The 72,089-nt window shown below is 43.6% G+C and overlaps 2 protein-coding genes and 1 pseudogene across 3 annotated transcripts in view; 2 read left to right on the top strand and 1 right to left on the bottom strand.

Moving 5' to 3' along the window:
* SLC25A5 (solute carrier family 25 member 5) overlaps positions 1-2,505 on the top strand; it is a 2,959-nt gene extending 454 nt beyond the window's left edge. Inside the window, exons 2-4 of the mRNA XM_081125581.1 lie at positions 758-1,244; positions 1,466-1,606; positions 1,976-2,505. Of these exons, the coding sequence (XP_080981707.1) occupies positions 758-1,244; positions 1,466-1,606; positions 1,976-2,133 (786 nt within the window). The 3' untranslated portion in view covers positions 2,134-2,505. The remainder of the gene's footprint in view (positions 1-757; positions 1,245-1,465; positions 1,607-1,975) is intronic.
* A 12,470-nt stretch (positions 2,506-14,975) lies between these two features.
* STEEP1 (STING1 ER exit protein 1) lies at positions 14,976-67,758 on the bottom strand. The gene is made up of 8 exons (XM_081126275.1): positions 67,594-67,758; positions 63,101-63,218; positions 55,007-55,048; positions 53,164-53,302; positions 52,352-52,441; positions 51,672-51,764; positions 50,538-50,630; positions 14,976-16,809 (listed from the first exon to the last, which is right to left on the bottom strand). The coding sequence occupies exons 1-7, from the start codon at positions 67,715-67,717 to the stop codon at positions 50,568-50,570; spliced, it is 669 nt and encodes a 222-aa protein (XP_080982401.1). The 5' UTR covers positions 67,718-67,758; the 3' UTR covers positions 14,976-16,809; positions 50,538-50,567.
* LOC308551629 (glyceraldehyde-3-phosphate dehydrogenase pseudogene) lies at positions 65,171-66,084 on the top strand (annotated as a pseudogene). Its single transcript has one exon. The product of its transcript is annotated as a glyceraldehyde-3-phosphate dehydrogenase pseudogene (transcript).
* Positions 67,759-72,089: the final 4,331 nt, after the last annotated feature.

Here is a 72,089-nt window from a genome sequence, read left to right as displayed (position 1 = left end):
GTGACGAAGGCCGGGGCCTCGGCACCCCACAGGCCGCGAACTCGGCCGGGGGTGCCCGGCAGTGGCTAGCTGTCTCCCCGGGCCTTCGGGTCAAGGGCAAAGCCTGGAAACCGACGAACACCTAGCCTTACCGGAGACTTCAAGGTCGCCGCAAGGAGATCACAGCCTTGGGGAAGCCACGCGGCCGGTAGAGCGGCCGCGCTCCTGCCCGGCCGGAAGCCCGCGCCGGGAAGCGCGTGTGCCTGCTGCGTCCGCCTCCGCGCAGCCGCCGGCGCGCCCCGGCTGCCGGCCTGCGCGGCGCGCTCCCACGTTCCGGCTCTAGAGGGCGCACTCGGACGGGGAAGGGGCCTGGTGGCCCGCGGGTCACCTCTAGGAGAAGAGTTGGGGTGGAGCGGGAGGGAAGCGGCTTTGGAGAACTGAGGCGTAGGCCCTGGTCACCAAGGTGACCGTGCCCTACCTGGGACTCGCCTTAATGCCTCTGAACCTGGGTCTGACCTTTCTCCCAGGTCTAAAGGGCACGGGTCCACTTGAGCGTGCCCGCTCCCCACCCAAAGGGGTGGAGGCTTAATGCCTGTAATGATGCCGGTCACCTCTTCCACCTAGGACAGCTGTGAGAGGGCTAGGAGGGTCCAGACTGTGATACAGAAGACTCAATGGGGAGGCTAAACTTAAATCGAAGTGAATGAGATGATATATTCTCTTCCCTTTTCCTTTCTCCATGGTTACAACTCTCCCTGTTGGTCTCCTTGTCTCTCAGGTGCAGCATGCCAGCAAGCAAATCACTGCAGATAAGCAATACAAGGGCATTATAGACTGTGTGGTTCGTATCCCCAAGGAGCAGGGAGTCCTGTCCTTCTGGCGTGGTAACCTGGCCAATGTCATCAGATACTTCCCCACCCAGGCTCTCAACTTTGCCTTCAAAGATAAATACAAGCAGATCTTCCTGGGTGATGTGGACAAGAGAGCCCAGTTTTGGCGATACTTTGCAGGGAATCTGGCATCAGGTGGTGCCGCTGGGGCCACCTCCTTGTGTTTTGTGTATCCTCTTGATTTTGCCCGTACCCGTCTAGCAGCTGATGTGGGCAAAGCTGGAGCTGAAAGGGAATTCAAAGGCCTCGGTGACTGCCTGGTTAAGATCTACAAATCTGATGGGCTTAAGGGCCTGTACCAAGGCTTTAATGTGTCTGTGCAGGGTATTATCATCTACCGAGCTGCCTACTTCGGTGTCTATGACACTGCAAAGGGTAAGTTGGCTATGTGCTTTGAAGCTGTGTTCTTGTGGGACAATTTAGGAGATCATTATGCCCTCCTAATTTTCTAGGAGCCAGAGGTTTTTTTGTAATTGCTGAAGGCAGCTAAGGTCATCCAGTACAATCCTTGTGACCGGATGAGATGTTGGGAGGATGTGGAAAACAAGTCAGTAAAACTCTGCTTTCTGGTAAAGGTGTCTTTTTCCTATTCTCAGGAATGCTTCCAGATCCCAAGAATACTCACATCTTTATCAGCTGGATGATTGCACAGTCTGTCACAGCAGTGGCTGGATTGACTTCCTATCCATTTGACACTGTTCGTCGTCGCATGATGATGCAGTCAGGGCGCAAAGGAAGTAAGTTCCCCTTGAGCAGAAGAGGGTGTGGGGCATGGGCATAAACTAGCGATGCCTGACCTGTGAAATGGCAGTCTGTTTAGAACATGGGGTGGGGTTGTGTCTGCTACATACTGCAGTTGCCTTTGCCTGGGCCCTTTGGATGCCTATGAATGAGGGTGCTTAAGTGGCATTACAGGTTAAGTCCAACGGGGAGTCTACATATTGCTGTTCTCTAGTCACAGCATTAATATTTCAGCATTTCCCAGGCTAACCTGTTAATGTTGGGTTTAAAAAAAAAAAACAACGGTTAGCTCTTAGAGGTGGGGCTCTGGTTTAGTCCAGTAAATCAGCCTTTTGTCACCAACTCCATGTCTGTCTTCTTTGCAGCTGATATCATGTACACAGGCACGCTTGACTGCTGGAGGAAGATTGCTCGTGATGAAGGAGGCAAAGCGTTTTTCAAGGGTGCATGGTCCAATGTTCTCAGAGGCATGGGTGGTGCTTTTGTGCTTGTCTTGTATGATGAAATCAAGAAGTTCACATAAATTATTTCCTAGTCTTTCCTCCCCCAACCCCCGTGAACAGGCATGTTGTATTATGTAACATATCTTTGAGCATTCTTGACAGACTGTTGGTTGTCTGTTTCTCAGTGGCAACTATTTACTGGTTGAAAATGGGAAGCAATAATATTCATCTGACCAGTTTTCTCTTAAAGCCATTTCCATGATGATGATGGGACTCAATTATATTTTTTATTTCAGTCACTCCTGATAAACAACAAATTTGAAGAAATAAAAAATATCTGAAATATAATTTTGTTTGTGGTTTATTTGCCTATAAAAATCTTATTTTTTTAATTTAGTGAGTGCTACATTTGAGTGAATACTGCATGTTTAATAAATACTACAGTACCTCCTAAGACATGGAGAGCTTTCTTTTAAAACCAGCCTTCAGCCAGCCATACACTTATCAAAGAATAGCTTGGTTGTGTGACCATTAACATTCTCAGTACATTAGCAAAATAAAATTGAGGCCCACTGCATCCAAAAGCCATTGGTCCATGGCCTATGTGTGGTCATAGCTGAATGAGCTTTCTCCAAAAAGTAAAATGTATCCACCTTACGTAGTCCTGTGGTTATTAATCAAGAAATACAAGCTGAAACGTTAACTTTTTTTAAAAATAATTTTTTAATGGCTATATATATAGAGATTTTTTATGGTGGTTAATCCTCACCCGAGGATATTTTTTCCCATTGATTTTTTTAGGGAGAGGAACATCGATGTGAGAGAGACATCGATTGGTTGCCTACCACATGTGTCCCCACAGGGGCAGGGGATCAAACCTGCAACCCAGGTACATACTGTTGACTGGGAATCAAACCCACAACCCTTCAGTGCACAGGTGGGCACTCTAACCACTGAGCACACAGGCCAAGGCTGAACTGTACACTTCTTTTTAAAATAAGTTTTTATTGAGCAGAGAGGGAGATAGAGAAACCTCAATGATGAGTCATTGATCAGCTGCCTCCTGCATGCCCCCTACTGGGAAATCGAGCCCACAACCCGGGCATGTTGCCCTGACCAGGAATGGAACCAAGATCTGGTTCATGGGTCGCTGAGCCACGCCAGCCAGGCAGAAATGTTCACTTTTTAATGGTTACTTGTTCTATGAATTGCATCACACTCAAAAAGAATTGTAAAATATACAGTAATGAGAGCAATTTTCGTCCAGTTGCCTTCCCTCATCCATCTTCACCTAGTTCAAGCCATTTTAATTTAATCCCATTCAAAGCAGAGGATTAGACCTGGCACAGTTACACAGTGCTGAGACTGCAGCGCTGTTCAAGATTACAGGGAGATCTAGGCAACTGCCACGACCTTGAAATTCATTTTACAAAGAGGAAATGTGTCTGCATTGTGTCTAACGTGCTAATATTAATAAGCCCAGTCAGTGGAGGACATTTATGTTTCTTTTGAGTAAGCCCTTATTTGAGATCCACATGAGAGTTTGCAATTTTTGTAGCGTTTAAGCCTCAGAAATCCAGTAGGTTTTTGCCTGTGACACAAGATTTGTGAATAAAATCGCCATGGTTGTCAAGCCACAACATTAAGTGGAAAATGATAGGTGATTCACGTGCACGTTCCTGAAGAACGTCACACATGCTGGCACATTTCAGCGCAGCTCACTAGGGGTCTGCGTGGCATGCAGCACTGCTCAGGGGACCCTAGAGAGTTTAACCACCTGAATCATACAGCTTAATTGTTAAGAACTCCTCACAATGTATACATGTCAAAACATAAAGTACATTTTACATATATACAATTTTAATAAGTTAAAGATCTTAAAGTTGTTTTAAAAACCCACAACTCTCGTTCTGGTATCAGAAAGGCCTGGATACTGCCATTTCATTGTGCTGTTGGGCAAGTTACCTAATTTCTCTAAGCCTTAGTTTCCTCATCTATAAAATGAGGATAATATTGCCTGCCTCGGGGCTGCTGCAAGAATTGAATAATTTAGGCAAAGCATCTGCCATAGAACATACATAATAAGCACTCTCTAAATGGTAACTATGATCATTATTAAGAGACAGTTAAGATTTTGGGGACTCCAGAATCAGAAGTACCGGGATTTGAGGCCCTGGCTGAGTAGCTCAGTTGGTTAGAGCATCGTCTCCATACGCTAAGGTTACAGGTTTGATCTCTGGTCAGGGCACATACAAGAAGCAACCAATGAATGCATAAATAAGTGGAATGACAAATTGATGTTTCTCTCCCTCCCTCTCTCTCTCTAAAAATCAGTATCTTTTTTAAAAATTATTAAAAAAAAGAAGTACCTGCCCTGGCCAGTTTGGCTCAGTGGTTAGAGCATTGGCCCATGAACTGAAGGGTCTCCGGTTTGATTTCAGTCAAGGGTATGCATCTCGGTTGCAGGCTCAATCCCCAGCCCAGTCTGGGTGTTAGCGGGAGGCAACCAATGGATGTGTCTCTTTCACATCGATGTCTCTCTCTCTCTCTCCCCCCCCCTTCCACTCTCTCTGAAAAGCAATGGAAAAAATATCCTCGGATGAGGATTTAAAAAGAAAAAGCAGAAGTACCTGGATTTGAATCCTGGCCCTGCTGCTTACCTTGCTGTATGACCTTGGGCAAGTCACATAATCTCCCCAAGTCTCAGTTTCCTCATCAGTAGAACCGAGATACAATAGGGCCAGCCCTATTTCCTACGGGTGTTTTGGGGAACATAAAGCACATACAACAGTAAGTATGGCACCTGGCATCCAGTGAGCACGCCAAAGGGAGTTTTTCGTAATTAGGCGTCCATTTTGTTGAATGAAGATTTGCCCAAGCAGAGTCCTCCTTAAGAATGAATTCAAGCCCACTTTTCTTCTCCTGCAACAGCCTAGACATAGTATATTGTGTAGAATTTCTATAAAATAAACTTCAGCTTAGGTCTTTTTCAGTTGTAGATTTTGACCCTGAAAGGGGCTAAGAGGCTCTCCAGTTAGGGCTACAAACCACAATACAAGAGAATTCAGGCCCCCTTTATGGTTATTACAATAGATGGAGACTCACAGAGCTGCAGCTATTAAAATAAACCTAGGACTAGGCATTAATGATCAGAAAGGAAGAAGTGGTGCCTCCTACAATTGGGTGGCTGATATAAATGAGGCAGTTGTTTTTTTTTTCTGTTCTTTCTATTCTTGTTGTTCAATGATTTTTGAAATTTAATTTAAAGACAAAGTGGTTTTAATCTCTCCAAGCTGTGCAGGATAGTGCTATAGAATTCATTACGTCCATTATGCTCATGCGAACATTGATGGTACACAATCTTAGCAACACCCTAATTTATGCCGTTGTTTTGTTACTATTCAATGCATAACAGGATGCGTGAAGCCTGATTCCAGGTGAGAGAGCCGGAATACAGGTCAGCTTGCGCACAGCCGAGCTTCCCATTCCAGAGGCCCCTCCAGTCACTGGAGGCAGTGTGCTGCCGGGGCTCCGGACCGCCGGAGAAAGAAACCGGGGGTGTCTCCCCACAGGGGCGGTTGTCGTGTGGATGGTAAGTCATTTAAGCCATTATTTTCATATTAAAAGACATGCGGATATGTTAGAGAGTCTATTGCACAATTTGAATGCATTTTTAAAACAGAAGATGCAGAGAGTTCTTGTGTACAGAGAGGGGACCATTCCTGGCACTGCCCCCAGACCCCTGGGAGGACCCACTCAGCCTCTTCTGCTCTGATGGATACTTTGGTAGGAAATTTTTTAAAAGTACTGCTGTGCCGGATGATAGATTTGTCAAGCGTCAGTGTTACTGCAGTAAATTTCATTTCTCCTGTGAACTTTGTGAGCATAGTATTTCTATTTTGTCTTTTAGGGCTTTAACACAGTTAGTATCTGTGCATGGTAATCAGTCAAATTGTAAAGAGAAGATATAAAATGAAAAGCAGATATCTCCCCATCCTGTCTTTCCCAACCGTAGTCCCCCTCCTCGAAAGTAACCATTATGAACAGTTTCTCATCTATCTGTCTAAAGAAAATGAATGCGTATTGTTGTAATAGTAGCTGATTTGTTTGTATCTGAATGATATTCTCACCGCTTGCATTCAAAATGGCATGATTCTTTTAGACCGTGGGGTGCCAGGGCTCACAGATGCTATCGGAGGCAGGAGGGTGGGGAAGGGGTAGCTTCTGGGCTCTGAGCAAGGATTTCTAAGTGTGACCCTCTATTGAAACCCTAAACCAGTACTTTCCTTTCGAGTTGTAGCTTTGGTCCCTGAGCGGGGCCCGTCACTTCTCACATCAGAGCCTTAGTGTCTCCTCTGAAGTCCCTTCCAGTTTGAACGTTCTCTGGCTCCATCATTTTTACATAAAGCAGAATCTGTGAAAGGACTGGGATTAGGTGATTTAATCCTTCCAGAGAACATTTTAAAATATCTAACAGAGTTGTAAGTGAATAGTCTCTGACTCAGAGCAGTCATTTGCAGACTGTGTGGGTGGGTTGGCGTTGCAAGTAAAATTACTAATGTAAAGATTTACATTAATTTCGGGACCACGAAGCCGAGCAACAAAATTATAGCTCGGAGTTTGAGTCAAAGGTGATCTGATTTACCTCAAAATAATTAACATCTGTCTCGTCAAAGCCTCATCTTATTCCGTGTAATGTGCACTTCGGTATGCAGGTGGAGATTTATTTGCACAACTAATATTGGACACTGCAATTTCTGAACACACAAAAAAGTGCCTTGTGTTCCACTCAAAATGTTTGGAGGAGCTTTCCCATCATTTCAGCCATTATTTGCTTTATGTGCAGGTGAACAAGTTCAGATGCATGGGGCTCTTCTTAACCAAAGGCTTAAAAGAGCTTTGGTATCCTAGCAACATATATAAACAATGTTCAAGTGACAGATTGGGCAGTTGTTTTCACTGGACCCTCTTCGGAGACAAAACTGAGTTCAATTAGAGGAGTCTATTAATTCGTGTCTTTTTCAATACTGTCAAGGAAGGAAACCGTGGAAGAGGGGTCTTATTTTATTTTGATGCTGAGCATCCAACCTGGCATTTCATTTCGGGCAACTTTTGTAAAGCAGGGAGGAAATCTGGCACTGCTGAGATTTAAGAGAATGTTCAGAATCTGATCATATCACACGCTGCACTGTCTCTAATGTTTTCACTCTCCGAATGGAGATATTTGTCGCCGTAAAGACATAACAAGAGCAGAGTTTGCGCTAAATTGCTATTGACAGATCAACTTCCAAGGGCTTTGTGTTTGGGAGTGAAAAGGAAAACTCTTCTGTCTAAATGAGCCTCAGTGCCCTCCCTGCTCTGCGCTGAGCAGAGGCAGAGGCAGAGGGACTGTGAAGCTAACGATGCTTTAGCTTCAGAGCCACCCCTGGTATGGGCCCCTTCCCAGTCCCTGGAAGTACCATAGCAACATATTCATTTAGATGAAGGCATATGGAGCCCATCCTGTACATCAGGGCAGAGGTGGGACCTAGTTTGGGACATGCTCATTGCCTGATCTCTCTGCTGCTCCCCATCTTCCCACTCACGTTGCGCTCATGAGAATCTTTTGCGCTAGAGGTCTCATTTTCAAATACCAAAGGTCGTCACCTGACAGCTATCCAGCTTTAACTGCTTTGTGCCTCAGTTTCCCCATCTGGCATAGATGGATAACAACAGTACCTACCTCGAAGGAGTAGTGTGAAGATTAAAGGGGTTAATATATATAAAGTGCTTAAAATAATGCTAGGCACCTGCTTAACACAATTCTCCTGTTATTATGACTATTATTGTTTTATTGGAATACTTCAGTTATTTTTATTTCATTCATGAGAGACTGCTGTAATAGATTTATCTCTGACCTACAGATATTCTAAAACAGTCTCAAGAAAAGATCACATGTACTATAGAAAATGAATCAGAGAGAGAGAGAAAGAGAAAGACAGAGAGAGAGAGAAGGGAGGTTGTAAAGAAAGAAGGGAGCCCTTTCTTTCTGAATGGAATGAATAGGAACATGTGGTTATAGTGAGAATCCTAAGCTCTAACTCAGAGCACGCACTTTATTTACAACACTAATTATGAAAGAGAGCAAAGACCAAACATAAATCTGTCCTGCCTCACACCAGACCCAACTGCCCTGCTGGTCCAGGAGCCACTGTGTGATCACTAGGGATCCATTTGCTATTATAGTATTTCAAGGAATCCATGAAGTCCCATCCTGACCACCTAATCCTATGATTTCTGTCCCTAGGGAAAGAAGCTGCTGGGAAGAGGCAGTGTACCCAGATCTTGGGAAGCAAAAGATTGCCTTTTATTATGCAATTAAGTTCTAGGCCCAGGAGCCCATTTATTATTTTAAAAATTGAGCCTTGTCATGGGTTTACTCTAGAAGTAAAAGTCAGGAGGTAAAGGGGCTTGGGGTACTGGGTAAAAGCATGCTGCTTGTGAATTATGACAGAAAGCTGGGAGTTTGCCCACTGCATTTGTAATCCCACTTGAACTCCATGCTTCTGTCTTGGGTCACATCACACCTCGTTATGAGTTACTGCTTCAGTTTGTCCACGAGGAAAATTGGAAAGCAATTTTCCTTCAGTTACAGTACAATTTCTTAAATATACTAGGGACTGTGGCACTTTTCAGGATTTGTAGAGCTAGACAGATTGGATTAGGTTAAACCTGCTTCTCAAAAACAATCAATACAACCAAGTACCAGTGATTTCTCTAAAACTTACAGAATCAGGATCATAGCTAATTATCGTGACCTCTTATATGCCAGATATTGTGCTAAGCACTTAACATGGATTAATTCTCCTGAGCCTCTCAACAACCTCGAGAGGTAGGTATCATTATTAACTCCATTTTACAGCTGATGAAACTGACGCTAAGAGAGGTGGGGTAACATACTCTGAGCTCTCTCACCCTATAGAAGGTTTCAAAGAGAGCTTCAAGGCGATCCTGTCCAACTATTTATTTGGAGTCATGAAATATATTAAAATATGAAAACTAACTAGTTTCAATACCAACAGACAAAATCCACATGACAGATATTATATAGAAACTGTAATAACCAAAGCACTGTCTGCAGAATCCATTTTTAAAGTGTTTTTTAAGTTTTTCTTTTTTAAATATGTTTTGATTGGTTTCAGGGAGGAGAAGGGAGAGGGAGAGAGAGATAAAAACACCAATGATGAGCCTGGCCGACATGGTTCAGCAGCTGAGCATTGACCTATGATCCAGGAGATCACGGTTCGATTCCTGGTCAGGGCACATCCCCAGGTTGCAGGCTCGATCCCCAGTAGGGGGCGTGCAGGAGGCAGCAGATCAATGACTCTCTCAACATTGATGTTTCTATCTCTCTCTTCCTCTCCCTTCCTCTCTCTGAAATCAATAAAGATATATTTTTAAAAAATCAATGATGAGAGAGAGTCACTGATAGGCTGCCTCCTGCATGCCTCTTACTGGGGATGGAGCCTGAAACCCAGACATGTGCCCTGACCAGGAATCGAACTGTGACCTCCAGGTTCATAGGTCGATGCTCAACCACTGACGCTCAGTCCATTTTTAGAGTATGGATTATTTTCTTATTTTCAGCCAATTTAAGAATTATTGTTGTAAAAAAAAATTCCTTGAGTTAAATTTGATTTAATTCAAGTTTTGTTTCCGTTTTCAGGACAGACCTTCCTTTTAAATGAAGGCTCTTAGCAAAGAAGGCTGAGCCTCCTCTAAGGTTATGCGCTGGGGCTTTTGGGCCATTGGGTAAGGCCCCACTTGACAAACACAGCCACATGACGAGGTGGTATTTGACACCCCCTCACTTCTCACCAGGGCTTTGTCCATTTTATTTGATTGCACCTTATATGGAGAGATAGTACATGCACCTCTTGCTTTGCCACTTCTATGCATGCTCTGCAGTCCCAAGCCAAGCCACTTGCTATTCTCTAGCCATGCCATTCATTTGCATATTTTCTAGTGTTAATCTAAAAATAAAAGGCCTTTCAAAGTGAGAGGCAACATGCATTTATTTGAGATCAAAAAACAAAAGATAGCTATTCATGATGAACTGATTCAGGCAGAAGCCCAAACATTGTTTCAATTATGAGACAAAAGCAGTGGGTATTTATGAGGAAGGGAAGGGGAACAATTACATCAATAGAAGGAAGGCATTTCTATTGGTGCAGATAACATAACATAATGATGTTAATTCTAAACAATGTTTTTAATTTTCAGTATGGTAGTCATCACTCCTGTAGTCATAGTATCTGCTTTCTTGGTATTTTTGAGAACAGTTCTTTGGGGTACAGTGCTGCTCTAGGCTCAGCCCAAAGGTTATTTTGCCCTGTTCAAACATTCCAAGGCTTGAGGCGTAAGACATGCAAGGCAGTTTCTCTGGCATGGCATCTCTGGCTCCATTTTAAAGTGGCTCCATTTATTATTTTTTACACTAGCTCTGTTGTACTATTACTTTTCCCAGGCATGCCCTGCCCTGCCTCTCTGCCAAGCCATAGTCCTTTAAGACCCAGCTAAGAACACACCTCCTCTGCGCACATGCGCCTTCCCAGACTCCAGCAGCCAGCACTCTCTGCCCTCTTAACTGCTAAAGTAGTCTATGTCAGCTCCACGAGGGCAGGAATTTTGTCAGTTTAACTCATGGTTGTAGCCCCAGTGTCTGGAACAGTGCATGGCACAGAATAGGTATTTAAGTAATCAGTGTTAAGTGAATGCATTATAATGTTTATTTCATGGTATAGTAACTAAGTGTTCACTTGTCTGTCTCCATTAGAGGCTATGTCTTGTTCTTCTTTACATTTCTAACATGGAGCATGGAACATAACACATAGTGAGTGTGTGGTTAATGTCCGCTGGAGGGAGAAATGGATGAGAGGATGAATGAACAACAGGGGGAATCTGTTCCTCTGGTATGGCAGAAATGACTTTTGTCTGGATCCAGCCCCTTGCTACCTGGGAGCAATTTCACAGTAATAAATTGTGGAGGGCCTTCCTAACTTGCCATCTGTTGCTTTCCCAGCCCCTGGGCTGAGTGGGGGAATCTGGATAGAGCAGCAGTTTAGGAATCACCGGGTTCCTGGACTGCTGCTCTATTGTCCATGCTGGAGTATTAGAGAGCCAGGGCCTTGGGACACCCCTCCTCCCCAAATCTGTGTACAAAACAGGACTGACTCCACATCAAGTGTATCTACCATCCTGTGAACATAGGCTGCCTATCTGATCCTGAACCCCTAACACGGAGCCTTCGCATAGTAAGTACTTGATGGCTATCTGGCTGTGATGGTGACAATGCTGATCACTGTCACACAAGATGACTCAGGCTACTCCAAAGGGGGAGGAACAGGCATGCTACTGGGGCGCCCGAGGACGCTGCCATCAGAGATGTACCGACTGCACACCCACATGACTTATTAGGGCTGATTAGACCAGACATACTCCTGGGCTTGATGTTCCAGGCTCCTAAGACAGTCCCAGCTGCTGAAAGCCAGTGAGAGCCCCAGAGTGAACATGACCTTCTTTAACCTGCTCCGAGAGCGAGTGGGTTTGTTCTCGCTCTCGCTCTCGCTCTCGCTTGACGCTGCTCCGCCCCAGGGGTATGCCAGGGGCCTGGTCTCTTGCTGCTCACCTATCGTTTCTTGAGTGTCTACAGTGCAGGCGCTCTCCTAACTGTGTGTGGATCCTCTCACTTCATCCTTTCAGCAGCTTGGTGATGCCCATTTTCCAGACGAGGATAACTGACGCACCTGGCAAACCACAAACAGCACCCGCAGCGGAAAACCCTGAAAGCAGAGCCCACACACGCACACACATAGAGCCAGGAAGCAGCACAGGACAGTGTGGTGCCCGGAAAATAATTGGGGAGGCGGGAGGAACGGGAGTGGTTCAGGCCTGTGTGGGGCCAACCAACGCCAGCAGCAGCCGTGTAAAGAGAGGCACTTGGTAGAGTGGTTAAGGGCCTGAGTCTGCCTGTTTTCACATGTGAGATCATGGGCAAAGTCTGAGCTTTCAGTGCCTCAGCTTGCTCAGCTGTAAAATGGGGTCAAGAACAGCACTGTAGGGCGCTTAAGATGCGTACTTGCAAGGCTCATGGAACAAAGCTTGGCTGCTCTCTCAGAAGCCAGCCTTGTCCCTTCGGGTGCAGGTTTTTCCTGGGAAACTTTGTAGGGGGCGCTCTCAGCGGGTAGACTATAATTGTCCTTGCTGCGGCCGCAGGGAGTGGCAGGGGAAAATGCCCCGCCCGCCACCAGTGGGACGGAAGACAACTAAATAGGAGGGAGAGTAGGGCTGGGGACGCGCTGAAGGGGAAACGCGGCCTTTGCTGGCTTCGTGGCGACTGAGAGCCGCTGGACGTGCAAGGCTGGAAGACACATGCGGCTGAGGAAGCCCCGGCGCAGCAGCCGCTGCAGCCACGACGAACCCGCGTCGCCACGCCCCGGGCGGCTCTAGGCGCCCTGTCGCCTCGGCTTTGGCGCCGTTGCCCGCGCTGCTGGCAGTACTGCGCCCTGCACGCAGACTCCTCTCCACCTATCACCCGCCAAGCCACCGCCTCCAAGAAACCTGCTCTGACCACTGCAGCCAGTCTTCCTCCTGGACCCCCAGAGCGTCACCCACACTTGCATAATTTAACACTTGGATAGGTGCTGGCTGGTTCCCTAAGTGTTGGATGTCTTGGGTCCACAACATCGTGCCTTTTATTTCTCTCCCCCCATCACACACGGCCCCTGACACAGCCACGTTGCAGGTGCCCAGCAAACACTTGACTTGCCTTTATGAGGTCTCTCTGTAGGCCCTCCCAAAGGAGACTCTCAGGGGCTCTGATGTCACAGAGCCCGGGGGAGGGGCCGCGGGGGGCGGGGAGCAGAAGGCGCCCTAGCAGAATGCCTGCCTGGCCTCAGTTGCCGTTTTGAGCCTTCCCTAACCACGGAGAATCCGTACAGCCCGCCTTTGGAGGCAACACCTTGGTCTGCAGGGGAGCCCATTGTTTGCAAACGTTTGCTGAGCCCAAGCTTCTGTGCAGAGCTCTGTGCTGGGCACCCAGAACACAGAGAAGTGGTATAAACAGGGTGCCTGCTCTCATGGGAAGCAGCACGGAAAAAGGGAAACGAGATTTAGAGTCACAAAATTCCCACATACTAGCTGTGTGAGCTTGGGCACGCCAGTCACCTCTCTGAGCCTCTGTTTCCTCCGCCGCATCACTGAGGGGGTCTGGAGTGGTGTGGGGTAGGGGTGGTCAAGAAATACTGTAGCAGACCTATAATGTTTTCACTGTCATAAGAATATAATCACCTACTAAGTAATTTAAATTACACTTAAAAAATTTTTAATCCTCACTTGAGGATATGTTTATTTTTTTAAATTATGTTTTTTATTTTTTATTTTTAGAGAGAGGAAGGGAGAGGAAGAGAGAGAGAAACATCAATGTGAGAGAGAAACATTGATGAGTTGCCTCCTGCACACCCCCTACTGGGGATTGAGACAGAAACCCCAGCATATGTCCTGACTGGAAATTGAAACCTCAGACCTCTCTGCACTCAGGCCAATGCCCGACCAACTGAGCCACACCGGCCAGGGCTAAACTACATTTTAAAGTTGAAAAATAAAATGGAATGGTAGTGTTTGAGACAACCAAATGATAAAATATTTATAAAAGCTCTTTGTTAAAGAGACTCCAGAACAGCTCATCACTTTTCTCGTTGCTAAAATACATAATAGGCACTCGGTAAATGCTTCTTTTTTAAAAAATATGTTTTTATTGAGTTCAGAGAGAGGAAGGGAGAGGGAGAGAGAGATACAAACATCAATGATGAGAATCATGGATGAGCTGCCTCCTGCACGCCTGCTACTGGCTTGAAACCCAGGCTTGTGCCCTGTCCGGAATCGAACCATGACCTCCTGGTTCACAGATCGATGCTCAACCACTGAGCCACACTGGCCAGGCAGTAAATGCTTCTTGAGGAAAATACAGTGTTTCCTGGGTGATGAGGTGAACAGTCAATTTAAGGTGTCAGGATCCATACATAAACTTGAAAGTCAAGGATACAGGAGTATCTGACATGTGCCAAATGACTTGTCCAGACAATTGAGTTGTCCAGATGACAAGTGTTGAATGACGTCAGAGAGGGGCGCAATCACCGTAGGCAGGGGAGCCTATCCCAGAGTCCAGCCTTGAGATGATCCTTGAGGACTGGGTTGGATTTTGATTAGAGAGGCATATGGAAGCCCATCTAGTCAGAGGGAATGGTATTAAAGGTGCAGAGGAAGGAAGGTATGAATGGTTGGGAACTGCAAGTGGGGAAGGCAGAGACCTCTGCTTTTGCCCACTGTTGTACCCCCAGTGACCAGTATGGTACTTGGCACATAGTAGGCTCTCAATAAGTGTTTGTAGAAGGAAGGGAGGGAGGGAGGGAGGGAGGGAGGGAGGGAGGGAGGGAGGGAGGGAGGGAGGCGGGGAGGGGGGGAGGGAGGCAGGGAGGCAGGGAGGCAGGGAGGCAGGGAGGCAGGGAGGCAGGGAGGAATCCAGCCAAGCTGAAATCAAAACCTCCCACAAATCATGAGGGTCAGGTCAAGCAGACAGACACTAGCACACCGACGCTTGAAGTGAGAACATGGTCTCCCCCACTAGATTGGAAGCTTCAAGAAGGAGGGACAGAGCCACATCTGGCTTGTTCATCCCTATATCCTTAATATCAAGAGTAGTAACCAGCACATAGAAAAGGCTCAATGAATATTCATTGAAGTGAGTGAGTGAGTGAATGTGGCAGTTTGTGGAAAAGGCATGGACTGGGTTTGAGTCCTGCCTCTGCCAGTCAGTGCCTGGGTGACCTCAGGCAAGTTGCCTAACATCTCTGAGACTCATTTACTTTCTTTCTTTTTTAAAATATTTTATTATTGATTTTTTTTTTTTAGAGAGAGAAACATCGATTTTATTGTTCCACTTATTTATATGTTCACTGGTTGATTTTTATATGTGCCCTGACCAGGGATCGAACCTCCAATCTTGGTGTATCAGGACGATGCTCTAACCAACTGAGCTACCCACCCAGGACTCTGAGACTCATTTTCCCTTCTGATAATAATACTACCTCACAGGGTTGTCCTGAAGATCCAAAGACATACATGTATAAAGTGCCTGCTGCCACCCGCAACGACACTTGATAGCCACCCTTCAGTTGGAGCAGATTTTAGAAGAGTGCTTTATATACAGTAGACAGTCAGTGAGTATTTTTGGCTGAGAGAAAGGTTGGGGACCTTGAACTTTGTGCCCTGTAAGAAGTGGGGAGCCTCATATGTAAAGTGGAGTGTTGGCTGATTAGCATGAAAGTGCAGGGGAGGAGGGGCAGGTGTGGAAGCTGTAGTAACTGTGAGGGGATTAGGATTAGGGTGAAGGCAGTAGAGATGGAAAGAAAGGGACCATGGGGAAAAGTGGTTCAAGGGGCCTTGTTATTTTGAAAGGAGACTGCTGGCAGATGCCTGCAAACTAAAAGGGGAGATAGGTATGAGCTCAGAAAGATGCAGAGAACTGCCAAGTTGAGTTTTACTGCTAAAAAGCAAGGAGCTATGCACTGTCTGGGATCCCAGTCAAAAAGCAGAAGAACCCAGAAGACTCACAAGATTTGCAGGCAATGTTATTTTTTTCAGGAACGTTAGAGACAACACATACTTTGTTTTTTTCTTCTCCCAAAACGTCAGAAAAGCTCAGTCCACAAGGGGGCAGTGATATCAGGCAGAGTCCAATTTCCATGGTAATATGGTGATTTAAAAGGCAATCTTCCCTCATAGATGCTCCAGCAGTCCAAACAAGCACCAACAGGATATTGGTGTCATTCATTCCCCGCACCTGATTATCAGGAGTGGCACTGCCAGGAGTGTGCGAGTTGTGGCATGGCCATGAGATGAGCACTGCAAAGCTACACAGTCCTTGCCTGACTACACGGGACATCAGTTATGGCTCAGACTTGGAGCTGCCTTCCACGTCTAGCTCCTGGCCGCCTCACTGTTTGCATCTCCCGAGCAAGGCCAGGGAAAAGCAGAGAGTCTAATGCCCAGCAGGCCTGATGGTATGAGCAGAGCTCCTGCAAACTGAGACCAATAGGGCAACCATCCACTCCAAGCAGAGCCCAGGATGGAGTGTCAGGAGGTAGAAATTAAGAAGACATGAAAGATTCCTTTAATGAACTGAATCTAATGGAAAAGACAAACTCATATTGGTTCAGAGACTGGCTCTGGGATCAGAACTACTGGGGTTTAGATCCCAGCTCTACCACTTCTTAGCTCTATGTCCTAGGGCAAGCCTCTTAACCTCCCCGGCCTTGATTTTCTCATCTGGAAAATGGGGAGAGTAATAAAAGCACCCATTTCACAGGGTGGTTGTGGGGTTTCAATGAGATAATGTGTAAATGAGATAATACCTGGCAAGTAGCATTTGATAAATGGTATCTGGCATCCTTGTTATTGTTAGTAGTAACAATAAAACAATATGGTACATAGTGAATACATAAAAAAAACTTGAAAGACACAGTGGTAGGTGAGTAGGAGGTGGGTTTACCCTGAGTTGTTGAAGGTGAAGAGGTAGGAGTTGTGAGAGAAGAATGAGAGGGGATTCCAGGCAGAGAAAGAGGGGATGTCTTCAGGGTTGCCAGGTGACTTCACTGGCCTGCTGGATCTGCATCGCCAAGGACGGAAGTTGCTGCAGTGGGGCTGAGCAGCTGCAGGACCTGCAGGGCCAGATACAGAAGGTTGCTTAGCTCCTCATCTCAGCATTGAGAAGCTAGGGCAGTGACATGAGGTAAAAAGTGTCTCAGGTGACTGTTAGAGAAGTCTCTTGGTCTCCAGTATCAACATTTTAAATATTTTTTATTGATTTCAGAGAGAAGAAGGGAGAGGGAGAGAGAGAGAGAAACATCAATGATGAGAGAGTCATTGATCAGCTGCCTCCTGCAGGTCCCCTTCTGGGGATCGAGCCCGCAGCCTGGGCATCTGTCCTGACTGGGAATTGAACCATGACCACCTGGATCATAGGTCAACGCTCAACCACTGAGCAACACCAGAATAGAGGAGTCGTAAACTTCCTTTGTTCTGAGCCCCATACTGGTATCTAAAAATCCAAGATGAGACTCAATGGGACCTCAAAGTCAGCTTCTACACACAAACCCTCAGCTTTTAGCTGCAAAATGCTAATCCTCAGGCCAGTGTCCTCCCCATTCCCACCCCAAGGCAGTAAACTAGAAGGAGGCTCTTGACATTTTCAATCCCAGTGCCTGGTCTAAGGCTTTTGTTTCCATGCTGATTTTATAAGCTTAACTGTCCCTGTTAGCAGATCGTTTTCAGGCCCTGATTCAGGGACAGCAGAGCTGGGCTCATTTCCTGTCTGCCGGAATGGTAGGTACCCATATAACCTTTGGTTACACAGGCCCTCAGAGAGAAGCCTTAGCTTAAATAGCCCCAAAGAAGAGATCATAGAAAAGCCTTTTATATTTAGCTTTAGGATAGTCTAAGTGATTTTTTGGCAGCACATTTCCCTTCCTAAATAGGGTTGGATTAGGCTAATATTAAAATTAACTTTATGAGAGGCAGCACAGCAGAGTAGTTAAAAGCCTTTATAGCAACCGCGGTTATGGGCTCATAACCACATGGTCTGGTTTCCAATCCAGTCACCACCACTTACTAGCTGCTTATCTCTCTGAGGCTGAGTTTCTTCATCTGTAAGATGAAGATAGCTAGTCTCTCTTCCTCCTTGGGTGTTTGTAAAACACTTGGCCCCATGCCTGGCCCCTGGAAGCATTCCATAAAGGGGGCTGATCATGGTTATCACTATGTTGTTATGATTTAAAAGGCAGCTTGAAGGGAGAGGCACGTGGGGGAAAGTCAGACCAGGATTGAAAACTGGCAGCATACAATCCAGAAAAAAACAGCCCATGCTAGAAAATTGAGGTGTCCACTTGTTATCTTGAAAACCACCAGAACCTGCTTTCTCGGCGCTTGTTCTCAGGCTTGCACTGGTTCCTCAGCAGGTTTAGGCTAGAGTGAGCAGGTGGCTTTGGCCTGTGACCAGCTGGGCACAAAGCCTGTTGGGAAACACCTCCCCATGCCGGGGGCAGGTCTGGCCGGGGACAGGTGTGTGTTTGCAAGGTGAATGGTTGTTACCACGAAATCACCTCTGTCCACGAAGCGGGGGAGGAGTAGGCCAAAGTCTGAGGAAGGACAAATCACTCTGCCTTGGGCAGGGCTCACCTGCCTCCACGTTCTTGCCAGATTATCAGTTTGCCCATGTGACGGTTTAGAAAAGAGACTCGAAAACGTAGGGCTTTTTTTTTTTTTTTTTTCTAGCTAGGACACAGTAAAAGGGTCTCTGAGAAATCACTGTCATGGCTTTAGCTTAACTCTGTCCCACGCCAGGAAGACAAATGGGTAAATTCAGTCTTCGTATTCTGGTTCCTCTATTGTTCTCAACCAACCTAGCACTTTACACACATCCTTGTGAGGCCTGGTCTTGCTATTTATGTCTCCATTTACACATCTACATAATTGTCTCTCCCTCTAACCTCATCTATTTTATATATATTTTTTATTGATTTCAGAGAGAGGAATGGAGAGGGAGAGAGAGATAGAAACATCAATGATGAGAGAATCATTGATCGGCTGCCTCCTGCACGCCTCCTACTGGGGACTGAGGCTGCAACCCGGGCATGTGCCCTGACTTGGAATTGAACTGTGACCTCCTGGTTCATAGGTCGATGTTCAGCCACTGAGCCACACCAGCCAGGCTGACCTCATTTATTTTGTGTGTGCGTAACATGTGCCTCTGATACCAAATTCACAAGGCATAAAGGGTTTGCAATGACAACTTAGTCTCCTTCCCACTGCTGTTCCCTAACCACCCACGGGTAATCTGTTACCACATTCTGCTGTTCCCCTCCAGAGATAATCTATGCGTATGCAAGCATGTATTGTTAGCACAAGTGGTACCATTCTTGCTCATATTGGTATTCCCAGTGCCCAGCAGAGTTCCAAACACATAGGCCTTCAAAAAAAGTTGGGTAGTTGAATGTTTGTTTGCTCCAAAGTTTGTGGTTCTCATTCCAGCTGTGGGTGTCTGCACTGTCTAGCTGATATCTCCACGGGCATATTACCATGTTGCCTGTTTGGACTTGCAGCTCTGCCTTTACTTTCTCAGGACTGAGATTTACAAAGAGGCCACTGGGGCCTTGCTCCCTCTAAACAACTCATTATCTTTCACAAGACAACTGGAAACAACACCCTGATGCACTCATTTCTTCCCTGCTCTGTTCAGTGTCAAGCCAAAGCTTAACTCTGGCTCCACTTAGGTGGTGGCTGTTGCCTGAGGGTCTGGTTAAAGAGATGTTGATGCCATGCTCATCTTTGGGGAGTCTGTAAACATACTCAGCTCAGACTGTTGACTCAGGAAATAAAATGCAGGAGTTGCTGAACCAATGTGGTATGCCTCAGCCCCTGCCACAGCTGGCTTTTCCAGAAGCATCCAAGCATCTGGACAGTGCCCTCATTCATATTTTCCCCCTTCTCTCCATATATATAACCTCCTCCAAATGTGACTAGGGGCAGGCTGGACTCCCTCACTTGATCCATATTTTAAAAAGTCTAAAGAGCCTGGCCAGAGTAGCTCAGTCAATTGAGTGTTATCCTGTGCACCGAAAGGCTGCTGGTTCAATTCCCGGTCAGGGCACATGCCTAGGTTGAGGGTTTGATCTCCGGTTGGGGAACATGTGGAAGGCAGCCAATCAATGTTTTTTCTCTCTCTCTCTTCCTCTCTCTAAGCATGTCCTTGGGTGAGGATTCAAAAAAGCCTAAGGAATAAAGGAAAGGAGGAGTAGGAGGGTTTCTCCTTGTCCTGCTCTGTTCTCACAAGGCTGGCAAACCCAAGGAGGCAGCAGGGCCAAATAGAACAGAGTCTGGAGCCACACTACCTGGGATGGAGTCTTGACTCTGCCACTTACCAGCTGTGTGACCTTGGACAAGTTATTTAACCTCTCTGTGCCTCAGTTTCTTCAACTGTAAACTGAGCATAATAACTATACCTACTTTAAAGCATTGTTACAAGAATTTAATGAGTTAACAGATTATAAAGCATTTAAGACAGTCCCTGGCATACGGTGAGTTTAAAATAAAAATAAAAATTTTATTTTCTTTATTTTTTCTTCAGTTATTTTAATGACACAATGCATGAATATATCTGTATTTTTAAATTCAGCCATGCATTGTACAGCCCCTCCTAGTTCCCTAGGCAACCACTATCAACAGTTTGGGACATGTCCTTCTAGACTCTGGTCTTTGAATATATGTGCAAATAAGTATACAGCACTTACATTACTGATAGATACCATCAGTCTACTTTCCACTAAGATTGTGGCTACATACCTACCAGTAGTGAGGGGGTCTGTGCTCAGTCCTTCAACTGTGGATGTGGTCAACCTTTCTAATATTTTCCCAACCTGGTAAGTAAAAGTCAACTCATGGTTCCAAGCTGTACTTCTCTGATTATGTAGAACTCAGAGTTGTCAGTCTTTCCCTCTATGTTAGTGTTCCTGTGTTAGATCCATTTCCTCCATCCCTTGGCTGTAAGTTTCAAGGCTCTCACTTACGGGTCTGGAGCCCCTTGGTGTATTTTTTTTCCTACTGGGAAAAAGCTGAATGCTATGTTATATGGTGCATCCCTCACACAGAAGGGAAAATTTAAAGAATAGCCTGTATCTAGGCTAACTCCTGTATAAAGGCAAAATTGTGTGAGCTAAAGTCCTTCCTACACTGAGTTTTCCCCGGGACTGCTCTTGGGGCCTCACTTTGCCTCTAGATGGCTGAGAAGAGCTTCCCCAGCCAGTGCCTTCTGGGAAGAGTTGCTCTGGCTGCTAACCTGGATGAAGTGCTCAGCTTCCCCAGATGTGTCTGCTGTTATGGCAATGGGTCTCAGCCCCTGCAGGGGCCACAGAGCATGATAACAGCCTAGAATCCACGTCCAGGTCTCGGTAGTTACCAGAGGTCATCCTGCCAAATCAGCAGGCTGTGCTCCACACAACAGAAATACCCTGTGCTTCTCAAAGGGCTGGATTGGTAGCCCAGCTCCTCCTAAACCTTCTCTCCAGGCCTCTCCTGTTTCCGCATTATCCCAACAAAAGAGCGTGCCTTCCCAGTGACTGAGCCCCAGAGAGACTTCCCAAGTCAGCTCACCTAGGCCAAGTGTCCAGCTCGGCCAAGGGATCCTGATCCTGGGGAGGTTCCATGTTAGGAACCAGGGACTGTCACCTAGGAAGGCCTCAGGGCCTCAGGATGGGTCCTGGACAGCTCTCAATTGCCCTCAGAGACTGAGTCAGGTTTTGGCATCTCTCAGTGACAGGAACCCTAATAACCCCAACCCATCTACCTGCATTCCCTATGCCACGTGCTCAGGCTGGGCCCAGCTGTGCCAAAACAGCGGGTGCTCAAAAGGCACGTCACCTGGTTCCCAGGTGTTGCCCACACAGAGTTTAGTGCAGGTCTACGGACAGGGCGGAAAAGGCATATCTTTAACAACCAGTATACAACTATGGACTCATTCAGCAAAACTTTGTTGAGTGACTGTTATGAACAAGGCCCTTTGCCAAGTATGTACTGAGGGGAGGGGGAGAGGACAGATACAAAGACAAATTAAGTGCGGTCCTTGCCCTTAAGGACTTTGTACTCTACCAGAGAAGCCAGCCATATATGTACTTAGCTATAATGAGACCAAACTCATTCACTGATTTGACATTTGCTGAATACATATTCTGGGTGGGGCACAGCAGAGGAGAGGGGAAAAGTCCTACCCTTAAGGAGCTTATATCCCAATGAGGGAGGCAGAGAAGAAGATTATTACAACATACAGATGTTCCTCAACTTGCAATAAACCCATCATGAGTTGAAAATACCCTAAGTGGAAATGCATTTAATATACCTAACCTACTGAACATCATAGCCTAGTCTAGCCTACCTTAAACATCCCCAAAACACTTATATTACCTACAGTTGGGCAACTATCTTGAGTTCCATCTCAGGAGTAATTGCCTTCCTCGTCTTCTTACCAGAAGCAGAAGACAGTTTTGCAGACATGATGGGATGCAAAATCACAAAACAGAGTATCAAAAACACGCTGGCCACCCAGCACACTATAGAGTATTGGTCACTTAACCTTATGATCAAGTGGCTGACTGGGAGCTGCTGCGGCCCAGCATCATGAGAGGTATCATATCGCATATCGCTAACCCAGGAAAAATCAAAAGTCAACATCTGAAGTAAAGTTTTTACTGAATACATATTGCTTTCACACCATTGTAAAGTAGAAAAACTAAGTCGAACCATCGTAAGTTGGGGACTATTTATAGTGTGACAAGGGTGTGATAGAGGTGAGCAGACAGAGCTTTGAGAGTGGAGAGCAGGAATGCCTAATGGACACTTGGAGAATCTGGGAAAGCTTGTGAGAGGAAGTTCCACCTAAACCAAGACCCCCAGCTGCCACTTGGCATGGCTATGCTGCGAATGGCGCCCCCGCCCCCCCGGAGTTGTGCACCGTTTGTGGGAGTCTGGGCTGAAGGACAAATAGGAGTTATCCGAAAGTCCTTAGCAGATGTGGTGCACACAAAGTGGCTCAAAAGGCTAGAGTGCAAGGGCCAACTCGTAAATGTGGATGGAGGGAGTGTGGGAGTTGGAAACTCCTTTTTCAGCTACTATGGTAAAGACTAAATTGGACACTAATTATCAATGGATGTTAAATCTAGGGTAGAATTTAATGAGAAGCAGGATATTTGCATGGTCTTAAAGTATCTCCTCAAAGATTGCTTATTATAGGCAGGGGAGGAAAAAAAAGTAGCTAGAGTAGAGAAATTGGGCACCACCTTGAACTGCTGATCAAAATTAGCATCGCCAATGAGAGACAGATGTATATTTCAGTGCCTCCAGACCAGACACCAGTGTGCCAGCAGAGATACGTATCTAATGTAACAAAATATCAGGCAAACGCAACACGGGGAGCATTCTCTTAAAAAATCTTAGCAGGAAGGGAGTCTATATCCTTCAAAAATAGCAAGGTCATAAAAGCCCCCCAAATCCTTTGGAATGTTCCAGATGAATGAAGGCTAAATAGAACAACATAATGCAATACCTGACCCTAGAGTAGCTCCTGTACGGGAGGGGAAGAAGTCTTCTAAAGGACATCAGTGTGCTCGTGGATAAAAGTGTAATGTGGACGGTAGATTCAAGTATTGTAACACTGTTAGATTTATGAAACTGATAGCTGTGCTGTGGCTACAGAGGAGGATATCTCTATACTTAGAAAATACACACTGAGTATAGGGATAAAGGGTCATGATGTATACAACTTACTCTCAAATGCCTCAGAAAAAAAGTATGTATGTATGTGTGTATAAAATGGATAAACGTAAAAATTGAAATGGATACATAATGTGCGTGTGCATGTATATATAATGTATATACATGTGTGCAAATATATGTATATGTGTGTGAGTACATTTGTGTGTATATACAGGGTATCCCAAAAAAATGTATACATACTTTAACAGCTGATAGCTCAATTTTGAAAATGAAATGTATTTTAATAAACATTGTCTTTATAATTATTCAAAGTGTGTGTATACATTTTATGGGACACCCTATATATCTATACATGTATCTAGTTCTTCACATATATATATAATGTATGTGTGTGTGTATGAGTAGAGAGCGAGAACTCAAATGATAAAGGAAATGGGATAAAATGTCAACAATAGGTGATCTGGGTAAAGGGTATACAAGTGTTTTGTACTATCTTTATTTTTGCAATGTTTTGTAAATTTGAAATTATTTCCAAATAAAAAGTTAAAAAACTTATGACCAAGTGTCAGGTACAAAGGGCTACAGGGTGGAAGAGTGATGAGACACGAAAGCAGCAGCCAGATCTTTTTCCCCCAGCTTAACTGAGACATAATTGACATATAACATTGCGTAAGTTTAAGATGTGCAACGTGATCTGATACACTTATATGATGCAAAATGATTATCACTGTGTGTTAGCTAACACTTCCATCATGTCACATAATTATCATTTCTTTTTTGCGCTGACAACATGTAAGATCCACTCTTAGCAACTCTCAAGTATATAATACAGTATTATTAACCATAGTCACCAGGCTGTACATTGGATCCCCAGAATTACTCATCCTATAACGTGAAAGGACTTGCACATCATAGTTGGAATCTGAACTTTATCCTGAGGAGAATGAGATACACATAACAGAAATACTCAGAAAAAAAGGACCTTGCACCACAATGTTGACTCATGTTTTGTTTCCTAATTTGTACCTTCCTGGTAGTTTACACATTTGGGAGCATTACCACGTGCAGTGTGTTACACAGCTGGTATGGGGACAGCAAAAGTGTATTCTTAACCGAGTACGGGGAAGGGGTGGTCTTGGAGGAAGCAGGAAGTGCAAGGACAAAGAAAAGATGGAGCCTGGCTGGCGTGGCTCAGTGGTTGAGCATCAACCTATGAACCAGGAGGGTCACGGTTCGATTCCTGGTCAGGGCACATGCCCGGTTGCGGGTTCAATCCCAGTAGGGGGCATGCAGGAGGCAGCCGATCAATGACTCTCATCATTGATGTTTCTCTCTCTCTCTCCCTCTCCCTTCCTCTCTCTGAAGTCAATAAAAACATATTTAAAATAAAATTTAAAAAAACTTAAAAAGAAAAAAGAAAAGATGGGCCCATTGCAGGCTGAGCAGAGAGAGGCATAGGGGTAATTTTCTCAGCGTCTGTTAAGCTTGGAGGACATTTCACGTTAGAGATACAAATATGAATGAGACACAGTTGTCCCTTCTCAAGAAATCTGGTGGTGTCACCATCCTAGAGGACAGGTTAGGTAGCGTCCTGGTTTTGTCAGAGGTAGCCATGAGAGGGTTTGGGCTTCCACCTGGCCTTTTGGGCCTGGGCCTGTGGAGCTGTGGCTGGCAGGACTGTAACTATAGGGGGCTATGTCTCAGCTTTCCTCGAGGATGCAGGTACGGAAGAGAGACACGTGTTTTGTAAACAATGACCGCATTAGGGGAAAACCCTCCTTCAATCTCTGAAGAGGATTAGACATAGCACCTACCCACCCAGAGCAGAAGTGTGGAGCTGTTACCTCCTCAGGTCACAGGTCTCAGAGGAGAATAGGGGCTCTTCTCCAGCCCCACCAATTTCCTCTCCCCAGTTTCTCCCTCCCTTCTGGAAGGAAGCCCAGAGCACATTTTGGGAGATCTTAGCACGCTCCCTCTGACAAACCTTCGCTGGGAGGGAAATACAGTCACCTAGTCACACTGAGCTGGCTAGTTGAGACCTCTCCCTTCCCCAGAGCTTCGCCTTCCTCAGGGCAGTCTTTCTTCAGAACCCAGGCCACTCCTTTTCTGTAAGCCATTTCCCCCGATTCCTGGGAATCCCCTCTGGCCCTGTGGACATGCCCATTACCCTACTCTGGGCCTTCCCCTGAATTCCTCATTGGTGTCAAAACTTCCTTTCCATTTCACATTCCTTCCTTTCTGCCAAGGAAAATTTGGTGCCAGTAGGATAAATCAGATAAGCTAGGTTCTGCTTAAAAGTGAGCTAGTGCCCGGCTGGCGTGGCTCAGTGGTTGAGCGTCGACCTATGAACCAGGAAGTCACGGTTCAATTCCTGGTCAGGGCACATGCCTGGGTTGTGGGCTCCATCCTCAGTAGGGGGCGTGCAGGAGGCAGCCGATCAATGACTTTCTCATCATTGATGTTTCTATCTGTCTCTCCCTCTCCCTTCCTCTCTCTGAAATAAATAAAAACACACTGGGGGTGGGGTGGGAAGTGAGCATAGCTAATATACCAGCACATGTCCCTAGCGGAACTTCAGGCACCTACAAATTGAGAGAAAGACAGTTTTGGTCAGGCGGGCCTTCTTGCTGCTGTCTTGGGCCCCTCCTTCAGGACTGGGTTATGGACAGGATGGAGAAGGACTGGGGGTGGGGCAGGGATGATGGGGGAACTGGAGGCAAGACAGCTCATCAAGAGGTTGTCACTGTATTTCAAAAAGACAGAGCCTGACCTAGTCTTGACAGGGTACACAGGGCTAGGTTGATGACGGGAAAATGTGCAGGACAGAACAGGCCTGGCTGGGTGACTGAACATATAGAGATGTTCGATAAGGGAGCATGGAGATGTGGGATAAGGGAGCGCCCAGGTTTCCTGCTTGGCTAAGCAGGTGAGTGATAGTGCCATTTACTGAGAAAGAGATCATCTGGCAGGCCAGACTGTGGGTTTGAAGAGGAAGGAAAGGATGACAAGTGTGGTGGGGTATATTAATTTGAGCTGCCTGTGGGGCATCTAAGTGGGGCTTTCCAGGGGGCACTTGGATGGGGGTGGGGTTGTGGAGCACAGGAGCAAAGTCTGGCCTGAAAACAGAGTTTGAATATTTTACCACACACAAACACACAGACACACACACAGAGAAATACACACAGACACCAAAAGTTCTAACTTGGTTCACTCACAGGGTCATTCAGCCCAGTGCATGTTCACAGAAGAAGGTGTGGATGTCCTCCTTGGAGATAAGAGTAGAGGGTTCCTGCACAGTGGTTGTACAGTCCCTCCTTAACAATCATTATGCATAATCATAAGGACAGTAGTCACAGTGGGCCTGGAGATGGCTGCCTATTGAACCTCCAGAGTTGTGCCTCCCTGCAGACTTCATAGTAGGCCTCTCCTCCCCTTTTTTTTTAAAAAAACATGTTTTTATTGATTTCAGAGAGAGGATGGGAGAAAGAGAGAGAGAGATAGAAACATCAATGGTGAGAGTCATTGATCAGCTGCCTCCTGCACACCCCCTACTGGGGATGGAGCCCAAATCCCAGGCATGTGCCCTGACCTGGAATTGAACCGTGACCTCCTGGTTCATGGGTCGACACTCAACCACTGAGCCACCCCAGCTGGGCAGGCTTCCCCTCTTTTCCAAGCCCCTATGAATAGTGTTGTGAGAAGACATTTGCTGGAGGATGTGTGGGAATGCTGGTGTGAGTGTTGGACGGGGCAGGGGCGCTTGGCATAGAGTGGAACACTCGTAAATCTGTAGTTTGATTCCTTCCCTTTCAGAGTGTATTGAGCCCTTAGTGTCTGTGTCCTCACCCTGGTCAATCCCCATCCCATGTGCTAACGGGAGGGCAGCATCGTCCTCTCACCACACAGGATGTTCTCAGGCTGATGCTAAGAGCAAATCAGTCCCAGTCAGCACTTCCACCAGCTTCCTAGGCACAGGGTGGAGCAGTGTGCGTGGCGGTGGGGGGCAGAGGTGACTTTCCTCATAGGTTGGAAGGAAAACAACTGGTGCCTGAACTTCCTGGTTATAGAACATCTGGCTCATCAAAACCTGCATATGCACAGGGGTAGGGATTGGGGAGTTCCCCTCCCCCAAGTGTTAGCAATAATAAAGGACACTCCTTTTACAAGATGACTAGAGAACTCCCACACAGGACTCCACACTGGGCTCCTGTTTCACCAGGAAGAACTCTTGAATGTCAGCTAGGCTGTAACTCATTGATTCATTCAGTCACTGAGGGCTGGTCTTTGTACTGAGTGCTGGGCAGGGTGGGGCTGGGACTGTGTCCTTGGAGCGCTGTCAGCCTAGGTGCAAACACAGAACACTCGATTGTGCAGTGACATCAGAGCAGCATAACCCAACACGGCCTTAACTGCATCAGAGCAGTTGTGCCTGAGAAGTTGCCCCGGGGGTAACCCAGGGTATGGAGAAAAGTGCAAGTGGCTTAGGAGGAGACAGGGTTCATTCAAGGCCTGCATGCAAAGGATGGCCCAGATGCTAGACGGGCTTTCCACCAGAGAGGGGCACATTCCAAAGCAGACTGAGCCAGCAGCAAGAAGCCCGACCACAGACCCACCGTCCCACTGCCACCCGCTCTTGCTGGAAAGGGAACAGGGCACAAATGCTGACTCCAAGAGTGAGCACCAGGCCACCCTCAGGGGTAGCTCCCAGGGCTCTGGCTGACATCTGAGAGGCGAGAGACAAGGGTTTGGCCCCCCTCCCCTAGCTACAGTCTATAGTATCAATAAATTCTGTTGACAGTAAATGCCAGCCCAGCCAGGAGCAGGGCCAAGAGGACAGAGGGCTGAGCCAGAGCTCCCTGCCCTCACTCCAGCCTTCTCTTCCCCTCAGTCTTGAGTGCTTGCCCAACATGCCTTCCAGAGTTGCTGTGAGTAGCCCTGGCTCTTTGCCACCACTTTTTTTTTAGGCAGAGAGAGGCCACCCATCCATGGAAAAGCATTATCAATCTGTCCCCAGTGCCCTCATTCAAGGTGGCAGCTACGGTTAGTTCTAGAGTTCCCTATCCACGGAGGTGGGCTGGGGGTTCTTGAATTAATGACAAAGTAGAGAAGGATTAGGGACGAGGGTCATTCAGGACCTAGAACTATACTCAGGCCCAGGGCTGTGCTGGAGCTGGCTAATTCTGGCACCTGAGAGCCAAATGCTACATGTTCAGAAATGTTGTGAGCTGGTTGTTAAACACAACTATTGTTTAAAAACATATACAGCCCAAGTGCCTAACAGTAGATGAGGGGTAAAAAAGCTGTGGTACATTTACACAATGGAATACTATGTGGCTGTAAAAAAGGATCCCTTACCCTTTGAGACAGCATGGAGGGACCTGGAGAATATTATGCTAAGCAAAATAAACCAGTCAGAGAAAGCCAAACATCACATGATCTCACTCATATGTGTAATCTAATGAACAAAATTAACTGATGAACAAAACAGATTCCGAGACATAGAAGCATGGAACAGACTGACGAATCTCAGAGGGAAGGCGGGGGTGGGTGGGGAGAGATTAACCAAAGAACTTATACACATAGATGCATAACCCATGGACTCAGACAATAGTGTGGTGATGGCCCAGGATGGGGGGTATGTGTGTGCCAGGTTGAAGGGGTCAATGGGGGGAGGGGGGAAAAGGGACATCTGTAATACTTTCAACAATAAAGATAAATTTAAAAAAATAAAAATTAAATTTAAAAATATAGTTACAATGAAATAAATTCTATTAAAAACTAAGGTAATGCCCTTAAACTCATCACTTCCTATTTTACTACATTTTACTATTATCTGTGCACTTGACATTATATATTATCTGTATGGTTGAAATACTATATAACAGTTTGCAATTGTACCTGAGATAGGCAGCTTGAAACCAGCCTTTGTGGGAGTATTTACAACTCAGAAAGCAGTAAATGCTACAAATTGGGGCTTGATTTGTTTTGTTGATTACCTGGACCTAAGAAAGTGATGGGGAAAATGTTCATAATGCAGATTAAACACAGCTGTGTGCCACGTAACTGTTGCATTGTGAATCATACCAAAAAATGAGGAAATAATCTTCCAGTGTTTGAAAACCACTATCCTATTCAGCAGTCACTCACATTATTGAAGAATTAATGAAATTTCTGACATATGTCTTTGTTGTTTCACACATAAATGAAAATATCAGCCAACACTCATACCAGAATTACATTTGCTCATCAATTGCCAACCACGGGTTGGCTACAAATACAAGAGTCTGGGAAAAATGAATGAAAGCATTCTGTGAGAATCAGTTGGCCACTGAGTAGGAAATAATATTGATATCATTGTTAATAATAAATAATATGGGTATTAATATTATCCATTTTTAATAATATTGTTGGTTTTATTGTTATGTTTAATTTGTGTGGCATACATCCTTTATATCGGTAACATTTATAATTAACTCCTTTACACAGGTACATACACACACTTCCCCCCAGAGAGCCAGCTGTTAAACATTCACCATCACACCACTGGTTAAGCCCAAGGTTCAGAACTCCTTTGGCACCAGAAGCACAAGGTTCAAAGGTCCACGAGGTACTCCAACCCTGACCAAAATCCAATAGAGAACAGACACGTGACTGAAAAACATCTATATCTTTTTTTAAAAACCTTTTTTAAAAAAATCTCACTATCTTCCCAAAAGTAGGGACCTTGCCTCTCATTCATAGCGACATCCTTGGTGCCTAGTCAGTGCTTGGCACGTAGGAGGTGCTCAGTCAATTCTTCCAGAAAAAAAGAAATGGTTCTTCTATGTCAACTAACTCTGATCTAGCTTCTTCTTACAATAGCACCCGGAGACGACCCTGACGGGAGAGCCAGGCCTGAACTCCTTACCCTGGGATTCCCCTCCCCACACGTTCCTTGCTTCACCCTCAGTCTGAGAGGACCCCCATTTCCATCCAGCATGCTGCACTGGTGCCTGACAGGAAGGTGCACTGCTTTCTTTCCTGGCCGCTGGCTCTCTAGAAGCTGGCCTGGACTAGCTTGGTGCCTCTGCACCTAACACACCACTTGATCTAGGAGGAAGCAAAAGTGTGTGGAAAACATGACGGTTGGTGAGGCCGGCTGGGAAGAAACACTGCAGCTTCTGAAAGGCTTGGATCAACTCATGGCTGACAGTTTCCTAAAGGACTCAAGAACGATGTTTGGGTGTTTGTATCCCATGATGCCCTTGCCTGAGTCACTCACAGCGTGGCATTTTTATACTCCTGTGTTCTCATGTCCTTCAGATGCCCTGCCTCAAGTCCGCCCTGCTGCGCATGCCCACACCTTCCCACATCCTGAACCGCTGCCCAAAGACAGGCAAGGTGAGCTGCAGAGTAAAGCCTGGCAGCTTCCAGGGCTCGGACAGGAGGCTTCTCAACCCCCCCCCCCCCACTGCTTCCTATCCCCAGCTGCAATGTGGGTTCAACTCCTGGCCAGTGTTAGCCCTCGGCCTCTTGCTCTGCCTGTATTTTCCGGTGCTCAGAAAATGCTGTGGAAACAATAAGGCTGGCATTTTCCAACTCTGCCTCCACACTGCAGAGATGAGATGAGCCTTCCCAGTGTTCTCCTCCTGCTACTCTTCTGTTCAGAATGCCTCCAACTGCCTGCTATTTTGCATGTAAATTCATGGCCTGACCTTCCAAGAGAAGTTATCATTAATTCGGCATTTACTTTGTGCCAGGCATTGAATCTGAGCATGGGATTCCCTGAACACAGTAGCAAGTCTCGGATGGCCCTCTGCTGTTTGTCCGATGAGCAAGTGAGTAACCACCCTTTTCAGAACAAACCTGAAAAGCAGGCACTACTATTTCCTGTTCTACCAATTAGGAGATTAAGGCTTAGGGAAGCTAAGTAACCTGCCCAAGGTCACGGTTAGTAAGGGGAAGAGTCAGGGTTCAAACCCAGGTCTGTCTGACTCCAAGTCCTGGAGATACATATATATACGGCTCTTAAAGTCTCCCCCACCCTCAGCCTCCTTCACCCAGGAAGGTTCTTGACTAGCAGACACAGTCCTCTGACATCTTTGGTTCCAGTCATTCCTGTGGATATAGCTGCAGCCTTCCACGCAGAGGGCAAATATTCCAGCTGCCCCATCAACACGCACTGCCTGCCACAAATGGCTCATACCCCAAGGGTTGGCCGTATAATGAGGTGGCTGCCCCTGGAAACTTCCACAACCTTCCCGTGAGCAGCACACCCTTGGCCAGTCACAAGCCCAGGCCCATCCCTGGAGGATGCACTTCCTGGAAGTTCTGGTGGTAGAGGATTTCCTTTTAGGGAGCTGCTGTGCAGTCCGGAACCAGAGCGCCTATCAGCAGACAGGACGGCTCCACCTTGGCTCCGCCTTAGCTCCACCTTCCACAGTGTGGGCTGCTTCCAAGTACCCCACTCCGCTCCTACGGAACCTACTGACCTCTTGTGGGCAGAGTGTAAATGCACTGAGGCCAGACAGCCTTGGAGGGCTTGGCCCTCACTCTGTTGCACTCCAAGAGCTGTGCTCCCATATCTTCCTGTTCATTGGAACCCCGCTAAACCCCATCAGGTTTGATTTGTCTGACTGCTGCAGTGGGTAGGTCTCGACCTCGTTGTGCCTCTGTTTCTTTATCTGTAAAATGGGGATAAACGGAGGCCCCAACCATATTTTAAAACCCGACAAACAGCTTTAATTGGGGGAATGTGAGGGTAGATTCAAGATGCCAGGGCTCCAGGGGGGCACTCATGAAATCCTTGGTACCTGACCAGAATGATTAGGCATTATTAGACAATGTTAATGAACCTTTTTCATGTCACAGCAAACAAAGAACATATATCTGTCTAGCACACTGGGATAAAAGGAAGCCACCGGAGCTGGTCCAGAGCTGGCTCGGGCTTGGCCCAGCTACCCCAAAGACAGAGGGCATGGCATCTCAGCCTTCCTAGAATCTTTTAAAAGGATTATTTCAAAGCAGTTCTTTCCCCTCTTTCATATAAGTCAGCCAGCAAAGGGTTTAGGTGGGTGGCCCTGCCTCTCAGAGACCTGCAGTGACCACAGACACAGGTGGGAATGGTAGCTGAGCAGTCGGCCAGGGTCTTCTATGCCTGCCCTGCCCTGGCCATAAGGTGGAGCTCTGCAGGTTCTGACTCAGTGTGCACCTTTCCTAATGCAGAGAGGCGAGGACATCACAGCCACCCCACACACCTCCGGGCAAAAGCAGATTGCATCATAGGACAACAAGAGTCTGTCAGATACCAAAGACAGGGTGACTGGCCAGAGCAAAATGGTGAGAGGCGCATGCGTCTTCTGTCTCCCCTCAAACCTCTTGTTCCCTTTCCTCTTCCTGCTACCCACTCAGGCCTCACTGACGCATTCATCCAAAAAGCCCTTAAAGAGTGGCAACTCACCCTGGCCAGTTTGGCTCATTGGTTACAGCTTTGGCCCATGGACTGAAGGGTCTCAGGTTCAATTTCAGTCCAGGGCACGTACCTCGGTTGTCGGCTTGATCCCCGGCCCTGGTCAGGGTGCATGTGGGAAGGCAACCAATGGATGTGTCTCTCTCACATCGATGTTTCTCTCTCTCTCTCTCTCTCTCCCTCCCCCTTTCACTCTCTCTGAAAAAGCAATGGAAAAAACATCCTCAGGTGAGGATTAAAAAAAAAAAGAGTGGCAACTAATTGCCAAACCCCATGCCAAGTAATGAGATTATAGGTTGGAACTCTTGGCTTCAAGGAACTTAGTCTGGTAGAAAGACATGGAAAGAGAGGAGCTGAGCAGGGATGTGATAAGTCCAGTGGTGTCTGTAAAGAGGAGGCAGGTGCCATGGCCTTAGGCAGCCCCAAAGTCAGGCAAATTTGCAAGGACACTTGAAGAATGAATGGGGGTTGGGGGGAGGAGCAACTGGGAGTAACAAGGCAGCTGTCCAGAGAGGACATGTATAAAGGAGGCATTGAGATATGGGAGAATGAAACACGTTCAAAGCACTTCAAGCTGTCCAGCTGTGCTGGAGTATAAAGTACTAGATAGATGGGGGTGGGGGGTGGGGGTGTAATGAAGTCAGGCAGGCAGCAGCCAGGTCCAAGAGGTACCAGTTAAAGGAGCTTTTACTTTATTCTAAAGGCAACAGGGTCCCCTGGGGCATTTTTAAACAAGTAAGTACCATATCCAAATTACTTTGAAAAAAACACTGCTCTGGCAGCAGAGAAAGGGGCAGGGTCTTCGAGGCAGAAAGACTGGTGAGGAGGCTGTTGCAGTCATTTGAGTTATATAGGTTCCAAGCCCAACCTAGGACATTGTCAGAGAGAGCACAAAGGAGGGATTCGAGAATCCTTAAGTCAGCAGAATCAACAGTGTGTGGTGGATGATGGGAAGTAGGTGATAAGAGAGACAAGTTGTGCCAAGGGAAGTGCCAATTTTCCGGCTGGAGTAACTGGGTACATAGGGGTGTCATTCACTGAGCTCCGGAACACAGGGAGGACCCAGGCTGGGGCAGGGGTTGGGGGCCACTGTGGATATGTTGGGTTTGAGGTACTTGTGGGACATGGAGATGGGGATGTCTAATAGCTGCTTGGATATAAAAGTGTTATCACTCGCCCAGCCAGTGTGGCTCAGTGGTTGATCATCGACCCATGAACCTAGAGGTCACTGGTTCGATTCCCGGTCAGGGCATAAGCCCGGCTTGCGGACTCAATCTCTGGTCGGGGGTGTGCAGGAGGCAGCAGATCAATGACTCTCTCATCACTTAATGTTTCTATCTCTCCCTCTCCTTTCCTCTCTGAAATCAATAAAGACATATTTGAAAAAAAACTCTGATTAAATTCTGACCTTTAAAAAAATATGTTTTCACTTAGCAGCAGGGGTCTGGACTAGAGATACAAATTTGGGCATCTTCAGCATATGGGGGTAGCTGAAGCCATGGTTATGAATGAGATGATGAATAGGAAAAGAGGGCTAAGGATGGAGCTCTGATGATCACAAGCATTAAAGGAATGTAAAGAAAATGGGAGAGAGCAAAGTGTCCTAGAAATGAAAGGAGGAGAGAATGGCCAGCAGAGCCAGGTGCATCAAAGAACTGAAATGAGATAGGGTTGAACAAGGAGAGAAGTTTCAATGGAGCGGTGGAGGCAGAAGTCAGACTGCAGTGGGCTGGTTCCAGAAGTTTAGACTGTGAAGGGGAAGAAACAATAAAAGCTAGAAGGGGACTCTGAATTTCTATGTGGAGGGGAAGAGACAGTGAGAGAGGGAGAAGTTGAAGTTACAGGAAAGAGAGAGGGCAGAAGTGATGGAACAACAAGCAATATGGTTCTTAGGGGAGGCGCAAGGGGAGGTGACGAGAACAGGGCCTGAGCACGGAGGTGGGGGTAGGGGTCTGCCTTTGGCAGGAGGAGGGAGTTGGGGTAGGAGAAGAGGGTATTGCAGGTTGGGTTTGCTTCTCTTCCAGCCCTGGAAGAGAAAGAATTGGAGGGAGACGTTGGGCTGCACTGCAGGTGTGACAAAGACCTCGGCCAGTGCCATGGGAAGCTCTGAAGCTAGGAGTTGGGATCAGGGGGCCAGGCCTTTATACCCATCAGTCATTCGCTGGATGCAGGCTGCCCTGGAAAGGGGCATGACCTTGGGCAAAGCAGCTGTCTTCAGCTGAGGCAAACCCCAAAGAGGTCTGACAGCTGAGGGATGTCTGCTGCAGGCACTGAGCCCTTCAGTCCTGAAGGTGTCCAGGGTAGCACATACAGTGTCCACTACAGAAAGGAAGGGGGCGCTATTGCATTTGAAATGAATCTGTGGTTCATTTAGTAAGGGGCTGAAGGAGTTCACACTGGTGGCCTGAGTTTCTCCTGTGAAAATGGAAGCAAGTCCTTCTGCTGAAAAGGGAGGCTGGTGAAGATTGGGGGCTGGAGGAAAGTGGAATGGTTGTGGGATTGTTGTCTCAGGACACTGAAGAGGAGCTGACCAGGGACATACGATAGGATTGCCAAGTGGTGTTGGGGTTGTTTTTTTTTTTTTTCAATCCTCACCAGAGGACATTTTGTCCATTGCTTTTCAGAGAGAATGGAAAGGGGGGGAGAGAGAGAGAGACAAAGAGAAACATCGATGTGAGAGAGACACATTGATTGGTTGCCTCCCACATGTGCCTTGACAGAGGCCGGGGGTCAAGCCTGGAATCAAGGTATGTGCCCTTGACCAGAATCGAACCCTCGACCCTTCGGTCTAAGGGCTGGTGCTCTAACCACTGAGCAAACTGGCTAGGGCGGTGTTGCGGTCGTAGTTGAAACTAGAGAATGAATCATTTTGGCAGGCCCAAATAGTGTGCAGATTTCACGGTTTTAGTTCATTTACACCAGGAGATGTCTATAATAGAGAAGAACATGTTATGATACTGTGTTCCTTTCTACCTTTCACAATCTTTTCACCTATTTCCTAAATTCTCAGTCTTTTTCCTAAATTATTTCCTAAACAAGACCTACATTCAGTAGGTAACTTGCTTTTTTTTTTTTTTTTTTTTAATATATCTTTATTGATTTCAGAGAGAGGAAAGGAGAGGGAGAGAGAGAGATAGAAAAATCAATGATGAGAGAGTCATTGATCGGCTGCCTCCTGCACACCTCCGACTGGGGACTGAGCCCACAACCCGGGCATGTGCCCTGACCGGGAATCGAACCCCAATCGCCTGGATCCCAGGCCGACGCTCAACTGCTGGGCCATACCCGGCAGGGCTAACTATTGCTTTTGTTATGATGTTACTTATTCTAATGGCACCAATCTGGCCAATGGCAAATAAAACTATGTAGATATTAAAATATTATAAACCAATCAGAAAAATTATTTCAGAGTTGACATTAAAGAAAATAAACACTTGTGTATGAGCAGACAAAAATTACAGGAGTAAGGATTAAACCTAATTAGCAAGCAAATACAAAATGTAGAAAATTACAAAGGAAAACAAATTATGAGCTACAAAGGAAAAACCACTGCTATAATGGTGAAACATAAAACAGGTGGCCCATCAGGCATCAGAATGACAAAAGAGAAGTACACTGCCCACTTAAACGGGCTTTTAAAATCCACACAGGAATTACATGGGTAATCACTCAAAAATGGTATCTTGCTGTTCGGAGAAGAAAGGGTCCCCGCATGAGGGGGAATGGTTAGACTTAAGAACTCCCTCGGCTGAAAGTGTGGGCTAGACAGCCAACTGTGCCTACCTCAGGACACCAGCTTGGCATCTATGACTAACTATGAGTGAGTAGCAGCAACTTTTATAACTGGCAGTAGCAATGTGGTTCCTAGGGGGGAAAAAGAAATAGCCAATTCAAGAACAAAGTCAGCATTTGTGATGGGGCCTCACCCTGCTTCCCTGCACAGTTGCCACTGAGCATACATTTTAACAAAGACTTCGTTGCCTGAACTGTGACTCTAAGTGTAGAAATTTTAGGACACAAAGAAGAGCAGACCTAGAGGAGTTGCTCTTTAGTAGGTATCACCTCGATGCACCCTAAATCATTCTAGATACAAAGTGAGTCAATCCTGCTTCCAGCTCTGCCTTAGAGAGATGGGGCTCCCCACAGCCTCAAGGCCCACCACTCTCAGTAAATATCTTACAGCTCCTTCCACCACCTGCCTGGCCACTCAGTATGATTTCCAGGAACTCCAGTTACTGTTCCACATCCCTTACTCCCAAGTCTTAGGAACACGCATGCATAGAAAGTACAGGTGATCTTTTCAAAATTTTTTATTTTTCAATTATAGTTTATACTTAATATTATTTTGTATTAGCTTCAAGTGTACAGCATAGTGGTTAGACAAACATTTACATTATAGATGGAGTGCCAGACAATAAAATCAGCAACAAAAATATTTAGGGTTTTAGGGGGAAAGCAAGGAAGGAGGATAGGAAGTATGGGGAGGTGATAAAATTTCAGATAGAATGGAGAGCAAAGACCTTACTGAGAAAATGACATTTAAGTGAAGACCTGAAGCAGGTGAGTGAGCAGGAAAAGCAGATATCTGAGGGAAGAATGTTGCCAGCAGAGGGAATAGCAAATGCAAAGGCCTCAGGGTAGGGAGTGTACCTGGAGTGTTTGAGGGCGAGAAAGGAGACATTGGCGCTACAGGGGAGTGAACTGAGGGAGATGGTAGTTGAGGTCAGAATGAATGAATGAACAAGTAGTGGAGATTGTGCCTGGTGCTTGGGAGCATGGGAACCAAACTGGTTCCACAATGTGGAAGCCCTCCAAATCCTGCTGTAACTCACCAGGGAGAGGAGAGGCCCCACAGGAATGCCTATTAATAACTCACTCTCATGGATACAGACAACAGACAGACAGCTGTCAGAGGGGAGGGGCTGGAGGGCTGGGTGAGAAGGGTGAAGGGATTAAGCAAAGGGAAAAAAAAGACTCATGGACACAGGCAACACCAAGGTGATTGGCAGAGGGAAGGGGGGTGGGGAGAGGTAGAAGAAGGTAAAGTGGGGATAAATGTCACTTAACTTAGGGTGGTGAACACACAATACAATATACAGATGATGTACTGTAGAATTGTATACCTGAAACAATTGTATGTAATTTTATTAACCAATGTCACCCCAATAAATTCAATAAAAAAGTTAAAAATAGCTCACTCTCTCCAGCTCCATTCCAAAGGCATGACTGGATTCTCGTGACTGGACTCCCTACTCCACCCCAAACCCCCAGCCACCTGGGAAGATCCTTGAATTTCCTCTTCCTCAGTCTGAGATTAGGGCTAAACCTGCAGGAGCAAACTCAGATTATAAATTGACCTTTAGCTTTTAGACAGTCCATCCTTCTACCTCCAGAGAGTACTCTACTCATTTGTCCTTTGGGATAGTGAGGGCATGATGGGCTTGTGGCCACCTGTTCCCTCTAGTCCTTCTCAGACTAAAAACTTTCAATTAGGGTTTTTAGACAGCAAATTCTCTTTCAACGTCCCACTTTCCCACCTGCCTCCCTCATTCTGGCTCTACCTTCAGAGGCAAAAAGATAAATAAGTGACCCTCCCCTCCTTCTGGGATCTCTTGTCTGAGTACTATGGCTTGCACTGTTTCCAAGAGTCCAGTCAAACCCTCTATTATCTGAAAGATGATTTGTAGTTCTTCAGATATTTTGATATGAGCTTTATACTTTTCAGTATTATAAATATCCTTACCCAATCTGTATGTGCCCTGATCAGGGATCAAACCCACAACCTTGATTTCCTATATTTATCCCTAGGTATCTTTATGCTATTGTAATGACTTAATATTTACTTTTTTTAAGTTTTCAACTGCTTGTTGTTTATATACAGAAATGCAATCGATTTTTGATATTGACCACATGTCCAGCAACCTTTCTAAATTTATCTATCAATTCAAATGTTTATTCTTCAATTCTTTTGGATACTCTATGCACACAATTGAGTTTTCTACAAATAATGACAGTGTTATTTCTCCCCCCTCCCCCAATCTTTAAACTTTCTATGTCCTTTTCTGCTCTTATTGCACTGGCTAGGATTTCCAATTCAACAGTAATACAGGGAATCCTTGCCTCAGTCCCACTTTCAGAAGGCAAGCTTTTAAGTATACTTGCTATAAGATTTTTAAATAGATAACTTTTATCATAATTAAGAATTTTTTCTCTATTCCTAGTTCCTCATTTCCATGCGTATACTTACAATAAATCCCTATTACTTAAGATAACTTGAGAATCTGTTTCCTAACATCTAAAAGAGCTAATTAAAACAATGATAATTTTGTCACTTTCATTCAATATTTATAACTCTCAATTTTATTTTTGACACTTTTTTAATTAAAAATTTTTTTTCAATTACAGTTAAAATTCAATTATTATTTTGTATTAGATTCAGTTATACAGCATAGTGGTTAGACAATCATATACTATACAAAGTGTTCCCCCTGATATTTCTAGTACCTACCTGGTACCGTAGTTGTTACAATATTATTGGCTATATTCCCTATACTGTACTTTACATTTCCATGACTATTTTGTAACTACCAATTTGCACTTCTTAATCCCTTCACTTCTTTCACCCAGTCCCCAAACCTCCCTCCCCTCTGGCAACCACAGGTCTGCTCTCTGTATCTATGAGTCTGTTTCAATTTTGTTTGTTCATTTTTCTTTAGATTCCACATATAAGTGAAATCATATGGTATTTGGCTTTCTCTAACTTATTTCACTTAGCATAATACCCTCTAGGTCCAACCATGCTTTCACAATTGGTAAGATTTCACTCTTTTTTATGGCCAAGTAATATTCCATTGTATGTGTGTACCACTAATTTTTTATTCTCTCGTCTCTTGGTGGGCACTTGGGTTGCTTCCACATCATGTCTATTGTAAATGAACATAGGGGTACATATATTCTTTTGAATAAGTGTTTTGGGTTTCTTCAAATATATGCCCAGAAGTAAAATTGTTGGGTCATAAGGCAGTTCCATTTTTATTTTTTGAGGACCTTCAATAGTTTTCCATCAGTGGCTGCACCAATCTGCAATCCCAACAACGAACAAGAGTTTCCTTTTCTCCACATCCTCACTAGCACTTGTTGTTTGTGATGACAGTCATTCTGACAGGTGTGAGGTGATATTTCATTGTGGTCTTCATTTGCATTTCTCTGATGATTAGTGACATTGAGCATCTTTTCATATGTCTATTGGCCATCTGTATTATGTCCTCTTTAGAGAAGTGTCTATTCAGGTCCTTTGCTCATTTTTTAATTGGGTTGTTTGGTTTTTTGGTGTTAAGTTGTATGAGTTCTTTATACATTTTTTTATATTAACCCCTTATCAGATGTATCATTGGTGAATATGGTCTTCCATTAAGTAGGTTATCTTTTCATTTTGTTGATGGTTTCCTTTGCTGTGCAAAAGTTTTTTAGTTTGATGTAGTTCCATTTGTTTATTTTTTCTTTTGTTTCCCTTGTCCAAGAAGGTATATCAGAAAAAATATTGCTAAGAGAAATGTCAGAGATTTTACTATGTTTTCCTCTAAGAGTTTTATGGTTTTGAGTCTTACATTTAAATCTTTAATCCATTTTGAGTTTATTCTTTTTTTAAACAACCTTCACCTGAGGATATGTTTATTGATTTTCGAGAGAGAGAAAAGAAGAGAGAAATATCAATCAGTTGCCTCCCATATGTGCCCTGACTGGGGATTGAACCCACAACCTAGGTATATGCTCTGATTGGGAATCAATCCTGCAACCTTTTTGGTGTATGGGATGATGTTCCAACTGAGCCACCGGCTAGGGCAAGTTTATTCTTGTATGTGGTATAAGAAGGTGGTCTAGTTTCACTGTTTTGCATGTATCTGACCAATTTTCCCAGCACCATTTATTGAATAGACAGTCTTTACCCCATTGTATGTTCTTGACACCTTTGTCAAATATTAATTCACCATATAGGTGTGGGTTTTTTTCTGGGCTCTCTACTTTGTTCCATTGATCTATATGTCTGTTTTTATGCCAGTTCCATGTTGTTTTGATTGCTATAACATTGCAGTATAGTTTGATATCAGGAAGTGTAATACCTCCAGCTTTGTTATTCCCAAGATTGCTATGGATATTCAGGGACTTTTGTGGTTTCATATAAATTTTTGGATTATATGTTCTAGCTCTGTGAAATATCCCATTGGCATTTTGATAGAAATTGCACTGAATTTATAGATTGCTTTGGGCAGTATGGACATTTTAATGATGTTAATTCTTCCTATCCATGAGCATGGTATATGCTTCCACTTATTTGTATATTCTTCAATTTCTTCAGTGTATTGTAATTTTTTGAGTACAGGTCTTTTACCTCTTTGGTTAAATTTATTCCTAGGTATTTTATTTTGATGCAGTTGTAAATGGGACTGTTTTCTTAGTTTCCCTTCTCTCTTTGCTATTTACACTTACATCTTTTGGAATCTTACGCTGTCTTGTGACTTTGAAAAAAATCTATATACTGAAAACTCCCAAATTTATATCTCTAGCTGGACCTCCCCAATTAAGCTCTAGATACATATCCAACTGCCTACCAAACATCACCACTCTGACAGCCAATAGGCATTTCTAACATATCGTGTCCAAAATACGTATTATTGCACTTATCAGGGAAAGTTTCAGGGGCAGCTGATCCCAAGCCTCAGTAGTGTCATCAAGGACTACATTTTCTCCTTCACATGGCTCTGCCATCCTCAGTGGTTCAAATTTGCCCTCAGGGGTTCTTCTTCATTTCAAGATGGCTACAAAGGTCAACACCACATCCAAATGCAGCAACATCCAGAGGCCCAAAGGATTGGCTCTGCAGGTCTCTGATCTAGGATCAGGAAATCTGGTAGGCAACCTTTTGAGTCTGGCTTCTTTAACCTAGCATGTTGCATTTGAGAGTCATTTGTTTTGTTGCAGGAGTCAATAGTCCATTATTTTTATTGCTGAGTAAGTATTTCAATTGTTTGGATGGGCCACAATTTGTTCATCTATTCACCCATTAGAGAACATTTGACTTCTTTCCAATTTTTGGTGGTTGTGCATAGTGCTGCTATAAATATTCACACATGGGTTTTTGTGTGAATGTAAGTTTTCATTTCTCTAGGTTAGATATCTAAGAGTAGAATTGCTGGGTTATCTGGTAAATGTATATTTACTTTATTTTAAAAGTTGCCAAACTTTTTTTCCAGAATGGCTGTAACACTTTGCATTCCTCCCAGCAATCTATGAAAGTTCCAGTTGCACTGAACGCTCACTGGCACTTGGTATTGTCAAGTTTGTTTGCCAGTTTTTCAATCATTCTAATAAGGATGTAGTAGTATCTTACTGTGGTTCTAATTCGCATTCCTGACTGGTGACAGTAAACTTCCTTCCGTTTACTCGTTACCCACATAAACTTCCTTCCATTTACTTGTTACCCACATAGTGCTTGGCTTCCCTCCCCTTTGAAGGCTGTTCCTCCCCATCTCAGTAAATGGCACTTCAATTCACCCAGTTATTCTAGCCACAAATTGAGACATTGTCTTTGATTTCCCTCTTTCCACAGCCAATCTATCAGCTGGTCCTGATAACAAAATCTCCAAAACACATTCACTTTCTCCAACTCTTCCTTCACTACCCTGATCCAACCACCCTCATCTCTCACCTGGACTATGAGAATAGTCTCCTAATTGGTCTCCCTGCTTCCATTCTTGCCTCCCAACAAGCCATTCTCCATGTGGCAGCTAGAATGATTTTATAACATAAATCATGTTACTCCTTTGCTTTAAAGTCTCCAATAATCTCCCACTGTACTTTTAAGATCCAAAATCCTTGTTTGGGCCTGGCCCATGGCTCAGCAGTTGAGCATCGACCTATGATCCAGGAGACTGCAGTTCGATTCCTGGTCAGGGCACATACCCAGGTTGCAGGCTTGATCCCCAGCAGGGGGCGTGCAGAAGGCAGCCAATCAATGACTCACTCTCATCACTGATGTTTTTCTCTCTCCCTTCCCCTCTCTAAAGTCAATAAAAATCCTTATTTGGGTCTGCAAGGCCATACATGGCCTGGCTTCTGCTCACTCCTTGGACCTTACCTCTTGCCACCTGTTTGGCCTCTGGCTCAAACAATCTAGTCGCACTGGCTTTCTTTCTGTTCCTCCAACATGCTAAGCTTATCCTTCCATAGGGCCTTGGTATTTTCTGTTGCCATCATCTGGCCTGCTTCCCCCCTGATCTTTATTTACCTGGCTGACTCATTGTCGTCTTCCGGTTCTATACTGCTCAAATGGCCCCTCCCCAGAGTCCATCCCCAACCATTTGTCATTCTCTATCATATCACACTATTTTAACTGATCACTTTCTTGTTCACTTGTCTGTCATCCCTGTCCCCTGAATCTGAGCTACTTTCTTCTCCACTATATTCCCAGACCCAAGTACAATACAGGAGTCCTCACTTAACATTGTCAATAGGCTCTTGGAAACTGTGACTTTAAGCAAAATAAATTCTAACAAGACCAATTATACCAAAGGCTAACTGACATAAACAAGAGTTAAGTTCCCATGGCATATTTCTGGTCACAAAACTTCTAAATAAAGACCCAAAACACTTCTAATATTAAACATCAAAATAAATGTGAGCTACGTATCTACTTAAGAAAGATGAGTAAAAACAAGTAAGATCATTCTTTTCCAATCCACTTATTCCAGTTCAAGATCATGGGTGGCCAAAATATTTCCTGTTAGCTCAGGGTGCAAGGCAGAAACCAACCCTGGACAGGATTCCCTTCTATGGAAGGGTACATCATACATACCTGTATTCACTCAGACCAGAACACTGTAGACATGCCGATTCACCTCACATGCACAGCTTTAGGATGTGGGAGCACCGAGAGAAAACCCACACAGACATGGGGAAACATGCAAACTCCACAGACAGTGGAGGCCCTGGCTGGGAATCTATTTTTTTCCTCATCAACATTATCACCAAATGACATTGAATGAAATGTTATTCAAGGACCTTCTGTATCTAGCACGTAATAAATAGTTAATATGTACCAGTTGATTGACTAAAAGGTAGATTAACCTTGAGCAGGAATTGGGGCCACCAATTCCTCTGACACTAGAAAGAGAAATGGCAGCTGACACAAATAAACATGCCCCTACATTCTTGGTGCTTTGGGGAGGGAAATCGTCTGCTGAGAGAGTTTGCAGGCACAGAGGTTTGGGGAAAGTGGTGGGAGAAGAGTCTAAATTATTCCTAAGAGAAACAGGAGACTTGCTGACCCAAAACACATAGAAGAAGGGTTGACTGGCGGTGGTGAGATTATCTGATATTGGAACCATAAATTCACAATAGCAAACTCCACTCATTTACAGGATATGAACCCTCATCTATTTGGGTAAAAGATCAGAGAAAGCAGATTGCAGGACTGATTCTAAATTGGGTGCTCACAAGGCATATGTTATCATATTAAAAGGAGGTAAGATTGATCTATTTATTTTTTCGATGGCTGCTGTAATAGAAATCAAGTCCAGCGTCAATCAAAAAGTTTGATAATTAGGAAACATTTCCAGTGGATTCAAATATTTGGGCATAATTACCCTACAGATTTGTGTAAAATGTTTTAAAAAAAATTATAGGTCTGGCCTGTGTCCACCCAGCTGTAATTGCTGTCACTATAATGAAGGGTTGCTGCCTCTCACCCACTTCCCAGATCTGTTGCAATTCCAAACTGGTTTACCTTTGAACCAAGAGTTAACGCATACCCTTGGTATTGCCACAAGTATGTAATATGAAATTTCTTTATGACCTTCCCCCAAAGGCCTTTCAGCTATTTTCCAGAGTTACTGTCAACTAGAAAAGGGCAATACTCAGACAATGGCTCTGGGGAGTCAACATGCCACTGTGAGACAAGTCAGACTGGGAGTTTCGGGCACGGGGTCAGGAGATAAATGGAATTTCAGCCTGAGTTCATATCAGAACAGGCCTAGTGAGTTTGCAAATACACCCTGAGTTTATTTTCCTTGTTTAAAAAGAGGTAAGGTTTACAACAGCACCAGAAAAAACAAAGTACTTAGGTATAAGTTTAAACAAAATATTTGCAGGATCTGTACATGAAAAAGTATAAGACACTGATGAAAGAAATCAAAGATCTAAATAAATGGAGAGATATAGCGCACTCATGGGTTACAAGATGCAATGCTATTAACATGTTAATTCTCCACAACTTGATCTTTAGATTTTACACAATTCCAATCAAAATTCCAGCAAGAATTTTGGAAATACCAATAAGCTGATTCTAAAATTATATGGAAAAGCAAAGGAACTAGAACAACCAAAGTAATTCTTAAAAATAACAAAGTGAGAAGATTCATACTATCTGATTTCAAGACTTAATAAGGTTATAATAATAACTAAATGAAGATAGTGTGGTATTGGTGCAAAGACAGACAATAGACAGAAAAGCCCAAATATATAGTCAACTGATTTCTGACAAAGGTACAAAGGCAACTGAGTGGTCAAAGTCTTTTCAACTAATAGTGCTAAAAAAATGGACCTCTATGTGCAAAAAAAACCTTTACACATGCCTCACACCTTATATAAAAATCAATTAAAAATAAATCATAGACCTAAATATAAAATATACAACTGCTAAAGAAAATATAGAAGAAAATTTGCACAATCCTGCATTATAAAAGGTACAACACTATCAAGAGAATGAAAAGACAACCCACGGACTGGGAGATGTTGCAAATCACATATCTGCTAAAAGAATTATATCCAGGCTAAAGAGCTCTTAAAACTCAACAATAAAAAAAACCCCAGCAAAGCCTGTGTGGCTCAGTGGTTGAGCATCAAACTATGAGCCAGGAGATCATGGTTCAATTCCCAGTGAGGGCGCATGCCTGGGTTTCCGGCTTGATCCCCAGCAGGGGGCGTGGAGGAGGCAGCCGATCAATGACTCTCATCATTGACGTTTCTATCTCTGTCTCTCCCTTCCTCTCTCTGAAATCAATAAAAACGTATTTTAAAAAGTTTAAAAACGGGCAAAAGATCTGAACAAACTCTTCACAAAGAAATTATACAGAGAAAAATTAGCAAATAAAAATATGTTCACAATAAAAAATTACCCAATTAAAAATGGGCAAAGAATTTGAATAGCCATTTCTCCAAAGAAAATATAGGGTGTCCCAAAAAATGTATACACACACTTTGAATAATTTATAAAGGCAGTGTTTCTTAAAATATATTTCATTTTCAAAATTGAGCTATCAGCTGTTAAAGTGTGTATACATTTCTTTGGGATACCCTGTATACAAGTGGTCAACAAGTATATAAAAAGTTGCTCAATGTCACTAATTGTTAGAGAAATGCAAATCAAAACCATAAAATATCACCTCACACCTATTAGGAAGCTGTCATAGATCAGAAAAGACTAAAGAGGCACGACAGCTAAATGCAATGTGGGCTGGAACAGAAAGAGGATGTAGCAGAAAAACTGATGAAACCCAAATGAAGTCTACAGTTTAATGTTATTGTACCAGTGTTAACGTCTCAGTTTTGACCAGTGTAATATGGCTTTATACAGGGTGGGGCAAAAGTAGGTTTACAGTTGTAAGTATGCAAAACAGAGTTCATTCTTACATTATTATTTACTAATTATTGTATTATTTTCCATATGAACAACTATAAACCTACTTTACCCCACCCTGTATATATCAGTCTGCTAGGGCTGCTATAACAAAATACCAAAGAGTGGGTGGCTTAATCAATAGATATTTATTTATTTCTCACAGTTCTGGATACTGGGATGTCCAAGATTAAGGTGCTTGCTGATTTGGTGAGAGAACTATTCTGAGAGAGACAGACAGACAGACAGACACAGAGAGAGATGGAGACAGAGTGACAGAGACAGAAACAGAGAGGCAGAGAGATACACAGAGATAGACAGAGACACAGAGACAGACTGAGACAGTGCCCTCTTCTGAAGGTACTAATCCAATCATGAGGATCCCACCCTCATAACCACATCTAAAGCTAATTACCTCCCACAGACCCATCTCCAAATACTATTACAGTGGAGGGGGGGGAAGGGCTTCAACATACAAATTTTTGAGGAGGGCCACAATTCAGCCCACAGCATTATATGATGTCTGTATTAGGGATACCAGAGTGAAGAGTATGCAGGCGCTTGCTGTACTATCTTTGGAACTTTTATGTAAATCTAAATTTATTCAAATTTTCCCCCCCGAATATATCTATATTGATTTCAGATAGCAGAAAGGAGAGGGAGAGAGAAAGAAACATCAATGATAAGAGAGTCATTGATCAGCTGCCTTCTGCATGCCCCCTACTGGGGATCGAGCCCACAACCCAGGCACGTGCCCCAACCCGGAATCGAACCGAGATCTCCTGGTTCCTAGGTTGAACGATGCTCAATCGCTGAGCCACGCCGGCCAGGCTGGGCCAAAGATTTTTTTTTAAGTGAAAAAAATCAAGGTAAGAAGAGTTAAAGGTGCTGGTAAGGAGACTTCAGATCATCAATCACAGGATCAGGCTGGATTAAAGGGAAGAGAGATGGTGATGGAATCGCAATACTGGGAAAAACAGGAGGATCAAGGTTCTGTGAAGTTGGAAACAGGTTTAGGTCACTGTAAGTGATGTCTTTTCTTTCCCTGAGGAATACAGAACATTAAAAGCTCAAGTGCAATGGAGTGTGCTTCGTTATAATCGAGTGAAAAAGAAGAACAGTCAGGTGAAGCAGAAGAATAAAAGATCAGAGAAATAAAAAAGGGAAGATTTTTCCTTCAGAAAGGCAGGTGGTCCACAGCCAGTGGTCAACATCAGCTCATTTTTTAGCAGCTTCTCAATTTCTCTTAAACAATAAAATTATACTTCCAAATATCAGTGGAAACATAACAATTTACCATTTTAACACAGTTGATCATTTAAAATCAAAAAAATAGAATAAGAGTCTGAAATTTCAATATGCCTCTTGATACTAACATTAAAGCACTGTAATCGCTGCTAAGATACAAGTAAATAAAGACAACAGAGAAACGATGTCAGGTTATTTTAATAACTATTTCAGTATGAAGGAACAAAAAATGGAGAGCACATGCTTGTTTGGCGCTAATAGTGTAACAATTTGCAGTCTTAAAGATGAAGCAAATTGCATAATTTGAACCAGATGTTGAAATGGTTTAGGATTGGTACCCAAGAACAAACATTTCAGAAAAGATGTAGAAAGGTAACCACACATTCACTACAGGAAGTCCTCTATGCAATCATCTCTACATTGCACTTTACTTGGTTTCTCAAAATGAAATTGTGATCTGTTCTCAGTAATATATATATATTTAAATCCCACAGGAGATTCAGCATAGTTGTATAGTCAGATTTCTGGCTTTATCACTCACTGGCTATGGGAACTTGGGAAACTGAAAGTCGCAGAGCCTCAGAGTAGATATCTATAACATTATAATGGCAGATGGTACAGTAGCCGCCCCCCCCCCATCTGTGGTTTTTCTCTGTGTGGTTTTAGTTATCCACCGTCAACCATAGTCTGATAATATTAAATGGAAAATAAGTTTTAAATTGCATGCTGTGCCAAAATCTCATGCCTGGGATGTGAACCATCCCTTTGTCCATCCATACTGTACATACTCCCCACCCATTCATTAGTTTCTTAGTAGCCGGCTCAGTTATCATGTCGACTGTCAAGGTATTACAGTGCTTATGTTCAAGTAACCCTTGTTTTACTTAATAGTGGCCCCAAAGAACAAGAGTAGTGATACTGGCGATTTGGATATGCCAACAGAAGCCGCAAAGTGTATGTATACACAGGAAAAAACATAGTATATATAAAGTTCAGATATCTAAAGGGGTCTTGGAATGTATCCCCCACCCATGGATGGGGGGGGCGCTACTGTAGTTAAACCTCTCTCATGAGATTATCTTCTTGTTTAACTTAAGGTAATACGTACACAGTGCTTTCCATGGCACTTGACATAAAGTACTCAGGAAAAAGTTGCTAGTATTATTACTACTACTAAAATAACAACAAAATTATCCTTCAAATCTAAAAGCAAAACAAAACAGGTTTGAAAGCAGTGAGAGAACAAGAGTAGCAATGATAGGAGGTTGTGGAAAGAGAACAGAATACTGGATTTTGGTGTAGAGGACATCCAGGCTGTGGTCATGGCAGTTTGTGGTTAAAGTGGCGTAAAGGTAAAGGTCACTGTTTGGAGTTGAGGTCAAGGAATTGGGCGGACGTTGAGGCTGGTTATCCACATGATGCCTCATTATCTCTCAGAATGAGGACAGGAAATGAGGTGGAAAGGACAACTCAGTTGCAAAGACCTCACTAGATGCAGGTGATACCTTGTAATACACGCGAACACATTAAAAAATGAATACAAATACTACATAATGATATCACTGGAGCAGTGCAAAATTAAATATTTATATCTATAAGACTCCTCTACAAATAGCAAATGTGAAATAAAATACCCGACATACACTTTAAAAAAAAATCTCAGCATCCTTTCTTACTCTGTAATATCTTCCTCCCATGTTCCCACACACAGCAGTACTCTTAGCTACTGGACAGGATGGTAGCTCCCCTGAGTTGCTTACTGAGATTCCATTTTCATTCAGATCTCAGCTATTCTACCCCCTCACTCCATTCTGGCTTTTGCTTCTTTAGGTACAAAGTCTGACAACGGGTGGCTCATTTATAGCTTTCATATTTGAAGTGAACGAAGCTTTATGCACATTCTGGCTTTTTATGGATTTTCTCTGACAGAAGAGATTCAAATCATAGCTGCTACCTACCAGTCTAAGAGAGTCAGAGTCACCTAAAAGGATCTGACGTGCTGTAACTTTAAGTCTAATTCATGCCACTTTTTTCTATAACACATCATAATATTTTTTCCAAAATCTTAAACATTTTATCAAAGACCAGCTACTTCAGAAACTAGAGACACTTAAGCACTGATCTATTCATATAGTTTCTATATAGCTAAAGAAGTTTACATCAAATGGACAAAAAATAGTACAGAAGACCCATATATAGAAAGATTTAAAGCCCTGACTGGGTAGCTCAGTTGGACAGAGCATCGTCCCGATACACCAAGGTCAGGGCACATACAAGAAGCAACCAATGAATGCATAAATAAATGGAACAACCAATCAATGTGTTTTTTTTCTCTCTCTCAAATAAATAAATAAACATTTTTTAAAAAGTTTTGAAAATCTCACCTTTAGAAAGCAGGTCAGATAGACTCAAAGAACTTGCTGAATGTAGGAAACAACATAATACTTTTTGCTGGGGCATAAAGGTAGGAACCAGTCCATATGGTCAAAAAGAAGTTATTTTACCCATGGACACAGCCAACAACAGTGTGGTAACTGACGGGGAGGGCAGTGGGGGAGGTGAAGGAGGGCATGGGGGCAATAAATGGTGAGGGAAGGAGACTTGACTTGTGGTGGTGAACACACAATACATTGTACAGATGATGTGATGTAGAACTGTGCACCTGAAACCTGTATAATTTTGTTAACCAGCGTCGCCCCAACAAGCTCAATAAAAAACAAACAGAAAAAGTTCTTTTGCCTTCTGGCCTAAATGCTTGCCTCTAGTCTGGGTTCAGAGAAGGGTCCTGATCACTTGAACTGGTTGTCAATCAAAGTCCCCTTCATTTTTGCTTTCTTGGCTTCCAGTTCAGCCTGGGGAGGAAGAAAAGTATATGTCCTGACCCGTGACATGAAATCCTTATTTTCCTTCCTTAGTTTAACTGCCCAAACACTACCCCTCCATGCTCATTTAGTATACAAACCTGAACAGTGCTTCTAAAATCCTTATGAATCTCTAGCAATTGCTTTCCGACTTTTCTGATGTTATGGCACACACAGAAAATGATACTCTCCGTATGACAAATTGGGGCAAATACACAAGGCTGCAGTCAAAGGTGATCAGTGCAGGGATCCCCCAGCTCCAGGACCCCCGAAGGGCCGAGGGAATCAATCAATATTGGGGTACACTAGTATCTTATACATGGCAAAACAGAAAGAACAACACTGTTCTAGAACAGCTCTAAAGTTGTGTGGTCCATGAACTGTTTGTTATTGGTCTGTGCGAGATATGTACAAAAATTGACCCGGCCAGTGTGGCTCAGTGGTTGAGCATCAACCCATGAACCAGGTCACAAGTTCGATTCCCCATCAGGGCACATGCCCAGGTATGGGGCTCAATCCCCAGTGGGGGGCGTGCAGGAGGCAGCCAATCAATGATTCTCTCATCATTGATGTTCCTATCTCTCTCTCTCTCCCTTTCCCTTCCTCTCTCTGAAATCAATTAAAAAAAACATATTTTTTTTAAAAAAGAATTCTTGCACAGATAAAATTATTTTTTTAAAAAAACACAAAACAGCAATGACTAGCCCCAATCCTAGTTCTACCAATGTAGCACTATCGTGTGCCATCACATCCTGGGAAAGCATCATAGGCTCCAATCTTTAACTCCTGACCTTAGTCTACAAGTAGCAGATTAAAATATCATTCTACTTAGGGCTAGCTAACAGGTACTATCATTCAAGAGCCTGGAGCCTGTGGTCTGACAGTCACAGCCCAGAGTTAGACACCTGGCAGCCAACTACACTAGTAACCCCCAACAGACTTCCTAAAAGATTTTCCTGACTGCCAGAGGATCTTTCCAACCAAGAGATCCAAATAGTCCAGCCCAGCACCTTGTCACTACATGTCACTCACCAGCTCCTGCAGCCGTCGTTTGCTCATGCCTTTGCGCTCCAACTGTTTTTCAATCACTTTGGCATTCTGTGCATATGAGTCAGCAACTTCCCTCTGAAGGGAAAAGAGAAGAGTCCTTAAACCAGCAGTCACACCAATGGGTAACAACAGAGACCTTAAGTAGCAATTTATACCACTCAAATTATGAAATTATCACTGAAATGGCAGGGCTGCTCCCTTTCAACTCTTCAGCTTTACAGTAATCCAGGAGAGTTCAGGTTTCAACGAAACCATTTAAAAAAAAAAACAGATAACATCCCTCTCTGTAAACATAATTATACTGAAGTACCACAAAGGTAATTGCTGCTACTGCTAAGGGTAGACTCAGGAACCATCAGAGCTGGACTGGCAGGGACCTGAAATCATTGAGCCCAACAGTGTTTAAACTGAAGAGGGATGAGGGATTTACCCCTAAGGCATCTCAAAAACACTGTATGGGAAAAAAAATCACTGATTTAGTCCAACTCCCTGGTTCTCATTCTACAGATGGTGCTGGGATCCAGGGGTGCAGGAACTAGCCGGTATCAGTTTCTTACAGGCAGAGCAGTCTCTAAATATTCTGCTTCTGGGATGCTCTAGTTCTAAAGCCCCTTTCCTTTCACACACCCCAGTCTAATTCCCTTGAGAGCCAAAGCACTTACAGCTTCAATCTCCTCTTCCTCTTCATCAATAGTAGACACGGTGACAGAGCTGAACTTGCCCATGTCTTTAGTCCGTTTGGTCATCATCACCTGGAGTCATAGAAGAGGAAATCAGTCTAGATACAGCAAGAGGCTCTGAACCGCGTGTGTGTGTGCATGCAGGTGGGCACATGCCTGGGTGCTGGGGAACGTAGTTTTGGGGGGAGTGGACATCCACCTCTTTGAAACAGGCTGGCCTATCTAAAAGTGCCAATGTTTTTATTTGCATTATATTTTTCCAACATTTCTCATCAAGGGTTTTTACAGTACATTTAAAAAATAGCCTGATTCATTCCATTTTTAATTGTTTACACTAGAAGAAGAATTTTGGAAGGAAATAAATGTGAATAAAAACCATATAATTTCTAATTTTACTCATAGGGTAGCTGTTGGAAAGAAGAAACACAATATTATGCATAAAAATGGCATTTTCTTAATAAAGAATGCATTCATAAAGGGCAATTTCTTATGCACTATAACCTTATTTTAAAATTTAGGGCTAAATCCGTAGCCATATATTATTAATCCTCACCCAAGGATATTTAATTGGTTTTAGAGAGAGGGGAAGGGAACGAAAGAAACATCAATGTGAGAGAAACATTGATTGGTTGCCTCCCATATGCGCCCCAACCAGGGATCAACCCACAACCCTGACCAGGAATTGAGCCCACCACCCTTTAGTGTATGGGACAATGCTCCAACCAACTGACCCACCCAGCCAGGGCAAAATCTGTAGCTATATTAACCAGTCTGTCTCCGTCAATGACAATTACCTTCTTAGGAGGCTCTTGCTTCTGCGTATATATATTCGTTTTCCCAAAACCCTGGCCAAACTTGACTACTGCTCCATCCACAATGAAGGTCACGGGAGCATTCTTTGGCTGGGACTGGTAGAAGAGTGGCAGTCCACACCTGGGAACAGCAGAGTGAGTCTCTGGGAGGTCTCAGAATTCAGATCCCCGAAACTGACTTGTAAAGAATGCTCAGATTTCAGGAATATTTTTGTTTGTGGCATAAACTAATGATGTGCTCTTTCCAGTGTTTCCCAAAACTACCCAATAAGAATCACTGAGGGTGCTTGTTAAAACTGCTGATCAGATGCCTACACCCCATCCCCAAAAGATCCTGATTCAGCAAATCTGGAGGGGGGATGGCTTTGGAATCTGTCATTTTCCTCAGCATCCCAAGTGATTCTTATCATCAGACAAGTCTGATAAACACTGGCTCCTGCTACTGATTGCTTTCTGGTAAAAACTGCTGCCATTCTTCCCAGGTGGCTGGGTAACTAGTCTGGAGGTTTTGTCTAGTTTTGTTTTTGCAGTATCGAGAGGGCATGTAAAGGCTCCACTGCAGTGGTTGGCTCACAAATTCCTGTAGTAATCATCCTACTTTCTTTGGCTGGTCATTTTTATTATACTTTTTCAGCTAAATGAAGACCCATAAGATCTGATAAAGCAATTTAATGAATCCAGTGTGGCTGTGAACTAAAAACATCTTCTGGGCCATCACCCTGCTTTAATTCTCCTTGTCTGAGTCTTCTGAGAGCCAAGATACAACTGTGATTATGAAACAAGATTAAACTTACTATTGTTTAATATTCTATTAATCGAAACTGGAAATATATATTGCATTAAATAAACTTCTGGGGCCTGGGATCCTATAACAGGCTTTATAAATGGCCTGGATTAAATTCCTCTGTTACATTTACCGTATGACCCAACAATCTCACTCCAAGAGGAAACACATGTTCCCACCAACATTTATACTAGAATGTTCATAGCAGCTCTATTTGTAATGGCCAAAACCATTCAGAACTCAAATGCCCTTCAACGAGTGGACGGTGAAACAAAGGAATACTACTCAGCAATAAAAAAGAACAAATTACTGACATACATAACAATTTGGATGAACCCCAAAAGCATTATGCTAAGTGAAAGAAACCAGGTGTAAAAGATACAGATTGTATAGAGTAAAACACATATTATAGAATTTACATAAACTTTTAGAAAAGGCAAAACCACAGTAACAGAAGGCAGATGGGTGATTGCCAGGGGAGAGAGACAAGGAAGGGCACATGGGGTACTGGAAATGTTCTGTATCATGATAGTGGTGGTATTACATGACTGCGTGCTTTTGTCAAATCCATCAAACGGTACACTTAAGAAGGGCAAATTTTATTACATATAAATTACACTTCGACTTACGAAAATTATTTATGTTAAAAAATCTATTTTTGGCCCGGCCAGGCGTGGCCCAGCGGTTGAGTGTCGACCTAGGATCCAGGCAATCAGGGTTCGATTCCTGGTCAGGGCACATGCCCGGGTTGCGGGCTTAATCAATGACTCTCTCATCATTGATGTTTCTATCTCTCTCTCTCCCCCTCCTTTCCTCTCTCTGAAATCAATAAAGATATATTTTAAAAAAACAACAAAAAAAAACCCACACCTATTTTTGTGGCCAGCTGGTCAGAGATGTAACTTTAGTCTCTTTGAGAAGCATATTGTTATTTGGGTAGAAATTATATGGATAAAGATACAACAGAGAATTGCATCCAAATAATTCTGTTCCTAAGCCTCTACTTGCTTATGCTCAGAGAAACCCACTGTTAATACTTACTTTGCACACTTCTTCCTATACTGTCGTTCAATGCCTTCAGGCCTGCACAAAAAATGGAAGTTAAAGAAGAAAGATATGAATAAATCTCATAACCTACCAACATCACAATCTCATTACTTCAAATGCTAAAAGGGCCTTTCAAAATTTTTCATTTCGCCCTGGACGGTGTGGCTTTAGTCAGGCATCATTCCGTGCACTGGGAGGTTGTGGGTTCAATTCTCAGTCAAGGGCAAATGCTGGGACTGTGGGCTCAGTGCCCGGTGGGGGGCATGCAGGAGGCACACTCACACCAATGTTTCTCTCTTCCTTCCTCTCTCTCTGAAAATCAACAAACTATTCTTTAATTTTTTTTTCATTTTATAGATCAACTGGTTATGAAACATGTATTGATTATTTAAGCACTCCTTCCCCCTAAAAACATTTACTGAGCCCCTAATAGGGGTCCAGCATCTCCCTGACAAAGGAAGAAGAGGAGCAATAGTATAGTCATAGCAGCTTAGTCGCAGTAGTGACGACAACAACAATAGAGGTAACCACTTGTATAGCTTTTACTAAGTGCCAGGAGCTGTTCTAAAACGTACATGCAGTAACTCATTTAGTCCTCACAACAACCCTGTGAGGTAGGTCATACTATCATTCCCACTTTACAGATGAGGGCTCCTAAGCACAAAGCAATCACATGATTTGCCCAAGGTCTTAGAGTTAGGAAGGAGAAGAGACTGAATTCAAGCGCAGGCCGTCAGGCTCAAGAGCTCACAGGGCGCTGCCCCAGATGACCAACCCACCTCATTACTTCACAGAAACCTGGGGCTCATCCTTGATGCTTCACTTTCCGTCATCCCCCACACCTATGTATCAGCAAATACTGTGCATTTTATCTCAAAAAAAAAAAAATCTTGAACCTGTTTACTTTTCTCCACCTTCGTGCTACCATCTGAACCCAGGCCACCACTATCTCTTCACTGGACTGTGGTCACAGCTTCCTGACTGGTCTCCTCACTTCCCCTCCTTTTGTTTGTTTCAATTTTTGAAGAGGCAATATGTGTACATGGTATATACAGAGTATAAAATGAGAAGTAAATATCCTCCCCACCCATCCTCCTCCCACCCAGTTTTCTTCCCTAGAGGCAAATACTGTTTCCGGTTTCTTCTGTTCCTCCCAGAGATAACGGATGATACAAGCAAAGAATCCTTATTTGTACACAGAGAAAATACATTTTTTTCTTTTCCTTTTTTAGACAAGTGTAGCATATCTTACACTGTCCTCTACCTCTTTGTTCACTTAAAAATGTATCTTGGCATATATATCCTTCCCCATCATTGATAAAGAGCTGCTTCATTCTTTACATGGTCTGTACTGTATGCCTTTGTATGGATGAACCAAAATGTATTTTACTTGTTGGATAAATTCCTAGAAGTGTATCCACTTTAAATTCTGATAGACACTGCCAAATTACTCTCTAGAGAAGCTGAACCAATTTACACTCCCACCACCAACGTGAGAGTTGTTTCCCTACAGTCTCACCAACACAGTATGTCATTAAAGTACACTGCTGCCAACCTGGCATGCGAAAAATGTGATCTCATACATTGTAGTTCTTTTTTTATAAAGAGTGAAGCTAGGCATCTTTTCTTTTAAAAAATATATATATATTTTAAATATGTCTTTACTGATTTCAGAGAGAGGAAGGGAGAGGGAAAGAGATAGAAACATCAATGATGAGTCATTGATCGGCTGCCTCCTGCACGGCCCCTGTTGGGGATCAAGCCCACAACCTGAGCATGTGCCCCGACCAGGAATCGAACCTCGATCTCCTGGATCCTAGGTCGATGCTCATCCACGAGACAAGCAGCTAGGCAGGAGGTCATGGTTTGATTCCCGATCAGGGCACATGCCTGGGTTGCGGGCTTGATCCCCAATAGGGGGCGTTGCAGGAGGCAGCCAATCTATGATTTCTCTCATCATTGATGTTTCTATTTCTCTCTGAAATCAATAAAAACATATTTTTTAAAAAAATAAACATCCAATAAATATGGATTGAATTACTTTAAGAATTCAGTTCAGTGAGGAAAATTATAATCATGGAGGTAAGCTCTTAAATGGAGGAATGTATACAATGTAATGAGAACACAGAGGTTGGAGCTGCCAATCTGTCTGAGGCAAGCATGGAAGGCTTCACGAAGTGGTGATGTTCAAGCTGACAGTCCTGATAGAAAATGGTATTTCAGGCAGAGGGAATACTATGTGCAAAGGTAAAACAGCACAACATATTCTGAGAACTACAAATAGTCTGTTACTAGCCCTTAAAAAATCAAAGGAGTACTACAAATCTTACAGACAGAAAGATCTGAAGATCAATTGTATACCAACAAATTAGATAACCTGGATAAAATGGACAAATCCTAGAACAGAGTCACACCAACTACCAAAACTCACTGGCAAAGAAATAGAAAATTTAAATAAAGCACAGGCAATCATAGAATAGATAAATGGGACTTGATTAAAATTAAAAACTCTGTGACTCAAGGAATACCATCAAGAAAGGGCAAAGGCAACCCACAGAATGAGAAAAGATACAGTGCCGCTGCTTGGAATGGAACTCCAAAGTCTGTGATCTCCACCATCTTTAACACTTTGCTTCCCAGCCCTGGGCGGTTTGTCTCAGTGGTTAGAGCGTTGGCCCGCGGAATGAAGGGTCTGGGGCAGAGTGTGATTCTGGTCAAGGGCATGAAATAAAAAAAAAGCCAAAAACAAACACTCTGTCTCTCTGCTTACAAGTATTACTTATGCTGAATGTGCTCCCATTTGCTAACATCACTGGACTAGGACACTAGCAATATTTCCTGTTTTGTGTACCTCACCGGGTTCCTACCGGGATTCTAAATTCAACCTAAGCCTGAAGGGAAAGATTCACTCTGTAACTGACTTCTAGAATCCTAAAGTCAGCCCATCTTATAAGCTGGAGCTTTCAAAGCACAGGACTATCCAACCAAGGGGCTTATATTTCCCAATGAGTTAATCTTCAAATACCTATGACAAATGGGATTTTGTCAAGTTTATAAAAATTGATCAAGTACATGGCAGGGTTCTTACTCTCATCTTTTTAAGAAATTGAGGCTCTAATGTAAATGAGACAAGGCTTTTAAGTGCTATGATTATTAAAAGGTGATTAATATGAGCTGGATATTTAGACTAATTGCCCTTGTTGTCTTTCCTACTCTTAGTCTCTAGGAAAATATGCAACAGGGAAGGCTGAAATCTAAACTAAACATTCTCCCTGGTTGTGGCGGACAGCCTAATGTGGCCCCCAATGATCCTTGCTCCTTGGTATTGACACCCTTATACAGTCGCCTCCCACAATGAATAAAGCTGACCTGTGACACCAAAAGGACACTGCAGAAATGATAGTGTGCAATTTCTGAGTCTTAGAGATAAAAGATACTGTGGTCTCCGCCTTGCTCTCTCTTGGGTTACTCACACTGTGGGAAGCCAGCTGCCATGTCACAAGGACACTCAAGCAGCGCTATGGAAGATCCCTGTAGTGAGGAACTGAGGCTTTTCCCCAACAGTTAGCACTCAGCTGTCAATCATGCAAGTGAGCCACCTTGGAAGTGGAACCTCCAGCACTAATCAAAACGTCAAATGACTGCACCCACAGTCAGTCTAAACCACAGCCTCATGAGAGACCAGAACCATCCAGCTAAGCTGCTCTTGAATTCCTGACCCACAGAAACTACAGATGATAAATGTTTGTTGGTTATTTATAAAACATCAAGGGCATACCAGGAGATGAGGATGAACAGGCAGGCCAAGGCCAGATCACAGAGAGCCTTCAGGCTTAGATTTTATCCTGCTAACCAGAATCTTTTAAACTGTGCTCTGCAATGACCCCTAAAGGAAATCAGACAGGGGAAGGGAAGGAATCCTTAGGAGGTTGGGCTCACCTCTCCCCCAATCAGAACAGCTTCTTGCTTATTTATACTTCTGGGGAAGAATTTCATTTGAAGAAAGGACTGTCTGAAAATGTTTCAAAGGCACTGCTATAGGTCATGAAGAGTCACTGAAAGATTTGAAGCAAGAGACTGACATAATGTGCACTTCAGATCATTCAGGCAGAAGGAAAGTAAAAGTAAAGACAAAAGACCAGGTAAAGGCCACTTCAACAGCCTAAGCAAGTGATGGGTGCTGGAATGACGGCAGTGCAGCCGGGCTGAATGTGAGGAGGCAGCCACAAGAGAGATTAGAAGGCAGAACCAACAGCACACGGTGAGTGAGTGGATGTGTGCAGGGGACTGTGGGGCAGGGATGGATGAGAGGAAGAGAGGACAGGCCCCCAGATTTCTGCCTTGGGCCACTGCATGAGTGGTGGTTTCAGCATAGGAGGATGAAAAAGAAATTGTGTTCAGTTGATAGTTACAGAGACCTGACTGCAGTGGCTTCAACACAAGAGTTTGTTCTTGTGTAAAGGAAGTCTAGAGGAAGGTGGCTCCTGGCAGCGGTTGAGACCCAAGACTAGTATGGCAAAAGCTCTGCAATTCTCGTGGCCTTTCCTTCCCAGTCCCAGGATGGCTGATGGTGCCCCAATTATCAAGTCCGTTTTCCAAAAAGCAGGAAGGAAGAAGAAGAGTAAAAAAAGGTCTTCCTTGGAAGCCCCACCCAACAATTTCTACTTCCATCCCTCTTACTTGGCAAAAGCTAAGTCTAACTCAGAATCTTAGAGGGTTTTTTTTGGGGGGGGGCTGGAATATGTACCCTAACTTTATAGGCACTAGTATATAGGCATGTATAAGAGAAGATTTAGGGTGGTACTGAGTGAACCAATCTGCGGTATTTTCCATGAGAGAAATGATGAGCTTGGCCTTAGTTATGTTGGATCTGAGGCAGAACATCAGGTGAGGAGGTAGAGTAGGCAGTTATAAAGTTCTGGGTACAGGAGAAAAATGTAGGCAGATTTAGATCTTGTGAGTCCTCAGCATGTAAGTGTAACTGAGGCCAGAAAAGGTGGTGAGAATGTCCAAGGACAGTATAAAGAGAGAGGGGAGAAAATCAAGGTCAGAGCCCTGGGGAAGACCAACATTTAAGGGACAAGTAGAAGAATCCAGAAGATGGAGAAAGCCAAAGAAGTAGGAGAATCACAAGAGCAACTTCACAGAAATCAAGGAAGAAAACAGCACCATGAGAGGCACAGGCAATAAAGATACCGACAGAAACTCACCCACTGATTTGCAACTGGGGGAAAGGTAGATGAGGGAAAGGGAGGACTAGGTAACAACAGTGTCAAAGGAGAGGAACTTTTTTTTTAATATGTCTTTATTGAGTTCAAAGAGAGGAAGGGAAAGGGAAAGAGAGAGACAGAAACATCAACAATGAGAGAGTCATGGATCGGCTGCCTCCTGCACGCCCCCCACTGGGGATCGAGCCCACAACCTGGGCATGTGCCGTGCCCAGGAATCAAACCAAGATCTCCTGTATCATAGGTTGATGCTCAACCACTGAGCCACGCCCAGCCAGGCAAGGAGAGGTACTTTAGAATGAAGAGACTTGGAGATGGAAAGTGTTGGGTTCCAAGGCCTGTGTTGGGCAGACTGCTTTATTTTCAGTAACTGGTGTTCCCACACTAAGCTGGCTACAGAAGAGGAAGGGTAAGGAGCAGACCAAAATTCCACCCTGGCCAGTTGGGGAACACACTAGACTGGCCATGATTAGAGCAGGAACTATGTCAACCAAGGGGGAAATGTACCATGCCTTGTTGGTAAACTCTAAGAAGTCTGTGGCCCAACAGTCACTTGGCCAGAGGCCACTGGCCTGGGAAGTACCCCAACACTAAGGCTGGGCCTAAAGCTGGTGAACTTCCAGGATCAGGCTGACTGAATTCCAGGGTTTCTACTTCAGCCTAGGGCCACACAGTCTTCTGGCCTAGAACTGAGGGCATCTGCCTTACAGTGTCATAGGTGTCTGTGGCCTAGTTGTGTTATTAGATTACTTTCTGTATCAACTGAATAATATATATTCTTTTAACATATATAATACTATTATATAGTATTATATTATATATGTAATATGCTACATAAATATATAATTAATAATTTACTGATCTTAAAGATAGCCAGTTAATAATTTTCAAAATCAGAAACCTAAATAAAGATTAATGGAGGAAGAAAATGCACAAGAGAATGAATTAGCTTTAGATAGGGCATATTATTTATAAACCTTCCTATATACCATAATGAAATGTTTCCCCAATATTTCCTGGAGAACATCCCTTTTACTATCCTAAGTTTTATTAAGATGTGTGCCCCTGGTTGTATCTTGTATATAACCAAAATTTTCTTCAACTGCACAATTCTGGAAGCCGAGTTGTCACAATGGTGCTTGATGCCTTATTTGCTTCTGAATGTCACTGAGCAGTGGTTCCTTTTTTCATTAGTGCGGGCTGATAACAGTTTGGTTTCTTAAATAAACACAGCTAGATGTCAGCCTGTAGTTTTTTCTAGTTCAACACCAGAATATAAACTCCGTAAGGGCAGGGTTCTTTCCTTGTTTACTGGTTGTACTGGGTTGGATAGTGCCCCTTAAGAAGTAATGTCCTTCCAGGAACCTCAGAATGTGGCCTTATTTGAAAAGATGGTTGTTGCAGATATAATTAGTTAAGATGAGTTCATGTAGATGAGTAGAATGTGTCCTTCATCCTTAATCCAATGTGACTGGTGTCCGTATAAAAAGAGAAGAAACACAGGGACAGAGACACAGAGAGGCGGCCATATGATGATGTGGACAGAGATGAGAGTGATGCATCTACAAGCCAAGAAATGAGAAGGATGGCTAGGAAACACCAGAAGCTAGGAAGGGGCGAGGAAGGATCCTCCCCTAGAACTTTCCATTTGAGCATGGCTTTGCTGACACCTTAATTTCAGACTTCTAGCTTCCAGAACTGTGAAACAATTTCTGTTGTTTTAAGCTACCCAGTTTAGCAAACTAATATACTAGGATATCCCAGATTTGTAGGAAGTACCAGGCACATGGTAGATCAAGAAATGAAATATTTGCTAAATGAATGGATGGGCTTTTTAATTCCCTAGGATTGACCTCTCTGTGACATCTGGCACCTGTTGATGACCACCCTCCCCCCGCACACATTTCTGTCATGTCCTGTTTTCCACATAAGCAGGTTCTCCTGGTTCTGCTCCAATTATTATGTCTGCTTTTTAAATGTCAATGTTTCCCCGGAGTATATCTTTAGTCCTCTCATCTTCTTGCTCCACAATCTTTCTATGTAATTTTATCCCTTCCCAGGTTTCAATTCCCCATATGTACCAACGACTCCCAAATCTAAAAGAAATCTAACCATGTCACTCCCCTACTTTAAAAAAGGAGATGGTTACTGCCCACAGGTAAGGTCGAAACTTGTCCACTTCAGCATTTTATTATCCTCACCCCAGGAGGCATGAACCCCTTCCTGTAGGGTGACCAAGGCTCTAGCCACAAAGGACTAACCGAATTGCCCAAGCACACATATTTGATGCTTTTAATGCTTCCATATTCCCTTCATCTGGAATGCTCCTCATTCCCCTCATTTATTTTGCAAAATCCCTGTGCAAGGCCAAATACAAATGCCACCATCTATTTCTACCTTTCCTGACCACCATTCAGGCAGGATAAGCCACTCCTATCAGTTTCCCTGTAGCCTTCTGTTCACCACACCAGTATTTTATCCTATCACATAGGTAGCCTGTTCCCTCACTGAGCCATGGCTCTTTAATGGTAAGAATGGTACTATATTCATCTTCACAGCTGCAATCCCTAGATCTGTGCCTGAACATAGTATGCTCCAAGAGATTACAGGCTGAAAGAACTTGTTCTACTGGCAAAAAAATATATTACGGCTCTCAAATGGCAATAGAATCACATCTCAGCACTATTTCAACAAAACACAATAAAGCTGCTGCGGCATTAACAGAAGTTAGAGATCTACCATAAATATGAATGTATTGGGCCCAAAAGACCTGTTCGACACTAGATGGGCTATTTACAGCCCTCAGAACTAGACCCCAATCCAATAAGGAAATCCTAGGCAGAGAACATCAACCTCTTACCTGCGAAGATACATGGTCTCCTCATCTTCTGTGTTACAAAACTTGTGGGCGTGTTTGGCAGCATCAATCACCCGGGACCGATCCCGGGGCCTCATGGGCAATTTCTCCAACTGACAGTCTGAAGTAATGAAGAAAGATTTGGTCACTAGAGTCATGAAATAAACCCTGAGGCAATCAGAAGTTTTCAGTGTAAATTTTACTATAATTACTATGCTTGTTGAAGCCTATTACTGAATTTTCCAACTAAAAATGACTTGCTGTCAGGAGACCTGGATTTTAGTACCAGCGTTGTTACTACCCTGGTGATCTTTGGCAAATCACTTCTTCTTTCTGGGGTCTTTTACTTTATTTGAAGGATGTATAGATTATATTATCTCAAAAGTCCTCCCCGGCACTACAATTCAAGTTTTGAGTATTTCTGTGATTCAAGTGTCATGGTACACTTGGTTTGTGTTATAAAGCATTAGAATCAGAAGAAATAATCAAGCATCCTCCAATGCCTATGAGGAAAGCACTGGGAAAGGTGGATAAGTTCTTAGAAAAGGAGAGAGGGTAGGTGGTATGCTATATATAGTATGCAAATGACTCATCCCAGTTAGAGAAGTTTTAATATGAAAACACACAGGAAATAAATTAGGTATAGTTATAAAACAGATGGAAAATTGATATAATGCCAATTAAATACCTAAAGGCTCATAGAGAATTCAAGTGATCAGAGTAATTTGAGATTAACAGAGAAGGTGGAGGGGGAGTTAGAGATCACCAGGCAGTTTGCACGATAGCTCATTGCTCTTCACATCGACCTGTTGAAGTAGACATTTAGTATTCCTAGTTTAAAGATGAGGGAATTGAGGTTTAGAAAGGGTAAGAGATCTGCCACGCATTTAATAAGAAGCAGAATAAGAATTCAGACCCAACTCTAGGTGACCAAAAGAGAATTCATTTATTCCACAAATATGTGAGGGTCCTCTGTATACCAGGCACAGTCCCAACACTGTGCTGGGAATTCAGCAAAGAGCAGAGCAGACAAAGTGCCTAACCTGATGAAGTTTACAGTCTAGCAGAGGAGGCAGAAAACTTAAAACTAATAATTATATAATGTGATCTTAGATAATGCTACATGCTAATAAAAAATTTAGGAAGATTGTGGCCAGTGTGGCTCAGTGGTTGAGCATGGCCCTATGAACCAGGAGTTCATGGCTCGATTCCCGGTCAGGGGCACATGCCTGGGTTGTCAGCTCGATCCCCAGTAGGGGGCGTGCAGGAGGCAGCCGATCAATGATGACTCTCTCATCATTGATGTTTCTCTCTCTCTCTCTCTCCCTTCCTCTCTCTGAAATCAATAAAGATATATATTTTTTTAAAACATTAGGCAGAATATTAAGAGGAAGAACAGTAATCTCAGACAGTGTTAAGTGCTACCAAGAAAAGTAGGGCAGGGTAAAAGGACAGAGTGACAGGGGTGTTATTTTACATAAGGTGGTAGCCAGGGAAGTTTTCTAAGAAAGTGACATTTTAGCAGAGACCTGAATGAAGTAAGGAAGCACGAAGGGAAGAGGGGTGGAGGCAGACAAAATCCCAAAGGTCCTGCCTGGGGGCAGGAACATTTTGATGTGACAGAGAAACATCAAGAAGGCCACTGTGGCTGAAGTGCAGTGAACAAGGGGAAGAGTGTTATGAGATGAAGCCTGAGAGGTAGCTGGGGGTCTGATCATGCATAGTCTTGGCATGGACTCTGGTTTTATTCTTGGTGTTATAGGAAAACAGCAGTTTGAAACAGGACTCTGGCTGCTGTGTGGAAAAGAGACCACTAGGGACAAAAAGTAGAAAGCAAGGGACTACTGTGGAAATTCAGGTGAAGGATAATGGTAGCGTGGACTTCAGTGGTAGAAATGGAGGTGGTAAGAAGTAGCCAGGTTCTAGATAGCTTTTCAAGGAAGAACCTGCAGAATTTGTTGATGGACTGGATGGATGTAAGGTATAACAAAGAGAGAATTCAGCTCTAGGCTCCTCCTGTTCGTCAGACAGCCTCATCTTCCTGCAGAGTGCCAGCTACAACCCTGAGACACGATGGTGAACGGGTTTGTCTGTACTGGGCGCCTGGTCACCAGGGCTGTTTTTAACTCTGGCAAAGGGGATACTGTTGCCATCAAGACCCCTTTATTGACCTCAATTACATGGTCTACATGTTACAGCGTGATTCTACTCATGGCAAGTTCAAAGGTAGTCAAGGCTGAGAACAGGAAGCTTGTCATCAACGGAAAGTCCGTCTCCATCTTCCAGGAGCGAGATCCTGCCAACATCAAATGGGGTGATACTGGTGCTGAATATGCTGTGGAGTCCACTGGTATCTTCACTACCTTGAAGAAAGCTGGGGCTCACTTGAAGGGTAGAGCTAAGAGGATCATCACCTCTGCCCCTTCTGCAGATGCTCTCATGGTTGTGACGGGTGTGAACCATGACAAGCATGACAACTCCCTCAAGATTGTCAGCAACGCCTCCTGAACCATCAACTACTTGGCTCCCCTGGCCAAGGTTATCCATGACAACTTTGGCATCGTGGAAGGACTTGTGACCACAGTCCATGCCATGACTGCCACCCAGAAGACCATGGATGGCTCCTCTGGGAAGCTGTGGCATGATGACTAAGGAGATGCCCAGAACATCATCCCTGCTTCTACTGCCACTGCAAGACTGTGGGCAAGGTCATCCCTGAGCTGAATGGGAAGATCACTGGAAATGGCCTTCCATGTCCCTACTCCCAATGTGTTGACTGTGGATCTGACCTGCCACATGGAGAAAGCTGCCGAATCTGATGACAAGAAGGTAGTGAAGCAGGTGTCAGAGGGCCACTCAAGGGCATCGGGGGCTACACTGAGGACCAGGTTGTTTCCTGAGACTTTAACAGTGACACCCACTCCTCCACCTTCTATGTTGGGACTGGCATTGCCCTCAATGACCACTTTGTCAAACTCATTTCCTAGTATGACAATGAATTTGGCTACAGCAACAGGGTGGTGGACGGCCTCCAAGGAGTAAGAGCCCCCTGGAACACCAGCCCCAGCAAAAGGAAGAGAGGCCCTCACCTGCTGAGGAGTTCTTGTCACAAATAGATCCCCCAACACACTGAAAATCTCCTGATCTCAACAGTTTCCATCCCAGACACCCTGAAGGGGAGGGGCTTAGGGGCACCATCAATAAAGTTCACTGTACACAGCCAAAAAAAAAAAAAAAAAAGAGAGAGAGAGAGAGATTTCAAGAATGATTCTGAGCCCTGTCCAAGTGGCTCAGTTGGTTGGAGCATTGTCACATACACCAAAAGGATGTGGGTTCGATTCCTGGTCAGGGCACATACCTAGGTTGAGTTCAATCCCCAGTCGGGAGACATATGAGAGGCAACCTATCGATGTTTTTCTCTCTCTCCCCCTTCCTCTCTCTAAAAATCAATGAAAACATATCCTTGGGTGAGGATTTAAAGAAAGAAGAATAATTCTGAGATAATGACTGCAATAGGGAAGACTGAGGGGAACAGTGGAGAGCAGGGAGTAGGGTATCATGAAATCAATTTGAACATGATTTCTTTGAGAGGCCCATTAGACATCCAAGTGGAGACGTGGAATAGGCAGCTGGAGTTTGAGGAGAGGTGCAGGTTAAAGATGAACATTTGGGAGTTATCAGCATATAGATGGTATTTAAAGCTTGGGAATGGTTGAAATCACTTAGGGAGTGAGTACAAATTGAGAACAGATGAGAAGACTGAGCCCCAGGGCCTTGCAAGGCCTAAGTCTGAGACAGAAAATGGAACCAGACACTGAAAAGAGGCAAAAATCGAGGTAGAAGGAAAATCAGGAGAGTGTAGTCTTGGAAGCAAATAAAGTGTTTCAAGAAGGATAGAGTGCTCATCTCTGTCAAATGCCTCTGAGATTGGGACTAAAATGATCGTTGATTGACCACTGGAAGTGGTAATATGTTGTTATTAACCTTAACAAATGTGGTTTAGACGGTGAGGCGGGAAAGAAAGCCTGTCTGAAGTGAGGTCAAGTGGGAAGTGAGGATGCAGAAACAGCCAAGGTAGGCCACCTCTTGTAGAAATTTTGCTATTTTAAAAAAAGCAAAGAAATGGGGTCATAGCTGAAGGAGAATGTAGGATTAAGGAAGGGTTTTATTTTCATTTCAGATAAGAGCTATTACTGCATCTAGAGGCGGAGTGAGAGGACGGGAAGATAAATCTTTTTTTTCTGAAGGAGGAATTAATTTTGAGACGTCTGGATACAAAGTCACAAGGACAACGTTAAACAGTAACCAATAAAACCGCCCCCGAGTCGCGTGGGGATGTGTAGGGAGGATTTTGATGCAGAAGGAAAGCCAACCAATTTTCAAAGAGCCTGAGAAAAATCACACTTGAGAACCGGAAGTTTCGACCCTCGCAGAGCACCACCCCTCCCCCCTCGCCCCCCTCCCCCCCGGTCGCCACCAGTTCCCCTACTACTCACCCAGCACCAGAACCATCTGGCCGCATAAACAGTAGTAGACATGGAGGGGCTTCTCACCGTCGTCATATTCCTCCCTGTCCCGGGTGTCGGAGCAGACGACGGACCGCGACACAACTTTAGGCATAGTTCCGAGGAGAAACCCGCAAACTCTGCGCCAAATACGAGTCGCGCGGAAATGACGTCACAAACGCTCCTTGAGCCTTCTCCCTATACTGACGCCGATCACGTGTCACTGGTAGTCACGTGAGCTTCCGGGCTGTCTCATTAGGCTAAGAAGCCCGGGGGCGTCCCCAGTTGCCCAGATCCTCCTTTGCCTCGCCTGTTAGCTGGAACTGCTTTGCAATACGCATAATGCAGATTTTAGGTGTGCCTCTATGATTTTAATGGCTATATTCAGGTTGAGTACCTGATGAAGTAGAGACATCTTTTTAAACCTGAGATATAGTTCACATAACATAAGATTCACCCTTTTAAAATGTATAATTCAGTGGGTTTTTAGTTTGTCCACAAAGTTGTACAACCATCACCACTATCTCATTTCAGAACATTTTCATCATCCCCTCAAAAAATCCTATGTGGTTACTAGTCACTCCCCACCTCTTTCCCAGACCCTGGCAACCCCTAATTTACTTTCTGTCTCTATGGATTTGCCTCTTCTGGACATTTCATATGAATGAAATAATACGATATGTGGTTGTTGGTGTCTGGCTTCTTTCACTTAACATAATGCATCCATGTAGTGTGAATCAGTAAAAAGGAACTTCATTCTTTTTTATAGCTGAATAATATATTTTGTTCATTCATCAGTTGATGGACATATGGGTTGTTTCTACTTTTTGGATATAATGACTAATGCTACTTGAACATTGGTGTACAAGTTTTTGTAAGGACATATATTTTTACTTCTCTTTGGTGTATAGGAGTGGAATTGTTGGGTCATATAGTAACTTGATGTTTAACCTTTTGAGGAACTGCCAAGAGTGTTTTCCAAACTGGCTTTACCGTTCCCACCAGGAATCCAAGTAGGGGGAGGGCTTCTGATTTCTTCACGTCCTCACCAGTGATTATTTTTGTCTGTCTTTTTTATCATGGCTATCCAGGTAGGTGTGAAGTGGTATCTCATTGTGGTTTTGATTTCCCTTTCCCTGAAGGCTAATGATATTGAGTACCTTTTTACATGTACTGGTCATTTATGTATCTTCTTTGGAGAAATGTCTATTCAAACCCTTTGCCCATTTTTAATTGGGTTATTTGTCATTCTATTGTTGAATTGTATGAGTTGTTATATATTCTGAATACTGAACCCTAATCATACGAATGATTTCCAAATAGACGCATCTTAATGATCCTGTTTGCCACAGGTATAAGAGAACATCTTCCACCCTTCCTTTCCCCAACCTAGAAACTCTCCCAGAATGCTTTTTGTGGAGGACAGGATCCTGCAGCCATCCAGAATAAGGACATTGAGACAGTTTTACATCAAATAACTTCAATAACCCAAGTGATGACACCAAAATAGTGGGTTTTTAACAGAATTTACTGAAGATAGCAGGCGCTTATGACTAGAAAATTGACAGGTTGGCTGGAAGAAGTGTAGTCTTCAAGAAACACGAGATGTAAACCAATGGGATTTAAAGTGATCTGCTAGCCTTCAAACAAACATGAGTTAAATAAAGTATAAAAGAAATATCAATGCAAGTCTTAAAGAATCAGTGTTTGCTCCTAGGTCTTAGTCCAATGTCATCACTATGATTCTGTGTTATTCAGTATTTATTGATCTTCTACTGTGTGTTAGGCACTGTGCTATATACTGGTTGTATAGTGATCAGTTATAAATAATATCACCCCTCGTGTGGCTTGCTCTAGTGCAATGGTGGGTAAACTTCTTCCGTAATCCAATAGTGGGTAAACTTCCTCTGTAACTTCTTCTGTAACGGGCTAGAGAGTAAATGTTTTAGGCTTTGAGAGCCAAGAGGTAAAATCAAGAATTTAGGTGCTTGTATAACAAGAGAGAAAACAAATTTTCACAAATGTTTCATTGATGGAATTAAAAATATAATAATTGGGTTTTGTAATACAGGTCTACTAATGAGCAGAATGACGTTCTTTGATGGAGAGGGATAACATTTCAAAGTGAGTGTTCCCTATCATCAAAATTGGCTTCAATCTCAATATACCTTTAAAGGTTTTTATTTTTTTAAAAATATATCTTTATTGATTCCAGAGAGAGGAAAGGAAAGGGAGAGAGAGAGAGAGAGAGAGAGAGAGAGAGAGAGAGAGAGAGAGAGAGAGAGAGAGAGAGAAAGAGAGAGGAGAGACATCAATGATGAGAGAGTCATTGATCGAGCCCACAACCCGGGCATGTGCCCTGACCGGGAATCAAACCCTGATCGCCTGGATCTTAGGTCGACACTCAACTACTGAGCCACGCCCGGTTGGGCCTCATTTTTACTTTCTAATAAAAGTTTACAACTTGATTTTCCAAAAGAGTCAACAAATTGCATGCACCTGTTAATAAAGGTCTTGAATAATATTTAAAAATCATTTGCAAATATTCCTCTGTTAATACTTATCTGTAATGAGAGTTTGTGTATTTCATCTTTAAAAAAATTTTAACACAGATAAATGCTTCCAAATACTGATATCCACCCACAGCAACTGATTTTAATTGAGCATTTCATTTCTTAAGAGGCATTTAGGAAATTCAATTAGATTCTTCTCTTAGTATTTGCCTTCTAGCCTGTCATTACGTTACAGAGTACGCACTTCCAATGGAAATTTAGGTGGAAGCTCCTCAAATGCACAAATTAATTTTGAAATATAGAAATTTCCTTTGCACTTTGCATCAAGGTCTGAAAAATGCGACTGGAACTGTAGTTTGAACTCAGAAAATATGTCTACTGCAAATTTGTGTGGGCATACAAATCTTTATTTTTGTTTCAATATTTTAGAGCACAGGAAGTGATTAAAATAACTTGACATACTTTTGATACAAACAATGTTAGTTGTCATTGAAATGAATTTACTGCAGAATAAGTTTCACATATAAGCAGTGTTTTGCCTTGTAATCGTAAGGTAAACTCATTAAAATGATCAAGTCTAGAGGAAAAGCTAGAGGAATAGAATAACCATGGATGGCATTTAAACAACTTACATTTTCTCAAGCTGTGTTCATTTGTCCAACTAAGCCCTTCTCTGCTCCGCACAGATTTGGAAAATGTGTTAGCAGATTCTGCTTCAGGTTGTACTGAACTAGGGTTCTCTTGACTTCTTTGGAAATATTCTAATTTGCAGTTGTCCCACACAGACTACCCATGCAGGCCAATTCTTCCATCCCTCTAAACTCAGCGTTGACTCTGAGTAAACAGCTGAACAGTATTGGAAACATCTGTGAACTCATCAAGAGCCAAGGAAAACCACTTGCTTTATTTATTTATTTATTTATTTATTTATTTATTTATTTATTTATTTATTTATTTATATTGATTTGAGGGGGGGGGGAGAGAGAGACATCGATTTGATGTATTTATGCATCATCGGTTGTTTCTTGTCTGTGCCCTGACCGGGGATTGAACCCTCGACCTTGGCGTATCAGGACGATGTTCTAACCAACAGAGCTAACCGGCCAGGGCTGCCCTGTTTTTGTTTTGTTTTTAAATGTGTTTTTTTTTTTAATTTTTTTTTTTTTTAGAATATGTCTTTATTGATTTTTAGAGAGGAAGGGAAATAAATAGAGAGATAAAAACATTGATGAGAGAGACGCCTCGTTGATCTCTGCCTCCTGCACGCCCCTCACTGGGGATCGAACCCTGAAACTTGGGCATGTGCCCTGACCAGGAATCGAACTGGTGACCTAGGTTGACGTTCAACCACTGAGACACACTGGCTGGGCTGCCCTGTTTGTTTGTTTGTTTTTCATTTCTATTGATGTCTCTTCCAATGTCCTTAACTCTTTGAGCCACTGTTCTTGTTGAAAGGCTAATAGTCTTTAAAAAGTTTATTTTCCTTGGACACATTTCTTTGGCTTCTGCAGTCAAACACAATTTAATTAACTGACCATCAGTAAACGGCTTTCCTTCCTTGGCTAAGAAATGAGCCACTCAGAAACTCACTTTGGCCACAGCCGCATTTTCATGTTTTATTTTTGTGAAGAATTCTGCTATGATAAGATATTCATTCCATTTTAAGCTTTCTAATTTTTCTAGCCATTGCTCTCCTGTGAGCTGGGAACATTGCAATGAGTGCTCAGTTTGGTAATGTCCATGTATATTGTATTCTTTGAGCAATGCTACAGTATCACTGTTTAATAAACAAGGTGCTTTGACATCTAATTGGATAACCACATAATCTACACTTAAAAGCATGATATTCAAAATCCACTTTTATTTTCTTGTTTTGACATGATAGGCATGCACTTTTAATTTTTTTAAATGCCACAATATGGTGATATGAGTGACACTCAAAACGCTGTTGAATTTTAACTGCATCACTGGGAT

Source organism: Miniopterus schreibersii (genome assembly GCF_964146895.1).
Source record: "Miniopterus schreibersii genome assembly, chromosome: X".
Classification (NCBI taxonomy): domain Eukaryota; kingdom Metazoa; phylum Chordata; class Mammalia; order Chiroptera; family Miniopteridae; genus Miniopterus; species Miniopterus schreibersii.
Note: the sequence above shows the minus strand (reverse complement) of the source record. Positions and strands in the feature narration are given on the sequence as shown.

Bases quoted from the DNA above. Each gene is read 5' to 3' on its own strand.
- STEEP1 (XM_081126275.1), bottom strand. From the start codon at position 67,717: ATGCCTAAAGTTGTGTCGCGGTCCGTCGTCTGCTCCGACACCCGGGAC. The intron at 63,219-67,593 runs GTGAGTAGTAGG...TCATTACTTCAG, and splicing joins CCAGATGGTTCTGGTGCTGG to ACTGTCAGTTGGAGAAATTG. The intron at 55,049-63,100 runs GTAAGAGGTTGA...TTTTTTGTGCAG, and splicing joins GAGACCATGTATCTTCGCAG to GCCTGAAGGCATTGAACGAC.